The 72,089-nt window shown below is 30.5% G+C and overlaps 4 protein-coding genes and 1 pseudogene across 9 annotated transcripts; all 5 read right to left on the bottom strand.

Annotated features, from left to right (window-relative positions):
- The window catches only part of LOC137828996 (ATP synthase subunit beta, mitochondrial-like), an 11,073-nt pseudogene extending 7,291 nt beyond the window's left edge, over positions 1-3,782 (bottom strand).
- Positions 3,783-10,978: 7,196 nt separating this feature from the next.
- LOC137830019 (ethylene-responsive transcription factor ERF110-like) lies at positions 10,979-12,879 on the bottom strand. Of its 4 annotated transcripts, none has more exons than XM_068637097.1 (2): positions 12,445-12,879; positions 10,979-12,196 (listed from the first exon to the last, which is right to left on the bottom strand). In XM_068637097.1, the coding sequence occupies exon 2, from the start codon at positions 11,931-11,933 to the stop codon at positions 11,127-11,129; it is 807 nt and encodes a 268-aa protein (XP_068493198.1). In that variant the 5' UTR covers positions 11,934-12,196; positions 12,445-12,879; the 3' UTR covers positions 10,979-11,126. The 4 variants fall into 4 exon arrangements, with proteins under 4 accessions (XP_068493198.1, XP_068493200.1, XP_068493199.1 ...); XM_068637099.1 differs by having other exon boundaries at positions 12,570-12,794; XM_068637098.1 differs by having other exon boundaries at positions 12,322-12,466.
- Positions 12,880-34,445: 21,566 nt separating this feature from the next.
- Positions 34,446-43,409, bottom strand: LOC137830018 (polypyrimidine tract-binding protein homolog 3-like). Of its 2 annotated transcripts, none has more exons than XM_068637093.1 (15): positions 43,180-43,409; positions 42,538-42,605; positions 41,434-41,505; positions 41,261-41,337; positions 41,062-41,140; positions 40,614-40,737; positions 37,488-37,552; positions 37,347-37,396; positions 37,170-37,211; positions 37,015-37,066; positions 36,852-36,909; positions 36,736-36,749; positions 36,164-36,271; positions 35,942-36,085; positions 34,446-35,015 (listed from the first exon to the last, which is right to left on the bottom strand). In XM_068637093.1, the coding sequence occupies exons 2-15, from the start codon at positions 42,592-42,594 to the stop codon at positions 34,626-34,628; spliced, it is 1,332 nt and encodes a 443-aa protein (XP_068493194.1). In that variant the 5' UTR covers positions 42,595-42,605; positions 43,180-43,409; the 3' UTR covers positions 34,446-34,625. The 2 variants fall into 2 exon arrangements, with proteins under 2 accessions (XP_068493194.1, XP_068493196.1); XM_068637095.1 differs by lacking the exon at positions 43,180-43,409 and adding an exon at positions 43,012-43,035.
- A 1,111-nt stretch (positions 43,410-44,520) lies between these two features.
- LOC137830017 (large ribosomal subunit protein uL3z) lies at positions 44,521-47,616 on the bottom strand. Its single transcript, XM_068637092.1, has 6 exons — positions 47,496-47,616; positions 47,143-47,228; positions 46,741-46,851; positions 45,944-46,248; positions 45,074-45,483; positions 44,521-44,984 (listed from the first exon to the last, which is right to left on the bottom strand). Exons 2-6 carry the CDS (start codon positions 47,225-47,227, stop codon positions 44,726-44,728), a joined length of 1,170 nt encoding a protein of 389 aa, XP_068493193.1. The 5' UTR covers position 47,228; positions 47,496-47,616; the 3' UTR covers positions 44,521-44,725.
- Positions 47,617-56,707: 9,091 nt separating this feature from the next.
- LOC137830016 (cellulose synthase A catalytic subunit 2 [UDP-forming]-like) lies at positions 56,708-63,099 on the bottom strand. 2 transcript variants are annotated; one of them, XM_068637091.1, is made up of 14 exons: positions 62,434-63,099; positions 61,659-61,854; positions 61,344-61,570; positions 61,131-61,233; positions 60,816-60,999; positions 60,359-60,625; positions 59,940-60,285; positions 59,696-59,833; positions 59,480-59,605; positions 59,165-59,377; positions 58,802-59,072; positions 58,511-58,707; positions 58,073-58,423; positions 56,708-57,668 (listed from the first exon to the last, which is right to left on the bottom strand). In XM_068637091.1, the coding sequence occupies exons 1-14, from the start codon at positions 62,512-62,514 to the stop codon at positions 57,087-57,089; spliced, it is 3,282 nt and encodes a 1,093-aa protein (XP_068493192.1). In that variant the 5' UTR covers positions 62,515-63,099; the 3' UTR covers positions 56,708-57,086. The 2 variants fall into 2 exon arrangements, with proteins under 2 accessions (XP_068493192.1, XP_068493191.1); XM_068637090.1 differs by having other exon boundaries at positions 61,344-61,591; positions 62,434-62,688.
- Between the last annotated feature and the right edge of the window lie 8,990 nt (positions 63,100-72,089).

Here is a 72,089-nt window from a genome sequence, read left to right as displayed (position 1 = left end):
CTAATATAATGATGTAACCACAAATGACAAGTTAGTAAGATACTCAGATAAAAGTATTATGGAGGCAGCTGAAAGTGTCATGAGCAGAATTCCATTCACCTGCTTTTCACCAAGCTTGATGACACCACTCTCAATCATTTCTCTATACAAGTCATTGCCCTCACGGGCTCATTCTCCAACACTAGCAAACAAAGAGAAACCACCTAATGGAATCAATCAACATTCAGTATAGAAAAGAAAAAAGAGAATGTTAACAAGAATAAATTAATAGCACATACCATGAGCTTTTGCAACATTGTAAATAAATTCCATGATAAGCACAATTTTTCCTACGCCAGAACCACCAAACAACCCAATCTTTCCTCCTTTTTGAAATGGTGCAAGAAAGTCAACAACCTTGAACAAAAATTCATCAAAAAATCAGTACCCAGTCATATAACACAGGGAGACAGGTAACCCTAACAACGAAGGAGAAGAGATAATATGAAAGACAATAAAAAGGAAAAAGATGAGAATACCTTGATTCCAGTAACAAGAATCTGCTGCTCAGTTTCTTGCTCAATAAAAGAAGGAGCTTCTCTATGAATAGGCAAATAATGCTTGGTTGTTGAGGAAATTCAAAATGTTTACTATTAGTAAAAACATTTCATGGGAATAAAATATCAAGTGAGCTTAATTGGCGTGTGCATTGTAAGTCCACACAGTTCACCCAAAAACTGTGAAGTCTACAAAGAGGAGATTGGACCAATTGAACAAATCGAAGGTGCAATAATCATAGATTGATTTATGTGTAAAGCAGTATCTTGGATTACATTATTTATACATTATCGTGTTAAATAACAGTAAAATTTCAAATCAATCTAAGAAAAAATAATCTACCGAAACAATTCGTTAATTCCAAAAAAAGTCCGGTGACTGTGAGTCTACAAAGAAGAGACTGGACCAATTGAACTAAATCGAAGGTGCAATGATCATAGATTGATATAGATTGATTTATGTATAATAAGAAAAGCAATATCTTTGATCACATGATTTATACATTATCTTGCTAAATAATGCCAAAGTAAAACTTCAAATCAATCTAAGAAAACAATAATCTACCCAACAATTCGTTCATTTCAAAAGTAGTTATTGTTTTCAGATCCAAGACATAAACCTACTAACTCAATGAAAAATAGATCTTTCTACATAATGATGGAAAATGAGAATGAACAAGAATTTATTTTTACATAATAGAAGCGATTAAAAAAACATCAGGTTATAATATCGCTAACGGTATGAACTATAATCCTGTCGTTGAAGTGATAGTGCCCGTAATTTTCATAACATATATAATAATTGTCAATAATAATTATAAAAATTGAAATAAAATAATATTTGTAAATAATAATTAAAATAAAAAAAATATTTAAATAATAATTAAAATTTTAAAAATAAAGTATATTGAATTACCTACTGACTGAAGTTGGTGGTAGGTAACTACTCTTTGCGTTACCCACAGATACCCCTGTTAGAAGGTAAATTACCTACACCCGTATTACATACGGATTTTTTTTCTGTGGATAATCCATAGGTAATGCTGATTAACCTACGAATTTTGGCTGTTACCTACGAAATTCTTTCGTAGATAAATTTAATTTTTCTTGTAGTGATTTACCTCACATATCCTCAGACATCCTCAGACAAATCCACTTCTTCCCCTCTCCACAAATAAACTCCTTAATCCAAACAGAACATTAAAGTTTGGCCTTGGGTGAGTGATCTTGAATGGATAACAATGATAAACATGAAACTCATATCAATAAAAGTATTCCGACTTCATTGTTGGCTAGTCACATAAACATGATTTTAAGTATTGAGAAGTTAAGAAAGACTAAAATCTAACTTGGTAACAAGTATATACCTAACATGGTAGTAAATATTTTGTGTCACCTTAATATCGAGAATATAAGTTAGTTAACATGTTGTAGGTTCAAAATATGTTGAGTATTATCTTTTAATAAAACTTGATTACCATAATTTTTAATGTCTCGTCTCATACTTAGTCCTAATATGACAATATGACTAAATTTGAGTTCATTTACATTTATTTACATGACTTTTTATTATAAAAAAATAATTAAATAAATAAAAATTATTTCAGGATAATTTAACTTTTATACAAAACTATACTCGTCCCTAAACCAACAACCTTCCAAACGTATAGAAATAAACCCAAACGTATAGAAATAAACCCAACACACAAACCCAACCCTAAAACCCAACCCTAAAACATATCCATGCACACCTTAATTTAAACACATTTATATACATGATAATAATATAATAATTTTATATTTTAATTTCGTTAACTTTCCTTTTATTTATGAATGTGTTTAATGTAATTATCATATTTATTTAGTGCATAAACAAACTTTATAGCAAGTAGTAGTAGAAACGTGCCGATTTCTGGATATTATTCAGGTTTATTAAATTAGGTGTTTATTGATTATATTTTTTTTTAAAGAATTTTAAATTTATATATAGTTGTATAGTATGTTACAGTTAGTGGTTATTATTTAAATGTATAGTTTTATCCTATTATCCTAGTAATATGATAATTCGTTATAATTATACGTGTCGTTACCTGCAAAAGTAAAAAAAAAAAAAATTATAGTAATTTTTTTGTTAAATTTTTGACAGTTAGTAGTAAGAGATTAAACATATATAATAACTGATGTCATCAATTTCAAAATCAAGGAAAAATAATAGATATAAGAATGAAAACATCTTTTTCTTCTTTTTTAAGTGTATTTACATTTAATCCGACCAAATATTTAATTTAACTAACTATTATTTACTCTTTTTTTCGTGTACAGAACATTTTTAATGGAAGTTACTATTTATAACTCAATCATCTAAGTAAGTTTACATGTTCTATAACTTTCAATTAATTTTTATAAATTTTTAGTTTTTTAATTCTTAACTAGTTTATAATTACCTATTAGCTTATAAACTATAAATAAACTAGTTTCTTTACCCTTTTTCATTCTCTTTTGATGAAGCCTAGGTTTCTAAAGAGTATATTAATTTTCTCACTGCACACCCACCACGTAATGACTTCACCTTGTATGACTAAATAATTATAACTTTTTTATGGACTTAAATTCCAATATAATTGTAATCATTATAGTTTTCATAAAAAAAAATACTTTTGAAATAAATCACACATATAAGCAGTCATTTTTTTTTTTTTGCAAATACAATTCATAGCCTGCGAATGTTGGTTGCCTTCATTGAATGAAGAGATTAAGTCAAAATTGAATATGTGTGTGTGAAGGAATTGAATTAATATATATCTCAATTATTGCAGTTGATTTTTCCGTAATAGTAGAACATAATTTACATCAAATAATAGCTCTACTAAGGAGGTCCAAAATTTGATTTATTCAACAGGACGCCCTGAAACGTATATATAGCAGTACAGAGACCAAAGTCTAATAAAAACTAATTATACTATATATGACAAATTTATTATTAAACGTTGGTCAAGTCTTACACAAACTATTGGAAATGTTGGAGACTAATATTCCTTTATACTAGTATGACATGACACAGGATATAACAAAAGTAAAACAACATTAGTTAACCGTAACAGTCAAAAATATGTATCTCATAAAGTTCTTCATGATATATATATATATATATATATATATATATATATATATATTATGAAAAAAAAAGTATTAGAAGTACTCTAACCCTTTTTAAAAAAATACTCACATATTACTAACCTCTCCCATAACTTAAAATCTAACAATGTCAACCATAACAAAATAGACTCTTTAATGAAGTGATTTACTAAATTATATAAATATTGTAATACATTTTTTTTTAGGTTTGGAGCAAAATAATTTAAATGAAATGAAAATGAAGTTTTTTTAAAAAAAATATTATAAATAGAAAATAAAATGTTTATAGTTTTTTTTATAGATATTCTTCTATTTTGATTTTGAAGATATTTGTTTAGGTTATCGTTTAGATTACGAAACGATTTAGGTTTGAGATTACTCTATTAGAATGAAACTTGTTTGTATCTTCAATCGTATTCATTATTTCTTTGGTTACTCCACAGAATTATATATATTTATGCATACTCCTTAAATATGTCAACTAATTTTTGGCCTTTAAGTATTTGTTGTTGGCAATATAAGATTGTGTTGATTTGACTGATCCACATCAATTCATGCCATTCTCAAGATATAAAATATGAAAAAGCAATAGCACATTCATGCCGCTCGTATTAAACAACTAATTAACAACTGCTTGTTAAATTTAATGGCTTTTCTTATATATGAGAGAGCATGCATACCTGTTTTCTTGTATATATTATACTAATATTCTCTTTATTTTAATAATCATTTGGTAAAGATTGGAATTCAAAGTCAGTTCATTTCATAGAAGAGAAATTAAAATAGGTGACGTGCTGGTAGGTATTAATTAGTAAAATTCATTATATGACTCTTTGGGTACTTCCAGTGTTTGATTTATGGACTAGTGATTAGAGTGTCCATTAAATTATCTCCACCGTGAAATAAAATCAGTGATTGAGCTTTATTGAAACAAACACATTGTTTCATTAAACACAAATTCAATCCTATATCCTTTTCGGAACAATCTCAATTTCCATTAGTTTTGTACAGTATTAGCACTATTTTAACTTGCAGTGCCAGCCTACAACCAAGACATGAAAAACAAGTACAAGAATGTTGATTTCGACACTACTTTCGTCTTCCCTTATGAGTTCTCTTAGACGATCCAGGTTTGTGGCATGTTCAAAGAGTCCTCCTAGACTAACATCTTCACAGTATATGCTATTTGTTAGAACTAAATAGCTTACATCAGTCAAAGTTTTATTATAATATTTTGATTATTATTATATTTTTTTTATGATTATCAATAATAATATAATTAATAAAATAAAAATTAATATTATTATATTATTAAATATTATTAATATTATTAAATAATATTAATATTATTAAATATTATTAATATTATTAAATAATATTAATATTATTAAATATTATTAATATTATAAATAGTTTTAATATTATTAATTTTATAATATTAATAATATGTATACTTATTAATTATGATTATTATTATTTATAAATATTAATTATGATTTTATAATTATTCATATTATAATAATATTTTTAATATTATGTATAGTTTATAGGTAATAGAGATCTGCGGGTAAAATTTTGTAAGTATTAAGATCCGTTGGTAATAATTGGTAGGTAATGTTGAATTTACCTACAGATTCAGAATCTGTGGGTAATATCTGTAGGTAATGTTGAATTTACCTACGGATTAAGATTCGTAGATAATATTGATTTTTTTTTTTGTAGTGTGGGACTATCAATAAATATATAGTCTCACACACGAATTGACAGGTTTCGGTATGAGGGGTTGTGTTAAAGATCTTACATCGACTAGATATAAAAATATTTCATAGTATATAAGTAATTACAAATCTCACTTTATAAGCCGATTTTGTAAAGTTGAGTTAGACTTAAAATCCACTTTCTGATATTACCTTAATTCATCTTATCTACTCTTCAAAATTTTGTTAAAATAATATATTTTAATTTCTTATCATCATATTTTAATTTATGTAATTTATATTATTAGTAAACTCAAGCTGTCTTATTCCAAAAATTAATTTTAATATTCAACACCTTAATCATAAACTAAGTTAGACTATGTATATGTTGTTTTTCAATCAAATGACCTAATAAACTTATAACTTTTATCCACAATATTAAATTAAATTTATTCAGTATATTTTTTTAATCCTTTTCATTTATTTTCATTTAAGTTGAAACAAAAATTAACTTGAAAGTGGACACAAGGAACAAAATTAAGAAAACTAAAATAGATCAATTTTTATTAAATTTAACACTTAATTATCATTGGTTAATTTGGAAAGTTCAGAAAGTGAACCACTGCACAAAGAATCAACCTAAAATAATACATGCAGCTTAAGTTAATGGAAAAACATTATTATCAAGCATTTATGTCAAGCAAATAAAATATATTACTAAATTACTAAAAAAAAGAAGAAATCAAGGCACTTATGTCAAGTCCAATTTATTACAATAGATAGAAAATGGTAAAATGTAGAAAATAAAATATGTCAAAAGTCAATTGAAAACATAATAAAAGTATAAATGTAATTACAAAATATGCTGGGCAAATCTTCTTGTGTGTATATACTATTGGAGTAATTTCAAGTTCATGTGAATTGTATTGAACTTTTGATACTTTTGTGCTATAAAATATCGATGAAAACTGTAAATGATTAAAATGTTGAACACTTTTTTATATTGTACCGTTTTGAGTGGGATAATCATTTTATCAATTTGGGAATTTTATAATTATCTTACGTTGAGAAATCTTGTGAGATAATCTGATGAACAAATTACCAACTAGATTCCACAGAACAGCAAACTACCTGCACCTGAAGACCAGACGCCCCCTCCAACCCTATGAATGGTTACCTTCCTTACACTCTCAATCTCACATTGATGCGAACTCTAGAGCCAATTGGTCACCCACCCAAACTGGGTTGAACCTAAGACGCCCTTCTTAAACCTGCTACTACCACCAAGGCAACCAAAAAGACATCTACAATTACTACCTCTGCTGCTAAAAAAGCTTAACAGGACAAGCAAACCCAACCCCTGGTAGTGGTGCTTACACACCCATTCCTTCCAAAAAAATGCCAATCCACATGTAGCTGAGAGCACCTTAGCCTCACGGTATACACTAGGATCAGCCTTGACTCTGCCAGCTTAGAGTACTGCCAATTCAGAGCTAAATCCACCCCCAACCACACCACAACAGTACTGTCCCTACTTCAGCACCAATCTGCAGGTGACAAACCAGCACCAAGGACTACCTATTACCCAAAACTTTTGATGCACAAAACAGGGTTCATGTGCCAATCCGAAAACACATAGTGAAATGAGCCTACTCTATTTTTCATCCACAACCACGATTTTAATTGAGCCATTTGAAAAATCTCTTTTGCATCTACTACCCCTTACTTGAAAATAATATAATTCCTTTGCTTTCATATGCACCGCACAACTGCAGCCCACGTACCTTTCCAAACCAAATTATGTTTAAGAGAGACTTGTGGCAAGACGAAGCTCTCGAAATGGCACTTGACTTCTTTATGTTGGCCAAACACAATCTAAATTCATCTAAAACATAGCGCCTACACCCGTTGAGCAATGATACACTCTACAAAAAGATATGGTGATGAGTCATTTGCAGCTTGGCACATCACGCAAGATAAGGGGGTCACCACGCCTCTTCTAGATAAGTTTGTTCTTGTAGGAACTCTATCCAAAAGGATCCTCCACGCTATTGTCAACACATTTGGGAAAACTTTAGATTGCCAAAGCAGCTTGAAGATGCTTTTATGCTACTAGCTTGATTTGATAGGTGAACATAGGCAGATTTCATAAAGAAATCCCTGATGCATCAACTCCCCACACCTGGACATCCTTGACCTCCCAATGCATTTGTACCCTAGAAATCAATTTAAGCATTTCATCTTCTTGGGTAGCTTTCCATTGGAACCTAACTCTCCTCCAACTCAACCTCCACCTCCATTCGGAATCTTCCCACCCTTCTACCTCACCCACCTTTTTCCCTTGGCCTAAGGATAGAGATACGAGAGTGTTACCATTACACTAAGCATCCTCCCAAAATCTTACCTTGTACCCTCCTCCCACTTTCCATTCTATTGCTCCTTGGAACCAACTCGCTGCTTCACCCTCTCCGCAACTTTTACATAAATCTCTCCACCACCAAGTTTGAAACTTCAGACTAGCCGAATCACGATTAGAGCTTGTGCCATATTTAGATACAATAATATCTTTTCACCTCCCTTTTTTCCTCATTCAAAAGTCTCCACTTCCATTTAGCCAAGATAGTAGAATTGAACTTTCTGATGTCTTTAATACCCAACCCACCATCTTCTAGGGGTTTACATAGGTTTTCCCAACTCACCCATGAGATGAAACTCTTTTCCCTTCTCCAACCCTACAAAAATCTCCTTTGGACGCAAATAATTCTATTATACACCGACTCCGAAGCTTTAAAGAAAGATAGGTAGAAAAGATGTATAAATGATAAAACCACTTTGACCAAGCATAAACTACCGACCAAAGATAAGAAACGACTCTTCCAAGCGCTTAGTCGAGCACTAACTTTGTTCACAACTGGCTCACAAAATTGTTTCTTCCTCGGATTACCTCCCACTTCTAGCCCGATGTATTTAAATGGTACACACATAAAAGAACAGTGTAAAGACTTGGCATAAACCTCAAGAGAATGCCTCTTGGCATTAATACCTATCAGCTTCAACTTAAAGAAATTGATTTTGAGGCCAGACGCCATCTCATAACACCTTAGAAGAGTCTTCAGAGACATTAGCATAGGAAAAGAGTATCATTTACAAATTGGAGCACACATGTTTCGACCTCATTGCAACCCACTTTCACTCCTTTGAGCAAGTTAACTTTGGTCGCCTGTCTAACCAGCCCAAATAAACCTTTAGCAACCACAATGAAAAGGAATGGGGCTAACGGATTCTCCTATCTCAACTCTATCATTGGGTTGAACTCCTTAGTTGGGCTACCATTAACAAAAACTGATACTGATGTAGACTCCAAGCATCCCCTGATCCACATGATCCATTTACTTTGGAACCTCAACCTCGTCAACATATAATAGAGAAAATCCCATTTGACTGAGTCATATGCCTTTTCATAGTGCACCTTCAAGCATAACCCTCTCATCCTTTTCTTCTAGAGCTCCTTAACAACCTCATTTGCTAGAACACTATCTAACATCCCTCTATCACTCAAAAAAGTCGATTGACTTTCATCGATAACCAAAGGGAGCACTTTCTTCATCTAATAGGAAAAAACCTTTGTTATATTTTATAGAAGGAGCTTATAAGCGAGATAGGTCTAAATTGATCTAGCTTTAAGGGGTCCCTCACCTTAGGCACAAGATTTATAAAGGAGGCATTACATCTTTTGGGAACTTGCCTGAATCCTGAAACATAATAACAGCCTTGAGGATGTCATTCTTTAAAACCTCCCAATTATTCTTAATAAAGTTAAAGTTAAACCCATCAGGATCAGGACTTCATTCTTCTTCCTCTATACAGTTAGATATCATGCTCAAGCTTTTCTACAAGGGAATGATCTTGAAATCAATCTCATCAAGGCAAACACCATAATCAAGCATGGCTCTAAATCTCTCCACTAACAGATTCTTTGCTTCACCATGTAAGACCTTCGGCTCTTCACTCCATTGATTCCCAACCTCCACACCCTTAAGTTCATTCTTACAACCTCTCCATCTGATGACAGAATGATAGAACTTAGAGTTTGAGTCCCCGTGTTTAAGCCACTTAGATTGAGCTTTTTATATGTACATGAATTCAATCTTTTTGTTACACTCACTTAATTGACTTGCAAGATCCATTCTTTTCACCCTTGCATTACCCTCGAGGCCAAAAACATCATCTTGATTGTATAAAGCGTTAATTTTCTCCAAAATGCACTTTTTATTTATATAGAGTTATCACATGTTTAGAAATAGAGGTAGTATTAACATTTAGTTTAATAAATTGTGCTTAACTTAATGATATAATTTGCTTTTGTGTAGAAAAGAGTGACTTTGAACAACTTTGTTAGTATGTGTTGAATGTTTTTAATTCTGTGTATTTTGCTCAAGCAAAACAGAGTTTAAAAACAAGATTTTAAATTTTGGAAATTTTTCCACAAACAAAGTAAAATATACGGTAAATAATTTAATTAATTTAAATATATAAAAAATCTCACATCTCATTATTTAAATATTTTTAAAGATAAATATATTTATAAACTAATATTTTATATTTTTAAAATATTAATTCTTTTCTTACCATCATCATATAGTTTATAAGATTCAATAATTTTTTTTTACAAATTTATTCTAATTTTACTATAAAAAAATTATTAAATAAAAATCAATTTTAGAGATAAAAAATAATTAATTTTTATATTTACTAAATTAGATATTATTTTAGAGACTAAAATAGTTATTAATTTTAAATTAATTTCTATTATTAATAAATAGTTTTTAAATTGATATCTAATTAGTTATCAAGATTTTTCTACAAAATTTAGAATCTAAATAATTGGTAGTTGAAAACCTTAATAACTAATTAAATAAAAACTATTTGTTAATAATAAAAATTAATTTAAAAATAAATAATTTTTTTATATATTTTTCATGAAGTGAAATTTATATAGAAATTTTAAAAATTTGTAAGTGTTATTTCTTAATAGCCTCATTTATAAATTTATTTGAAATGATAAAAGAAAGTATGTAGATAAAAGTATTTTATGATTTTGAATCACACCATGTGGAATGATAGAAACCACTTTTTGAGACACATGGTTTAATTTCATAAGGAAAAAAGTTAGTTAAAGTGTTGTATATGGTACACGAAATTAGAATAGCTAAGAAGCATGTGAAATAGTGTATTTACTTAGGAAAAGACAAAAACCCAACCCTGAGTTGGTAATTAGTTAAACTATATTATTCTAACTGTAAATAACTTGTCCGAATACATAGATGGGTGAGAAGAAAAGGTTGGTTTCCTGGGAAGAAGTTTTGTCAAAGATATTGGTTTCTTCATCTTTGCGTGGATTGTTGACAAATTTTTTACATAAAATCTATCCATTGAGTTGAGAATTTGGAATAATCTTATCTTCAAACCTAAATGCTGCTTTGTCTTTATTATCTCTAAACTAAGCTTCAAAATGTTGCCTTGTACCACTCAAACTTTCTTTCTACCTTTATCATCACCCATCCCTACTTTGCAAGATATTTCGAGCACCAATATTTTAAACCAAAAAAATAACTCACTCAACTCCAATTCTTTCTTTTTTTCGAAACCAACTTTAATTCAATTAAAATAAAATAAAAACAGAAGAAAAACCTGTTCTTTCTTTCACAAAAGAAAGAGAAAAAATAGTATAAAAAAAGGTTGTGCTGTGTGCTCCACGTCAAAGAGGTGGTGGAGGTGGAGGAGGATAACCACTGGTATCTGACCACGACGAAGGTGGAAACTCTGACCCGCTACCACCGTCTCCTCCGCCGTGAGGCTGCTGTCCCGGCGGCCGGAAAACTCCCATTTGCTGGCTCGAAAACAGAGGAAAGGAAGCAGAGGATGGTGCATACGCAGGCGGTAACGGCGATGAAGAAGATTGCAGCGCTGCCATTTGCGAATCATAGAACCACTGCTCGAGTCCATGGAAATCCCCCGTGCTCCGCAGCAGCAGAGAATACCCCCAGTAGTCTCTAAGCAAATCAGAGGAGCTCTGAAACGGTGCTCCCTGCATCACCGCCGGAGAATAGCCTGTCACTGCAGGAACATCACTTGAGCCTGCGAGTGCGGTGGCGGGAAAATTGGGAAGGTGAGGAGGTCGAACCGCGGTAACGTTTTCGGGGAAGTTGAGTTTGGCTCTGTTACCTCTGAACCTCAATGCGGCTTCATCGTAAGCTCTGGCGGCAGCCTCGGCGGTGTCGAAGGTGCCAAGCCATACTCTCGCCGCTTTGTGAGGATCGCGAATCTCCGCCGCCCATTTCCCCCACGGCCTCTGCCTCACCCCTCTGTATCTCCTCCTCCTCTCGCCGCTTTCTTCCTGTGACGCACTCTGTGACGAACCACCCTCACCCCCACTCGCGGCAGCATTACTCTCATCTTCACGCGCTCTTTTCTGCCCAACCCAGCCCGAACCCGAGCCCGAGCCCGAACCCAAAAGAGCAGGAGACAAATCTGGAGAAGGCGCATGCATAAAACGTGACATCATGGGAAAGCCAGTAGCCGGGACCCACTCCGTGTTGGTCTGAGCAGAGGCAGAAGGTGACACCGCATGGGCTGGAACCGAACCTACAGTACTCCCTTGCACTGGCACATCCCTCGGGCTGAAAGTCTCTTCCGCGTCCTCTTCGCCGCCAGGCTCCGCCGCGAAGTTTCCCGAACCGGAAGATAATCCCCTCTGATGCGCCACCGTTAATAATCACGTGTGATTAGAAGGTTTGTATATTGATCCGATCCAGTTGATTATTCGTTCTGAGAAAGAAAGTTAAACACGTTATTGTATGTATATATAAGGATGGGTAAGAGAAATGGAACATGATGAGGAGCTGGCTAGCCCCCACAGCAACAGTGACCTTGTTGCGCCTCTATTACTCTACCTTCCACCATGCATACACATAATTAAACACGCTCCACTACCACTACCTTTCTTTCTTTTTATTCTTCCCAAATTCATAAACAACTTAAGTATCATAAACAAAAAGTCAAAAATAAAACTCTACCAATAAATAAACAAATATATATGTGGTTGCTGTTGCCGCCTCTGTGATTATTTTGCCATCTGGATTCACACACACCTAGAGAGATTTTGACTGAAAATGAAAGGAGGATGCAAAATGGAACTAACTATCTGCACTTTCTGCAAATCCTTGCCATTGTCGGTTTCCTTTTTTCAGATACACAGAAACAAGGAAACAGTGATCATCTTTGAGTTGAATTCTATGCCCAGTCAAAGAGAGAGAGAGAGAGAGAATACATATACATACTTTAATTATTTTGGCCTCTCCTACTTCTTATTAGCCCATACTTAACTCAAGGATCTGGTTGAAAAACAAACACTAAATAAACTCTGGATTAAGCCATGACTCACTCAAGATTTGCTTAAATAAGGTAAATATTAGATAAGCCTTAAGATGTGCATCACTGTGGATTAGGTTGGGAATCACTGCTCAAATATCTGTTTATATAATATGTTTACCATTTCACTGTCATTCAATTTTATAAAAAAAACGATATACACAATACTAAAAGTTAGATAAAATTATAATTCAAATTTTTTATCTATAAAAAAAATCATATTATATAATCAATTTATAAGATAGATATTTACCTGAGCTTATATATTATATGAAATGTTTTTTTATTTAGTTGATGCATTATTTTTAACACACCTTCTTACACTAAATCTACAAATTTACGTGAGAGATTATATATTTATTATATAAATAGTGAGTAAGTTTATAATGTTTAATAAAAAAAAATTCTTATAACTTCTATAAATGATGATAAAAAGAATATTAAAGTTGTCATTTTAAAATCTCGTGTATTTTAATTATTAATATTTATTTTAATCACTCTTGTACATAAAATCTATCATGTAAAACACACTGCTGTAACTCTCTGTTTTCAATTCTTACATATAAAAAGAACAATAGAAATGTATAATAGTTCTCATAAATGTATTGTTTGAAATTTAATTCGTGGAATTATATTTGAGAGAGTTGTTATCGCAAAGGAAATGAGGAATTGTATGGTCAAAACACGCATCTGGAACTCAGACAACAATTCCATGCATGATTGTATAACGTTGTTAAAATAAAAGCAAACAGAATAATACATCATTTGACCTAATATGTATACTAGGTTGTAGGAATATTAAAGAGGAGGGTGAGGGTTAAATCCAACATCTAAGTTAGGCATCAACTCCTTACCGAATTTTTGAACTTCAACGGAAGGTTTTTGAGAGGCAGTGTATGTTGCGCATGATCCAAACAAAGAGAATAAGATAGTGAAATTAAAAGGGAAGTTCATAAAACATAAAATGAAATTAGTTATAATTAGATGATATTAAAGTGGGAAGTAGTGAAAATTGTGTGGAGTATATTGTTTTAAACTCACTCTTTTGGAGTTGTATGGAGAGGTGAATATTGTGTGGTTTGTATTGTTTTAAACTAACTCTCTTTTGGAGTTATATGGATCGGTGGACCTTGTCCTTATAATGAACTCATCATTCAAAAAAGAATAAAGACAATTTTCTATCTCATTTGTTTGGATTGGTGTGAGGATCGGAAGAAAAGAAAGCAAAAATAAAATTGTTTGGGATTGGAAGAAAAAGAGTGAATTTGAATAGAAAATTTATAATAGAAGTGATAAATGTAATTCACAAAATTTGATAGTATATTTAAAAAATAATTTATAATAATATATAAAATAAATTATTTTACTTGATACTCAAATTTAAATGAATTAATTTTATTTATTATTTTAATATTTTTTATTTACAAAATATTTACTAGTAAAAAAAGAAAGTTTAATTATACAATTATACCATTCATATAATCGACTATATATTATTTTTCTTCACAAATTATAAAGAAAAGTCAATATATTTATTTTATCCTAATTTTCGTATAGATTCTAATAACAATCACATACTATATCGGTTAAATATCATATAATTATTTTAAAAAAATTATATCACCCGACATATTACATCAGTTCGTATGAACAACCATGTATTAGAGGAATAGAAATCACATAATTATTTTAAAAAATGTAAAAAATTAATTCTTGCTACATATTACATTGATTCATATGAAAAATCAATGTAATACGAACACTTGAATCACGTAATTATTTAAAAAGAATGTAAAAATATATTGCAAGCTACATATATTGCATCGATTCGTATGCAATATATAGGCTTTTTTTACTTTGTTCTTTCACGCTCATCATTTTTCGCTTCTTCTCCTTCTTTGCATCGGTGTAGAGGTTCCCTTTTTCTCTCACAGGTTCTGTTCAGGTTCTGTTCATGTCTCCCAAATCATTGCATTTTGCATCCAAGAATTTCGTTAACGTCGTGTCGTCCTGCAGTTGCAGTCAGTGACTTTGAAGCATCACCACATGTGCTTCTTTGTAGTGTCATCACTACAATTTGTTCATGTTCTGCCACTGGTTTTTTCCTATTTTCGCCGCTGGTTTTATAGTTTCGCTGCTTCCATATTTGCTCTTTACATTGTTTTTTTCTATTACGAGAAAAAAATATTTTAACGATAATTTATTTTTACAATATTAATTATTAAAGATTAAAACATCCATTAATAATTAAATTATAATTTAAAATAGTTAAAAATTAAAATATTTGAATAGATAATATTATTTAGAAACTATTTTATAATTTTTTATTAATATAATAAAATTTATTTTAAATACCAATAATATTTTAGTTTATAAAATAATATATAACTTAATCAGTATAATAATTAATTATTTTTTTTCTAAAATTAATTGTTATTTAATAATTTTATTGCAGTGAATCTAAATTATCCAATTAATAAATTTTAATTAGTTATGCAAAATAAATTTTTATTAAAGTAATGATACTCAATTAGAATAATTTTAACACTAATTTTTCATAAGCAATTAAACTATTCCACCTAAAACTTGAAAAAAAAATCCAATGCAGCAAAAATACAAAAAGATAATTTATAAATTATTAAGTACTATAAACATCATATAAAAAAATTCACACATTTCTATAGCATATTTATATCTTAAATATTGAAGATTTTGAGTAAAATTCTTGACTATATATATATAGATAACATCCTCTTCTTCTAACATTATTTTGTTTTAAATGTGTTAATGGAGTTGCCAAAGCTTGTCAGAAATAGAGGAATAGAAAATTGTGTTTGAAGTAGAGAAATGAGTTTGGAAAAGTGTAGGTGAGATAAACTAATTAGGAAAGAGTTTAGGGTTATGCTAACTAAAGTTTAGGATTATGGCTAAACTTGGACAATATAAGCTTGTATTTCGGTTTCTAATTTCCATAAAAATTTTGGATTTTTCATTCCAAAACCCAATTTGAATGCATTCGCACAATTAGTTCCACATTTCCAAAAGGCAATTCCGCATTTGATTTTCCATAAGGCCATTCTGAAATTAGTTTTTCATAATCATATTTGGAATTTGTTTTCCATAAGGATATTCTGAAATTAGTTTTCCATAATATATTCGAGAATTGGTTTTTCATAATCATATTACTTTTGGTTTTTAACTAAGTTTTAAAATAATATGCAAAGTGAAATGGTCATAACAAGAGAGAGGAAGTTCTCAATCGAACTAGATACGACCAACTACATCTATTAGAAGATGTTGATTTTAGTTTAATATAATCTCATTTATTATTATTGTAGGGTATATGTCAAAGGATTGCAAAGACGTTGCAACTCATGGTGGATGAATGTGATGTCGTTGAAGGTACTCGTGCATGGAAATAACACACACAACCGTAATACTAGTTCGAGGAGGCACTGAGGAAAGGGTTGTGTACGTCAGGAGTCATTGATATACCATATGTAGTTTTTTATGTTATTTTCATATTCCTTTTTGTAATTGACAGATGGAAATGGTTTTAGTTTCACTGTTATGGAATTCATTGTTTGTTTACTATTTAAGTTAAAATGAGTTCATAATTAAATTAATTGGTATGTTCATAAGTGAAATGAATGTTTACATTTGCATTGTTTATAACTTGAAATAAAACATTTATAGATATCGTCTCATGAACATTATATGTGTAAAAGTTTGTGTCCTTGTTCTGCAATATGATAACCATGTTTGGACGGTTGGATAACAATGGTTATACCAAATATATCTATTGGTGGAATCGAGCAACCTTCTTCCATCTTAACGTACAATAGGAATTACAAATAAAGTTAAATAGTCCTTAACAACTTAATACAAACTTAAATAAGAACATGTACTTTGTAATTGGAGTATACCTAAATAAAATGATTTCCAAAAACGTCTCCAATTGCAATAATGTGATGGTGGCTCAAATCAAATGATGATTGTGTCCTTAAAGAAAAAATAGTCATTAATTATTTTAAAGACAAAAACAAAAATGACATTATACCGACATGCAATAAAATATCTCATATCCAAAATGCTCATCCACTTAATTGTACCTTCCCACAAATGAAAGAATTGATATATGACAAATACTTACTAAAAAGAGAAAATTTATCTTCCGAAAATCAAAATCCATAAACCAAAATTCCACTTCTAGATTCTATTTTCGATAATGCAATTTTCCTTTTCTGGAATGTAATTTCCGGAATGAAAAAGAATTCACTTTCTTATGTAATTTTAAACTACATAAAAATGGTTCCGAATTATTTTGAAGGTCTTTCTGGAATCCAATCACCAACACACTATCTTCATCATTTTCATCCCAAATCCATATTGAATCACACATTCTTAGCTCAATCACTTAATATAACCACCCAATCACAACCACAACCTCTAATGCACCTCACCATAGATCATACCTCCACATTCACATACAATTCTCACTCTATTTTATTTAACGGTTCATCTTACCTACAAAAGCTACTATTTTTCTTGTAATATCTAATTAAACATAATTTCATTTAATTTTGAAATATTTTTGTTACTCTACTAGAAGTTATTAGTGAGGTTCTGGAAGTTACATTATGAACCAATAAGTGCAAGTGAAATTAAACTGAAAAGAAATGAGAGTAAACACAAGGTTGAATGGTTGATTAAAGCAAAGAGTTTTGACCTAGCGAGTACATACATTATTTTAACCTAATATATAATGATTACTCAAATTAACCAATAATAAGTTAACTGAAAAATACCATCACCTAATTGATGTATTAAGAACAATGAAAAACAATGGGGCAGGCAGCATGCATAATGCTTCTCTACCTTTATTTTTGTGGTGGGCATTCATTTTCTGATTTTTTTCTAGGGTTGTACAAATATTTATGGATATTTTTTTACCAACTCCTATCGAAGTGGTTTTAATAATTTAAAATTGTTAAAAAAATAAAATAGTATTTTAAATAATATATCAAGTATGATTAGGTTCTATTATAATTTATTTAAAACATTTGTATCCATATTTATTATTATAAAATTTTATCTAATTTCAAAATGGAAAGAAAATTGTAATATCCAATAAAAAGTAGTAGGACAGATAGTTTTATCTGTTATTCCGCTAGACATAATTAAAAGTATCTATTTGTGTTTAATGCTTTAATTTGTATACATATTATTCATATTATAATTAATATAAGTTTATAATTAAGTTTTTTATCTTACACAGGTAAGTTTTTTTTTAATTTTACATATATATATATATAATACAAGAAAATTATTAAACTAATTTTATAAAACAAAAACAATTAATTGTTATATTGACTAAATTAAATATTATTTTAAAGACTACAAAAATTATTGGTATCTAAATTAGTTTTTATTATTGATAAATAATTTTTAAATTGTTATCTAATTAGCTAACAAGGTTTTAGCTACCAATTATTTAGATTTTAAAATTGTTAGTTAAAACCTTAGTAGGTAATTAGATACACATTTAAAAATTATTTATCAATAATATAAATTAATTTAGATATAAAAAAAATTTAGTCTCTCTAAAATAGTATCTAAATTTAATAATATTTTGAAATACTGTATGAACGAACTGTATAAACCTTCCATTGGTTAATTCGCTGTTTAGTGTTAAATTCAACTTAAAACTTGTCTTTTTATTTATAAATATTAGTTTTATTAGTGTGTGTTTTTCCTACTTAAAGTCTTTATAATTTACATTTTTTGTAATATCTCAATTAAGTTTAATTTTGACGCATTAAAAAAAGTATACTTTTATTTAATCAATTGGTTCTAAAATTTAAAAATTAATATTTTTAATTATGCGATTGCATGATGATATATAAAACTTTTATATTTTTAATATATTTCAAATAAATTCATAAATAATGAATGATACAAAGTTAAAAAAATGTGAAACTAATATATAGAAATTAAAATATTATTTGTTTATATTGTACTATAACCTAACCCTTGAAACATTTCGAAATATGAGGAGTCATGATCCCGTTTGACAGACAAGTAGCCAAACAATGTTTTCCACTATGAGGGGTGCAAAGTGGCTGGTATAACCAAACACTTACGTATTTATAGTGGGTCTCACTAATTATCGTCGTTAAAATATTATTAACGAATTTTTAAAAAAATGGTAAAATAATGTTAAAACACATTAAAAATAAACATATTTTTAGTTTTAATTTGCTTTTTAAAATCTGTGAATACTATATATATACCCGAAGGCACCGACCAGTGGTGGACATGTGCAGGAAGAGGGTTCTTTTATCGTTTTCATGAGCACAGACCATGGTGCAGGTGCAGGTGCAGGTCAATTGCAATCTGTATCGTCGACTAATCATTCACCATTGTTGCTTTTCAAATTCATTTTTTAGGTTCGGCACGTGTTTTATTTTGTTGTCTTCTACTTTCAAAGACACACCAAAACCATCATTCAAACTTTTCTATTTATTACAATTTCATTTTAGGAAAGTTCTTTGAACTTGTACAAATAAGCTAGATTCCCCAACTTTTTCATAAAAAAATTCAGAAAAATAAAACTAAACAAATTTTATCTAACAATTAACATGTAAAAATCGTTTCTTATAAAGTTTTAAAATATTTGGAACTTTTATTTTTAAACTATACATAAATTAATTTTAACTTGTAATAAAAAAGTTAATTTCACTTTATAGAAAATTCGTTTGGCATATTCCTACTTTATTATTCTCATTGCATTCTGGAAACTTTAGGTAATTAAATTATCTAATTATAACACTTAAAGACATTGCATGAGTGCTCTAAGTCGAAGAGTACGTCTGAATTATAATGCTTTCAGAAATTACAAACTGATTGATGAAAAAAATGTTTGGTGTTAGTCACGGATGTTTGGTAATTTAGATTATATAGTTTGGTCTTTGATTATGATTTTAAGAGACAAATTAGCTTTTTGACTATAACTAATTTAAAACTTATAATTAAAAGTTAATACACTTCTCGCTTTGTTTGACATTTTAGTAAAAAAAATTAATTGCCATTTTACATATAATGAAACTATTAAATATGTTTTTTTTATTATATATATCCTTAATCATTTTCATCAACTAAAAATATAAAATAAAAATGATAGATGAGATATGGTGTATAAAAAAAATAGAAAAAGGTGTTATTCTATCGTTTACAAACAAGTTGTTATCCTTCTTATAATTTTACTATAAACTAAATATCTAAATGAAATTATTTCTTACAAAACTATTTTTTACCTAATATATCTAATTATGAAACATTACATAATAGGTTGATTTTTAAGAATAAGTGTGTTGATCTAGTTGAGGTTTTTACTGTGGTACAAATGAAGACTTGGTTTTAGATTATGATAAAGGAAAGATTAATCGATTTCTTTTACTCGGATTAGTGTTTGAAACCCCTTTGTTGTATGAAATATTTGAGAGATTGATGTTTGATGATTTATGTTTAACGTTTTGTCTAGGTTTGACAATTGTGATGTGTTTTGTGCAAGTTTTCTTGACTGTTGTTTCTTCTTTGCAGGGTCAGTTTAATGATTTTGGTTTTGAGTTACAATAAAGAAAAGATTGGTTGATTTATCCTACTTGGATTGGTGTTTGGAACCTTTATGTTATATGAGATATTTGTGCAGGTTTTTTGGCTTCTATATATTCATGGTACGGTCGATTTGATGGGGTTGACAATTGGGTGTTTGATTTACTTTTATTTGCTGGCAAAGACTGAGTTTAGTTGTTGAACTTTTGTGTTTGTCTTGAGAATGTGTTCCTTTGGAGGGTTGATGTAATTTTATATTGATGCGCTCTTGTATCTTGTTATGTTATGTTAATGTGGTTGATGGGTTGAGTGATAAGAAGTTTGTGTTGGAATTATTTGTATAAGGGTTGAGGCATTCTTAAGTGTCTCATTTTATTTTATTTATTCTTTGCTGATAAAAAAATATTGTAATAATAAAAAATAATAAAATTATATTTTTTTTTCCTTAATCAAACGATCACTCGTAAATATGTAATGGCAATTGAATTCATATGTGTTATTTATAAACATTTGAATAATATCTCAAACTATACCGTAGCACTTTTATTATTACATTAAATATTTGAAATAAACAATGACTTAGATTTTAAAAATATTACTTTAGCAACATATATTTCATCTAAAAAGTTCTAATATAAATTTTTTTAATACAATGTGTCAAATTATATTATTTTTAATCATTTAAATATTTACTTTTTCTTAAAATATTATAAAGCCTGCTATTAAAAAGGTTAATAAAAGTTTTCAAAAAATTAAAATTTAAAAGTAAATAAATATAATTAATTAATTAAAATTTAAAAATTTTAAAAATTATAAGGTTTGACTTACCTCTTGGAAAAAAAAATTAGCATGGTTAAAAAAGAATTTAATTAATAAAGAAAGAGAAGAAGAGAAAAAGAAAAAGAAAAAGATTACTTAAATTTCTTTGTACAAGTGTATCAGTAAAGTTAGTTATTTATTTATTTTATTTTTATTTATAAATTTTGTTATGTGTGTGGTTGTGGTTGTGTGATTGAGAGATTAATTTTAAGCAAAAAGGACTATTACTGTTGAGAGATTATGAAGTTTTTATAAAAACTCATGTAAGACACTATCACTGAAAAATAACATGAAAAAAATATATTATTTAATATAGAAGGCTAAACTAAACTCATAAAAAAGAAACTCTCAAAGTAGTCTAACCATTTCTTGTATACGTTTTTGCCTTTTAATTAAAAAATTGTGGCTTTATTTTTAATTTATTTTATTTTAAAATATTGATGAAGATAACAGAAAAATACAAAATTAATGTTCTTTCTAATTTTCCTTTTTCTTCCATTCTTTTTTTTTTATTTCACTCATAATTCAATAGAGTATTAGGTTATCTATCTTTCATATCAAAGTTACCTTAATTTGGTTTTGGTGTAATATGAGACGTCCTATAAATTACTTGAACACTTCACTCTTAAGTTAATTTTAGTGGGCTATGAACTAATGTAATTAAATGCTAATTAATTTTTAAAACACATACAAATTATAGTTCTATAAACTTGATCTATTACAAAAATTTAAACATAATTTTTTTTTATATAAAATAAATCCTTATATGTTTTAAAAAAGATGTTGAAAGTACATTACAAATTTTGATATCTAATAAATGTAACGATAATTCCAATTCACTGCCACTAGATTCTCAATTGGCTATGTTTTTTTTTTCTTTATTGACTTTGACACTTATGCTATTACAACAACACAGATATTGATACGAACACGATACGGATACGGACACAAATATACGTATAATTTCTAAAATGTAGAATACGGGGACACGGATCTATATATTATATAATTTTGAATTATATAAATTGGAAATAAATATTTATATGCAAAAGTATGTTCCAGATTTTTTTGAGAACAGACAAATATTTTTCATGACTGGTTCAAAAGAATTTGTTCTTATTTTTATAATCATAATAAAAATTTATATAATAAATTTGAGTTTTTAAAAAGTTATTGTATTTATATCTTTTAAAATTATGTTAGAACCGTGTTAGAATTTTTAAAAATCCAACAAATATTTTTTTGAATTGAACACTTCACCGATAAATATCTTACGAGGATTATACGAATATCGACACGGATACATGTGTCCGACACTAATATACCATTTAAGAAGAAGAAGTGTCAAGACTCATAGCTCAAATGTTAACATTTAACTCACTAATGACTAGACATAAACTTTTCATTTGTAATAATTTGACCCTTACTATTTTGAGTATATTTCTTTGATTAATTGAGTTTTTGGTTGCGTCACGGAATGAAAGACTTTCTGAATTTTCTTCTTTTGCTCCATCAGCCGTTGAATATTGTTTTCTTCTGCCAAACCAATACCATATCTATACTTAATGTGATATAAAAAAAACTTATATCAATTTCCAGTACACATAATAGTGTGTAAGCTTTATAATGTCGTTTAGTTACAAATTGAATTATTATAATTATTTTTAAAGTTATACTAATAAAAATTCAAAATCAGTGAAAAATGTTTCACTAATAAAGAACATATACCCACAAACACTTGTATCTTTGTGTATGTTTTACTATAGGTATAACTCCAAAATAGTTTTACTTACATTCAGTGTAGATAAAATCCTGTAATAATTTATAATACATATATAAAATTCAAAATCCTTCTACCTATAAATACTTTGTAAGTAAATATCCAAAATTTATCTATAGATATAATTCCAAAAATATATATAGTATAGATAAATTTTATATGGAATGGTATAGTTAAAATTTATATAGAAAACAATTTTAGAATCTAAATAATTTGTAGCTAAAATTTTGGTAGCTAATTAGATATGAATTTAAAAATTATTTACCAATAATAGAAACCAATTTAGATATCAATCATTTTTTAGTCTCTAAAATAGTATATAATTTAGTAAATATAACAATATCTCTAAATTTAATTTCTGTTTAATGATTTTCTAAAAGTGAAAAGACAATAGCATGTGATAGAACACAAAGCAAAATAAAACACCAAAGTTCTATGCTTATTTTTATAGTTATAAATTCATATATATAGTCTGATTACAAGTCATGAATCCAGTTCCTCTTAGCTTAGTTTGATCAAGATTAATGTTTGATCTTAAAACTTATAATCTTTCTTAGAGTAGTTAGGTTCATAGCAACCAAATTATTGATCATCTATGGTCGATCTGATAAGGTCTAGAAATGGATTTAACTAGAATTTCAAAGAGATGTTCGGTTAAAAATCAAGGGTTCAACGGACTTCGAAGAAAAAAACAGTTTTCAATACTCCAAGTTTTTCACTTCACATGAAGGAGTTGTTTTCTAATATATAGGATTTTCACCCGAAAACTTCAAGAGGATTCTTCTAATAAATATGAAGGCAACCCAAGTCTAATGACAGACTGGAACGCTCTAGTTTGAAGTCACTTAAACTTTGAACTATAATACTTATATTTTTCATCTATTTATATTTGAACTATTTGTTTATGTGTTATGATTATAAAGGCAAAGACGAGAAATAAAGTTTGAAATTGTGTGTGGCGCGCTTCAAAATTTAGGGTAAAAAAGGATTTACGAATGCGGTTAAAGGTAAAATCGCATTCGTAAATCAAAGAATTTTGATTTACGAATGCGGTTATTTAAATAACCGCATTCGTAAATCAAGCGCTTTGATTTACAAGTGCGGTTATACAAATAACCGCATTCGTAAATCAAGTGCTTTGATTTACGAATGCGGCTATTCAAATAACGTAAATCAAAATAATTTCAAAAATACCACCGCGTTTTTTACAAAAGCGGGTAGCGCAAAAGCCGTACTAAATAAAACGTATCCTTTTCTTCTTTTTCACTAGTGACATAATAAAATAAAATAAAAAATACTAGAGTGGATAAACTATTTATTAAGTCTTATAATATAATTAACGTTAAATTATAAATCAAGCATAGCCAAAGTCATCCATAGTATTACAAAGGATATACAATTATATTTTGTCACTTATCTTTTATAAAATTATTTTAGTTATCAATTTTTAATTTGAACATATATTTTTAAAATAAATTAATAACAACGATGTTAACATATAATTATAAATTATTTAAATTGATAAATATTACTGTAACGGCACCTTTTTTTAAAGAAACAGAAACAGCGTGCCACATTCTTCTTCACACCACAGTACCATCTTTTCTTCTTTCTCTCTCTCTCTCCAATTCTCTTCTCTCCCTCTCTCTTAATTTCTCTCCCAATCTTCATCTATTTTAGAATCTGATCATACCACGCTGTAGCAGAGGAGTTAAGGAACATTTCTACCCGATCAGATTTTCAAACAGAGTAAGTTCATTTTTACTCTAAATATCCTTTGTTCTCTGTTTTCCCTAGGATTTAATTATCAATCTTGGTGGGGTCAGTTGAGAAGTTTAATCCTCTCAACTTATTCTATTATATACTGAAATTTTGTTCTGTTTGGATAATTTGCATTAGGCCCGTAAATCTTGAAGCTTATCCAAACGGTGGGGAATAAAATTCTAAAAGTTGCTTGAAAAGCAAGCAAGTAAGGGAAGCTAAATTTAATTTTTAATAGCACCCTAAGATAGAATATTTGAATGCGGAAGGGACGTGGTCCCAATATTGAATTTCTCTTGCATGGGTGTTATTTGTTTATATATTGTGTGTTTGTTTATATATTATTTAAATTTGTGGAAATATTGGGTTTTGATGATTTAGTATTAAAGTGTATTTTTTTTTTATGTCAAATAAACTTTTGAATATTGTGGATAACTTTTTGAATGATATTGTATGACGAAATGGTATGAAATTGAATTCATACATTTGGGATAATGTATGGACTGATGATTGTTGTGTATTAAGTATTGATGTCGGGATAATGTATGGACTGATGTTTGCTGTGTATTAAGTATTGATGTCTATGTGGTAACAGAGATCTCCGAGCTTCACTGATGATCTAAGTCACATAGACTAAGATATCAGGTGGTGAGAAGCTGATGGGGGAGTTCATGCACACCGTGACATATGAGATGCACGGCTTGGGTTGTATTGAACTTACCCTGATCCTTTCTGTTGGATTCGCTGGTAATCTTTGGATCAGGTGTTAGTCTCTGGTAGGACTTACTTAATATGGGTCTTCCGGAAGACGTTGTTTGTTGAATATTCTGGATGTGTAGATCCATGTGAGATCTATGTGATTGTTTTAATGTTGGGAATTGAAGAAGATTGTGTAATTTGAGAAATTGATCATGTAACTTGGTTTTCTCTTTGGATTTAAGTGTGTATATTATAAAATTCTATTTTCAGTAGCTTACCCTTGCTTTTCTTGCTGTGTTTGAACTGCGATGACGGTACTATGTACATGAGCAGATGACCATAGAGGTGCAGGAGAGCCTTAGAGGTTACAGAGTTTTATTTTGAGCTGTGGATATGTAAATATTTGTATTTCTATAAATCCTAATCATGTATTAGGAATGTTTTGAAAAACTCCAAGTTTGTATAGAAACTGGTAGAACTTTTATTGTAATAGTTATATGTAAATTATGGGGTGTTACAATTACCTTAAATAAAATAGATATGAAAAAAATTAAATTAGAAAAATTATAAACAGGCAAATTAATTTCTATTTTAGACTTAACAAAGATAATATATTAATTTAATTTGAAAGTGTATCATACAGTGTAGTTTAAAAATAAATGTACTTTTTTTAAGATAGACAGTGTTAAATCATATAAAATATTTAAATTAAAAATTTAGATATGATTTTAAATTTTTTAGGATGAATATATATTTTAAATGTATAAGTGATGTACGACGTAGAGATGTTTTTGCTATTGGTTTAAAAAAAATCCAATAAAAGAGTTTCTGTAACTAATAAAAGGAGAATCATAAAAATTGTTATGTAATGTAAAATTGTGTCATTTAACTCTTGTTCTTATAAAGTTATATAACTTTATAAGAAAATTGATTAATCTATAAAAACATGCATGTGTACTATTAAATATACACAGTTGTACTTCAAAATATTCACAAATTATTCACTAATACATTGAAGTTCATTAGTTTTGTGTGTTAGAGATGGTACAAGAGTTTTGATGGTCATGTTTATGCTTGTGCTTATTTCAATGTTACTAATGGTCATTCCCAAGATGGTGCACAGTCATGTATATTTCTTTATAATATTTATTTTTTCTTGTATTAAGTTTAGTTTGGAAAAACTCAGAAACAACTTATTTGAATTTATTCTATATAGTAAGTGTTTGAAAGAATTTATAAAAGTATTTTATAGTTAGTCTATAAGGTAATTTTATTCCATTTTTATAAATTGATCATAGTATTTCACATTAGTATCATCTTTAGCTTAGTGTTCACTTTAATGTAATCATTATACTTGTAAGCACATGGGAGTAATAATTAGTTTTGTACTTGTGTTTTTAACCATTTTTTATACACGACTTATTTTATATTTTATTAATAATAAGAAATAAATAAACAGAAATATTGAAAGGTGTTCTAAACTTTATAAAAAAAAAAAAATTCAGAGGTACTGTGATATTAGCCACCACTGTTATGATAAAGACTACCCTAAAATATAAAGATTTTCAATCCTAAATACAATTCCACTTTTATTACAGTATCATATTGTACCCAGATGATCCTCTTAGATTCAGAGGACATAGAACTAAGCTATTATGCAAAACTAAAATTCTAAAATAACCCTCTCATACAACTATTGCCTCAAGGAAGCATTTGCTGCTAAAATTTTGCACACATTACAAGTCATATATTAACACCAATACCATAGTCAATGTGCCTACCCCGTTTTATCACTTCCATCGAATAGATTTCATAGGATTCAAATATCAATAACCCAAAATTAAACTTTTAGTTATACTATTATAATAATGTCTATATGATTCATTTTTCTATTTTTTTATTTATAATTATTTTTAAGTTTTTTTAATTCCTATTAGTATAATTCATATGTTTTTCCATATCAAGCTAACCAGATATCATTCCTATAATGTATATTTCATTATATTTGACAACTCTGCACTTAAAAAATGGATGACTAGTAGACTCTTCATCCTTCCCACACATTATGTAGGTTACTTGATACAACTGCCTTGTGCTTTTTCAAATGGACCTTTGTTGCTATCTTATTTTCTAAAACGCTTCAAGTTGTAATTTGTGTTGACAAAAATGCCTTAGGGTGTGTTTGCTTTTGGAAGTGATGGAGGTTGAGGGTGAGGGTGAATGAGTGTCACCCTTGTTTGCTTCTATGAGAGGGAGAGGTTGAGGGTGAGAGTGAGTGAAAAGTTGAAGGTATTTAAAATCTTCTCATAATTGAAGAGAAAGGAAAGTGGAATAAGGTGAAAAGACCATGGTACCCTTCATACAATAATATTAATAATGGAAATTATTAATAATAATAATTTTGTGTGTATATATATAACATAATATAACTTAAAGAATCATAAATAATATTGAAATTATCTAAATAAAATAACTTAAGTAACAAAATTAATTTAAATTAATAAAATAAAAAATAATAAAATTATACTTACATTTAAAATTATATTTAATTATTTCTTTGAATTTTACATTTTTTTATTTATAAATGAAACTTTAAATTATTTTAATTAACCAAAATATGCACAAAATTAATAATTTTTTTTTTTTATATATAAGGGTAAATTTGTAATCTTACAATTTACATTATTTAAAATAATTTAAAATACTCTTACAATCATCACATCACTCACGTATCTCAATAAATTTTTTTCACATATCCACTCTAACATGCCCTAATCCAAACACACTAACTTTTTTCACAGTTTCTTCTCACACTCTCACTCTCCCATACCCTCAACTTTCCACTCTCCAATCCAAACAAAGCCTTAATCTTCCAAAACTTTTCCTACATGCATTTACCTTCTCTTTCCACCTCATAATTATGATCTTATATGCTAATTTAACTGAAAAGACTCACCATTCATCCATACCACTTATCTTCTTCATCCATTTTCAAACTCATACTTTCTAAAACTTGTTCAAGGTATACCACTTAATTTAGTTCTCATTCCAATAAATTCCTTCTCTATATTAAGTTTCAACTCTAAATATTAATCTCGAGCTTGATTCAACTTAATGAGTCTAAAGATGATAAGTACATAACCATAATTAATTTTTTTACTACAAAATAATTTAAATACAATATATATTTAAGTCTTATATTTTTATATAATAACAGAATCATATAAAATAAAAGGTAATATATATATATATATATATATATATATATAATTTATAAAAAGAATATGAAAAACACAATAACAAATACAGACATACAGACACCTGTATGTGGTTTTCCCGTGAAAATTGTTTGTAGAATCTTCAAATCATAACTTATTTACTGTATTAATATAATCTATCAAACTTATATATTGAATTCACCAAATCGGTTGGACATAACAAAAAAATGATTCAAATAGAATGTGTCATGTACAATTTACTGAAAACAAAACATTAGATATCCCTGAAAGTAAGAAGTGGTTGTGGAGACCCACACAACAATGACAGTAACATTAAATAATGAAATAAACTGACTTGAAAACTTTAAAGTTCAAATTGAACACTTCACCATCATGAATGCACATCAAAAGGCCCAACAATAAGGAGGAATCTTGCAAGTTTCTGGTTTTCAATTTCTTCACGTTTAATCAAACTTGTGACACATTTTTTATTCAGTTATTCTAAATGACCACAATGACTTCTTATAATAATAAAAAACAAACACAAGAACCACATCATAATGATAATCAGTTATCCATGGGGTTGTGATATTAATAAGTCTCTGTTTTTTTTTTACTGAATTAATTATCTTGTTGAAATGCAGAAAACATTAATTTCCGAATATGGATGATAGAAAATATCACCTTTTATATATATATATATATATATATATATGATTGTGTAAACAAAAAAAATCATTGTTTCTATAAATAAAATCAGTAAAATTCAGATACAAGATCAACAGATACTAAGAAACAAATTTGCAGTCCAAAATATACACGGCAACATTTAGTAAGATTGATTTTTAATTAGAGACAATTGAGTTGCTTATAGATAACAATTTATTAAAAATAACTGTGACTTGTTAAATTTTCTGTAAAAAATTAGTAACCTGACAGGATACTTAATAAAAATAAGATAGTGACCTCCAAACAAAATGGATTGGTAATATGAAAAAAAAAATTGTTTTCAATTTTTAATAAAAAAATAAGACTTTTATTTCAATTTTGTTTCTTAATAAATACTCGTGTTGAAATACTTAATAATATATTAGTTTATATAAATTAAGAAAAAAATAGAGATATTTCAGTACTTTCAAATAAATATTATTATTTTGAAATAATATTTTAATTATAAAAATCTGAAATCTCTGGACAAAGACAGGACAATATGAAAAATACAGAATATGCATTATATGTAGCATTGCCTAAACATTAAATTCAAGTATTCCTAAATGGGAATTTTTTTTTTTCTGTGCCTTGAAAGACAAATAAATGAGGTATGACTCCAATTAACATTTTAGTATGATTTTTTTTTTTTGGATGGTCCAGTGCAGTTCAAAGGAAAATCTGAAAGGGACTTGAAGAACATTCCATCTCTCGAACTCAAAAAAGAAACCTTATGAGGTTAATGGTAGTCGTATCTAAGTTTGATTTGACTTTGTCAACTAGAAAAATAAAGTGGTTGCAACATGCACCCGAGAATATTGTATAGTCGGTGATCAGTGGACAAAATGAGCAATTGTAAAGCTTTATATATTTATTTTTTGAAGATCCAATTTTCAACTTATTCAGTCAACATTTTTGAAAGGGAAAAAGAAGAAAAACAGAAGAAGAGAACCCAACCTATAAAGGAAAAACAGAAATTGGAAGATAGGTAGCTAGGTAGCTAGGAACTACAAGGGACCAGTTAGGTTTAATATGTTTGTTAATATCTATAACTATGATAAATTTATTTTAGTTTTTGGTATAAAAAATTGCTAGTTTGACTTTTATAAGTTTTAAAAATGTCTTTCATTATGTGCATGCAAACATGTCACAAACAACCAAGAGGGGATGGTTGGACTAAAGAGGTTAAAGATGTGTTGCCAGTATCATTACTTTGTTGTAAACTTTGGGCCTAACACTTGGTACATTCAATAACCATCAATTATGTTTGGTCTTAAGATAGGATAAAAAAAGTTTTACAAGTATTTATATGATAATTGTAATTTTTTTAGAGAAATGCATAACTCAAATATGTATAGAGAACATTTAAAAATATGGAACAAAATGTATAATTCAGTACATTGTTTCCCTTATACATGAAAATTATAAATGCAAGATTGTCCTATAAGTAATGATATGGAATTTACAAAGATAACGTGTTTGACTTTGTAATTATCACACTTTAATGAAGAAGAAAAGGGGAAATTTGATTGAAATTTGAGAACAATAAATGTGAATTCAAGGAGAAAATCAAGAATTTAAACAAGGATGTAATATAATTGAGATAAGATTTTATGTTAGAAAACTAAGTTTGGGTTCCATACCATTGTTACACTTTTAATTTTCTTTGAGGGTAAATTAATTTAAGTTTCCTTTAAGGATATAAAAATGTATTTAATTGAATTGGCTCATACTTTCATGGTGACAATATTCAATTAAACTAAATCGATTAAGTTCTTTATTAATTTATTGATTCCTCAATGGATTAAATTTACTCTATGATTTAAAAATTAAATTTATATTTTTTTTAGGTTCAATAATTAAGTTCACCTCTTACTACTTTCCTAAACCTGTTACATGTTTATATAATGAAAAACACTGTTAAGCGCTTCACAAATATATTTACAATAAGAAATCAAGAAGAAAAACAAAACAAAAACAGAAAAATCAATTAAAATCAATAGTCATTAAGAACTAAGGCACAATCCTATAATAAAGGTAAAAATCAATAATCATAAGAGCTAAGCCTTAATCTCATAATACAAATAACTACTTAAAAACAATCATGAACAATACTCAAAAAAATATCAAAGAAAAAGATAAAATGTATCGAATAGAAAAGAAAAGACTAAAAAAGATGTCACGTTAACCTAGTTGTTAATCATCTCAAACTCAAAATAATTACCTATCACAAAAATGTTTGTTTAAAGTTTTCATACACATTAGACACGCTAAAATAAAATAAAATAACATAAGAAAATTTTATTGACGTCATCCAAATCAAATACATAAATAATATTTTCAAGATCATAAATTACTATATAAAAAAAGACCTTACGCACATATAAAAAAATAAAATAAATAATATTCTCAATAAAAAAAGTAAAAACAAATAAAAATAGGCCATATAATGGTTTAAATTAATCTTAAATGAAATAATAAATAAACGACTTAAATGTTTCCCATAATCCCCGTACAGATGTTGCCTGATTGCTGATGTGAAAAGCAACCAAACCAACCAAAGTAATGTGACAGCAACTATGAGGAATAAAAAAATTTGAAGGTTCACTTTAATCATGAATAGAGCACTTATCAATCTTACAATGTGAGTATTACGTGCAATCCAAACAGGACAGGACACGTACATAACGGACAAGAGACAGAGCATAAACAACATAAAATAAAATGGTTTGAGATAATACTACTTTGTCTTTGATAAAGACATCATGAGTTTATCAACATTCTCACAAGGGTCCTACTTTAAATAACATGAACTATTTATATCATACTTAAGTTTGAAGACTCTCTTACAAAATAAACCAGTTTTTTGGGTCAAACTTTTTTCTTATGTCTAACATCTAATGATTGATGTTTTCGTTAAGAATAAAATGATATAAAGAGTTAATATAGACTACATTAAGATGCAAATCAAACATTGATATATGAGTAAACTGGTCTCAGAGAAAAAAGACCATCACCAAAGTCTATATTGAGTAGATTTAGTCCTAACACGTTGTGACACATAAACAAGATCTGAATGATTATGTTCAAATATCACTAATATAGATATTAAAGAAGGTTGTGAAAGCAAGCATAACAAAAAGTAACCATGTTACAAGGATCACATATTGCACTGACCACAACATAGTTTGTCAATAATCTACTAACCCAATTAATTCTAAGGGAGATTTACGTTTCAGAATTATTCCCAGCTTTTATGATGATTTTTTATTTCATTAAAAGTAATGGATGTTAAGGAAGACAGATGAAAAATATAAACTAATTGGAATAGCTTAAAGACGAATCACAATTGAAGTAGCATTTGGTCTCTTGCCCTAAGATCAAGATCAGCAAGCATTTCCTTAATTTGTCCTTTTTTTTGTGTTCAATGTCATCAAAATAGAAAAAAAAATATACAGCAGTACTATCTTCTTTTATAGACACAAGGCAGTTGCAGAACTATGCCTAAGTATATGTTGTTATGCAATGGAGAAAAATCCAAACAGAAATTTTAAAAAATGCCACTGACATTGAAAATAAGAAATAGTACTGATGAACTCAAGCTGAAATATCAAATTGAAAGTTGACACCATAGTCACAACACCATCTTCAATTCTGGATAACAAAATACAAACTTCCCTATAGAGAATGTTTCTTCATATCATACTCAAATCTCCATCATAAATTACCTCACTGTAAAGGAATAAAGCGAAAAGAGAAATACACAAGGATGATATTACATCCTCCTTCAGTAACATTACAAACAAAGTAAAAGAAACAAAATTGAAGGTAGAAAAAAATTGAACAATGTAGAACAACTGACATAACAACCAATACTAAAGCTGCACGAAGCATTCTTCTTGTTTTGTTATGGGAGTTATTTGAGAGAAACATGTATGCTGGGATTTCAGCATAACTTGTTTCACAGTATCCTCAAAATAAAAATCGATGTTAAAATGATTAAGCAAACCAGTTGTATAATTTATTTCCTTAAACTCTGAGGTCCCTTTTGGAGCTTAAACTTGGCTAAGTCGACCTTTTGAGGATTTCTCTGAAATACTCCTGTCAAATTATATTTCTTCTCAAATAGCATTTCTATAGTTGGATAAGCACAGCTAAAATGAATGTGAATCAGCAATTGTACAATACTTTACTAATTAATATGCATTGCGTCATTGACAAAGTTGGTGTTTCAAGGACCTACAAAATTTAAACAGTTGTTGACACTAACCATTTTTTTTTTCCTTTTTCTTTCAATGAAATCTATTGTAACATGAACGGTTTTTTCCCTTTCTTTTTCCATTGCAGTGCTGGTACAACAACTAGTACCTTGATCTGGGTGTAGTTTTTCTAAAGTTGTACGATTGTGAGTTATTTCAATTCTACCAAAGAAATAACAATGAATAACCTGAGTTTCCGTGGCACGATTTAACTAGTTGAAACTTCACGCTGCGACTTGCCCCGTTCACCTGTTTTCCTGTGTTGCAAGCAAGAACTTCTAAGAGAAATGGCCAATGACATAAAGTTCCTCTTCTAAACCTTTAGGTTTCAATGTTTCATTATCACATTGAGGATTGAGTAGCTTCTGGTCATGGGAAGGAAAGGCGTTGAGAAAAAGGAGGAGGAGAAATACATATTCTCAATACATATGCAAAAGGAAGAATAAGAGATGAAGAGAGAAGCTACAGGAGGAGGGAAATATGCTGCAAACAGGAAGAGTAGACCAATGGATAGATACTTCAAAGCCAAACACAAAAAGTAATTTCTTGCTCAATAGGATTAGAAACTTTTGACATGGATTGAGAATACAACAAAAAAGCCTACTTACTAATTAGCCTGAATTACAAAACATATACAACAATGATTTATAAGGCAATAAGGTAGTGAATCCTCCTCTCCCTATTCCCCAAGAACCAATTCTCGATCACAAAAAATGTACACCTCCCCACTACATTATGTTAGCAACCTAAATAACTAGCAGATCAAAGGAGATGAGAAGATGAATGAATAAAGGTGAAAAATGGAAGAGTGGATAATAAGTAAATCAGTTAGAAAGCAAAGCGACCATTACAAGATAATGAAGATGACTATCATCTGCATAAAAAATATCCTTCCCAAATTCAGAATCCTTGTCCCTATTATGCTCAACAACCGTTGCTCCGGTTGTCCACAATTCCTTAACAAAGACTCATATATTCTGTAACTGCGAAAAGGAGATACGGATTACTGAGCCAGAAAGTGTGCTGGCATGCTTGCACACAAGGGCTTCAGTAGCCTGCTCCTCATTCTCAAACTGAACTAGAGCCTGTTTTTTCCCATTCATCTCAAAGACTTTGCTGTTGACAATGGTTCCATGCTCCTCTACAAGGCTCACAATCTCCTCCTCAGTGATGTCTTGCGGGAGTGTGGACAAATGGATAATCTTCGTTGGAGAGCAGCAATACCGGTAGTTTTTGGCTGCGTTACGGTTGAAACGGTTGAGATTTGAACTGATATATTCATGTGTCTCAGCACCTTGGGTTATGTTTGGATGCCTGGAGAAGTTGACCTCTAACTGTTTCTCAAACAACACGGCTCCCTACATCCCAAAGTTGAAAATGTTTGTGACCAGCTTACAATAAGAAAACAAGGAATAAATAATAATTTGCAGGATTATAGAGGATCTAAAAAGTATTCAGTCTAATCTTAATGTAAAATTGCTACCAGCTAAGTACAGAAAATGATAAATATAGTTTTACCATTCTTCTATTTTCTCACAGAAGCAACACAAACCAAGAATTAAAATTAAAGTTTTGGTGATTCAAATTTGATGACAACAAACAATGTTAACTCGTCAGAACATTCAACTACAGTTTTTCATTAACAGTATATTTAATACTGCCATCTCAAAAACATGGAACAATACCACTAATGTAACAAAATTAATGCATGTCAAAGGACACAAATAAAATTACAAATGAAATAGTACGGAGCGAAAACCAAAAAATTTTAATAGTGAAAATGAAAAGAAAAAAAAAACTCTACAATAAACAGATAAGTTTCCTCTCATAAAATAGATCCTTTAATTTCAGTCTTGTTCCATACAACATACAGCAGCATCAAGAAAATAAAACCACAAATAAACAGAAATAAATTTTAAAAGCTAACTAAAACAATTTCATGGACCGTTGTAGACAATGCCAACCAAATTATGATAAATTTTAAGGGGAAACTTAAATATTGATGGATTAGAAACTGACAACTACAATCGAACCTTGGAAAAAGAAATATGATTTTGCTCTTACGAAACATTCTTCATTTTCTTTAAAAACTCAACAAAATCTCTAAGCAAACTTGTAATGAGTTGTCCAATATAGGCATAGAAATTGTAGATAAAAAAAATATTCAAATAATATATCACCAAGAACAATAGTAACAACAACAATAACCCATACCTTGAGTAGAGGTATGACAAAAATCTAGTACCATGATATATGAACAGCAAGGTATATAAACTAAACACACCTTCAGAAAGTGTACAGCCAATTCAGCTTGAAAACCATCACCCATCTGGATAAGTGCATGATCTGGTTTATTTCTGAGAAGTTTAATTCTCACAATATTCCCATAAATAGAGAACAAGTTGAATAGTTTATCCTCATCAATTCTCTGAAATTAACAGATTTTAAAACAAATAAGCAAAGAAAGGGAGAGAACTTTCCAGAAGAAGCGAGACAAAGTTCTTACATCAGAATTAAGATTTGAGACAAGCACTGTACACCTTTCATTTGTCCCAGTTATTCCAGGAGGCAAACCTCCCCCGAAGGCAGCTGCAATGGCTGCAGCATTTGCCATCTATAATTGAAAAACAATAATGAATAAGTAGATTGTTTCCTTTTCAAAAAGAAAGAAATCATCTTAATTTCACAGATGTTTGTAGCCGTTTTACTAGAAATATCATCATGTCATTTATCTTAAAATCGAAAGAAATCTCAGAGTTCAAGCAGCAAAACCCCAACTCACCGACTTCTCCCTATCCCAATTAAAACCTAATTTGAAAAGTAAAATCAACTTAAAAACAAAGCGTTAACCAAGTTGTGAGCAAACAAAAGATCCTATAAACCGGTAGGCCATAATCATACAAACTTTGTATTTCGTACCTTTATATTTTACAAAGATTGGTAAGAGATGGGATTAAGTGTAACACGTTTCTAACATTACTTTCACAAGATACAAAATGAGTGATGATAACTTCATATAATCAACTGTGCAAGAATAGTATCTAATTGGAACTTCAAATTGATCTGAAAAATTCCCACCTGTGGAAATCCAACTGGAAAGAGGGAAAGAAAAGAACAAACATCAGTACATTAAAAAAATAACACATTATGACAAATAAACCAAACCAATAAAAGCAGCTTAAAATATTTAGCACCTGCCCTCCCTCCAGAACCTTGAGCAGCATACATATTTCCTGCATCACCATATCCAGGCTGCTTAACAGAAGATAAAGAAAAATAAATATATATTAGTGGACTTTAGAAAGATCAACAGACTTGATTCATAAACAGATAAATAAAGAACCAAACAGAAAATACTTGTGAAGGTCTTCCTTTCTGCTCTGTTGGTAGATTTGGGTTTGTGAAGTCTCTGCGAAAGATGAAATGAAGTCAGCAACAATGTCATAAATAAGATGTCAAAAAAGAGATTATCCAGTGAATAAAAACAGAAACACAAGAACTGATTGAATCACCTTGACCGGTCATTATTGTAGTTCACTTGTAATTCATCAAGGCTGCAATTAAAATGAATTAAAATCCATGTAAGAAAATAAAGTAAATAAAAAGCAGAGAGAAAGTAAAGTAAACAAAAAAACTCTATTAACACACAGGCAATACACAACAAAATTACATGAATAAATTTAACCTACTTTGAGAACTGAATGTCCAGTTGACAGCAACCATCATAAATATTGCGTCCCTAGAAATTTCAAAAGTTCAATAATCATTTAGAAACAATATTAGAAATAAATAACAAGTCAAGTACATCATGAAAGGAAATGTAAAACAACCTGAAGTGTACTTCTTGCATTAACAGCACTCTGACGTGATTGAAACTGGATGAGAGCTTGAAAGCCTACAAAGTTTGCAAATTCATGAAAACAAAATTAGTAGAACATACACCAACAATACGTGCATAAATGAAATGTGACATTTTTTTTCCACAGAAAATTTAATAGCAATCTTCATATATAATTAGAAGGCAAGGGCATGTTCATTATGTTACGTTTTCAATGATGATGATCAAGGAATGAAATGTCTTTTCGTAATGGGTAACAATATGATCAGATTGTTATATTTAACTAACTTTTTTTATACACAAGTTTGAATATATAAATCTTGATTGTCTATTTAAATAATTCATAAAGATGCTCAATAATATATATATATGTGTGTGTGTGTGTGTGTATGTATACACATGTCACCATGTCCCACATTTTGGAAATTATAAGTGTTGAAGTGTGAGTGTCCGTGCTTCATAGATATAAACACTCCTATATAGCAAACATCTAACTAACACTACTACTTCTCTCCACCTTTTCTTCCTACCACATTATATCACCTATCATACCTATATTTCTCTCTTTATATGTCCATGGATGATTTTTTCTTATTGTATTTTAGACAAACTAGAAAAATGAGAATAGAAGTGAAGGGCACAGTTCTTTGATCTCTTGGTTTCTCTCATCTCCCTATTTCTTTCCTGTGTTTTGCTCTTCTTCCTTCTTCCCCTCTTTCTTTTCTGTTTCTTTATCTTTCAAGCTGTCTCCTACATTAGTGATATCTAGAGCCTAGTTTTCCTGTCACTAGACCAAAACCCATGGGCATGGAAACGCAACTACATGAAATGAAGGAACACTTCGTTCAAATTTAACAGAGGCTTCAAAAGGTTGATACACTATTAGACATGGAGGAGGACATTTTAGATCAGCTTTGGTGGCTATTGCCTGAAAGATGGATAACACCTCCAACAAGAAAATCACATGTGTTTGCGAAAGCATCACACCTTGGCAGAATTTATTATGAATTTGATGCAATTCCCAGTAAACTTCCTTCATCTAAAGAATATCTTGATGCTTATATAGTTGGTCCAGTCTATAGGAAGAATACACTACACTATCTCAGTGTGTTTATCCAAGTCAAGAACCATGAGAGTAGCTCGTAGTGTGGCATATATGCAACAAATCTCACTCCAACTGTAGTCTAAGAGAAAAATGTTGACCAAAAACATGAATTACACGGTTCCAGGCAGTGCTAACAAAGTAGCAAGTACACGAGATAAGTGGAAGCCGAGTAAGAACTTTGTTAAGCGAAGTCAGCACTTGGGATAGCCAAGAATGAAATTTTTGCCCCTCAAGAATTCTTAAAAAATGTTGAAATTTTAACTGTCAAAAAGGAAGCTTAACAGCCCAGAATTTTTGTTTTTACCACCATACCAAGGATGCCATTTGGGACATCATTTATCACAAAAGCAAGCATACATATTTTTTGTCATTTAACATTCATATACAGCAGCAACACTTCCTCAACATTGCATTTATCAGATCTACAGGTTACATGGAGCACTACTCGAGATGATTAGTGATAGAGAACATGTTTTTGTGTGTAGGGAATGAACAGAAACTACCCTCCCCTTACCATTCTGTTTGCCTTTCAAGACCATTGAGCAATGGCTGAGCTTAAAAAGAGTTGGAGGGACCAAAATAATTAAGATTATAACGTATAAAAATGTAACAATACCATCTCTTATAGGTGATTTAAAAATTTAATGGTATTCAAATACTTATTTTTCAACTAATTATCGTATAAGATATTCAAATATTAAGTTAATGGTGTTTTTCATCCCTAATGGAATTGACAATTTTTCATTTTGCAACTTGCAAAACTCTCACTTTGGGCACCTGCATTTTACAAATACACAAAATTTCAACCTTACTATGCCAAAGTTCCATCCTCAAAAGTTGTATAAAAGAGATGGGGTATTTACATAATGCAGAGTAAAAGGTGGAAGTATCAAAAGTCAGATAAAAACCTCACCTGATATGAATAAAAAAACAGAAAAAATTATTTATAGCTTTGTGAAGATTTTTGCAAGAAACATCAATTTTTTATAGGGGTGGCAAAACGCCATTGGCCCGACCCGCCACTGGGCTAGCCCGTCAAGGTTGTGCGGACTGAAAATATTAACTCGTCCCGTCATAGGGTGCTACCCGTGTCACCTTAATATATTGTTTGGCTATCATCACTGATCATTTCCTCCTGTCGTACAGCAGTCTGCAAGTCAGACAATTGTTCCACACTTCTCGCGAAGGTGTCCTGCATGCTCATTAAGCCTTTCAAACCCCCTCTCCAATGCCTCCACCCTTGCTTCCATGCGCAAAGTCGTCACCATCAATGGTCCCTAGAGCTGGTTGCTCTAATACCAGTTGATAAGAAACCAACTGGTATAGAAATAGATATTGAATTTTATTATCTAGAACTGGCACCGAAATGCCTAAGTACAGAAGACACTAATAACAGTTAATACAGTAAACATCACTCTCTCCAAGATACAGAGAGCTTGGTCTCTCCCTTTCCCAATTTTCTCTAGTGTCCGCCCTCCTTTTCTCCTCCTACCCTCCCTATTTCTAACAAATGCCTCACAGCAGTTATGCTTGTCCCCTCCCCTAATAAACATTAGAACTGCAAATAACAACTAAAATGGCCAACGGCTAGAAACTGCTAACAGCAAACTGCTATAAAACCGTCTTTACTGCAGAAATTTATTTCTGGTTCTCCTCTTATAATGTTTACTTATATAAGAGGTCTACCACATTCCACACACATTAAAAAACCAAAGCCTTTACAAATTCACTAAACTTAAAGAACCTTGTTCTACTACTATCCCATTTACTTACACACAACAACAATAATGTTTTATCCTACAATGGGGGTTGGTTACATGGATCAATAGAATACAGGTATTGGGTACTTTACAAAAAATTCATAAAAATATTTTTCTATTTGTATTCAATATATTTGCACATTTCAAAACAAACTATTACTATAACCTCAATTTAGCTAGTTAATGTCCAGATATAAAAAAGTTAATAGGGAAGGAAAGGAAAGAAGAGAAGGGAGAAATCTGAAAATCTGACCAGCTGACTTCTGAAATGTTACAATCTTTTCCACAGTTCCATGGGGTGAAAATACTTGAAACAGCACATCCACTGTTATAGGATACAGCATGTGATGAACTGTGACTAAGAGAATTCGGTTTGGCTGTGCATCCAGAGAGTTCCCGACAGCATGACAGCATAGAGAAAGAGAAGAGATAGAGAAAGGAGAATAAATAGAGGAAGTACATATTAAAGAGAAAGAGGAAAATACAGACCATAGCAATTTAACACTGATCCCACTGATATGGGACAGTCTAACATGCAAAGACATTGAGCGGGGGGGCGGGGCGGTCGAGGTTATATCATACAAAAAATAAAAATTTCAGAAAAAAAGTGAATCATTCCAATCTGTTTTTTTTTTTAAGAAATAGACAAGACAGAGCATACAGTTTTTTAAGTAAAAAATATATATAAAAAACACACCAACCTCGTCTCCACGTCCTTGACTTTGATCCATTGTTGTCAGTTCTTGGTGTGAGGAAAACTGAACATAAACATTCCTCCCCCTAGAACAAAACAAAAGGATTATGGTAACCTTATTATCAAAGGTACAAAACCAAAAATCTAATTATCAAACTACAGTCAATGCAATCATGTAAAGACAGAAATAAACAAGCCATTTGTACCTTATACTTGGCTGGATATTTGCATAAAATTGTAAAGCATTAACTGCAGAAGGAACATCTTGCATTTGGAGAAGAGCCTACAAATATGGCACAGGTTGTACAAAAAATAATGAAATGAAACAATGTTAAGTTTATAAACTATCAGTCTCATTTAAAGGAATGAAAAAGAAAACCTGATTTTTTGCACGCAACATAACAAGTTTAGTTATGACTCCAAAAGGCTGAAACAGCTGGAGTAAATCGTTCTGTAATCAAAAGAGAAAAGGATTACTAATTTCAGAAAGTAAAAACTCTACTTTACTTGCAAAGGAAGCATAACCATTCTCTGCTAAGACAATAACTACTAAAGTTCTATAATATGAATGAAAAGTTCATTTCAAATCTGCTAAGCCAAGAAAAGATATGCCTTGCAGCTTCTATGATATATCATGTGCACGTGATGTGTTTATTAGAGCTTAGAAAAAGGGTTGCAATCAATAACTAAACATCTAAAATAAAAAATGTACAAACATTTTATAAGAAGTTTCAAAAATTAGATATTCCTAAGTGAGCCGATTTGATTTCCTTTTCACTATTATTATTGTTTTTTAAACAATTCTCACTACTTACCAACCAATTTCTCATACAAATCCAATTAAATTTTGAAAACTAAAGAATGAAACAGTTAGGAGATTTGTCTAAGCAACCTTGTTTAGTTGCATTTTGAAAATTAAAAAATAACTTTTGAACATAGGAATCAAACACCCTTGGTTACCTCACCAGTCTCATTTCAATCACCTTTTTGGTAATTTTATTGTTCTCATCACATCAAAGTAAAGCTAAAGATATGTTTTCTAGGTGAGGAAAATAATAAGGTGAATGGAAATGTGACAAATAAAATGGATTTTAGGAGTTATGTTTGACAGAATAGAAAATAAATAGCGAAGAGAAAAATAGGAAAAAACCAAAAATCTATAGATAATCAGTTTTCATTTTAAATCAATTATTTTTTTACTGATATACTTTTTAAATCAGATTGTGAAGACCTAAAATTTGAGGTATCCATGCCTCTTTATTTTTCTTCTACCCTATTTCACTCTACCAAACACAACCCAGAACTTATTACATCTCCAGTGTTTCCTCTCCCTCCACCCTATTTCCCCTCTATTTCATTGCTACCAAATACGCTGTAAAGCAATTGACATAACTTACTTTAGCCTTGACATGATCATAATACTAAAACAAATAAGTGCAAACCAACCATGAAAAATCCAACAAGAGTGAGAAAGAAAAAGTACTTCGGATATTTCGTGTCCCACGTTTCGAACGTGAACGACCTTGGAAGGTTCAGTCATTGTAAACTAACCTGCAAAAAACAGAAATACATAAAATGATGACGATGTTGATGAATCACTTCAACTGTTTCTTGTCACTTGTTCAGTTTATGAATAGCATAAAAAAAACAGTTTTCTAGATTCAATCAAGCTAAAAACAACAGGCAAGGAACTTGAGTAAAAGGTCGCACTTGGTATGCTCCAAAATCCTCACTCTAAAACTGAAGAATAAGTACAATAACCCCTCAAAAAAACTTAAAGGCTTCCACCATTCCGATTTTCCGCAAAACCCAATATGACTAAAGCACGATCGATGCCAATAAATCATAATGCAAGAATGGTGGGGCTTCACGGACGAAGCACCAACCACGAAAGGAGAAACATAAAATACGAAATTTTAATCTCGCAAATGAAAGTCGCATATCCAAGTGGAGAGACCTAATACTACGAACAGTGCAGAAAATCTCAAAGAAGAAAAAGGGTATGTCCAAATTGGAGCCCAGGACCCTAAAGTTGCAGCAAATTATGAGATATCGGCAAAGCAAACACAGCGCACGTTTCTTCGTTCCAAACGGAGAAGCAGAGAGAGGTAGGGAGAGAACTTGCCTGAAAGAGGTGACTGACAGATAGAGAAAGAGGATGAGAGAGAGAAAGAGAGAGAGAGTTAAAGAGGAGTGGCACGCATGAAATCGTGAATCTTTTACTGTTACCCTATGTTATGCTGTCTAATGTAACTCAGTTGCGGCTTTATACGATAGAGAACCTTAGATTGAATTTAAGGTCGCATTGTAAGCGTCAAGATTTGCATTTGCTCACAACTGCTTTTTGGTCTCATCACTTACACTCAATCAATCACTACTTATCTCTCTGTTTTTCAGTTCCAATTTCCTACTTATCTGCCCTAACCAACATAAATACTATTATTAATTTCTTTTTCATTTCATATAATTCGCGAGTAATTCGTGTGTACAATAAAATCTAGCACACTTGTTTTCTTCCCAGTTAAAAAATTCCCCTTAAATATGTTGTTAAAAAAGAAAAAATCATAACGCAATATTACAATACTGCTTTAATATTATACTTAAATGTATTGTCAAAAAAGAAAATATCATAACGCAATATTATAGTACTGCTTTAATACTATTTTGCATATCATCATTGACAACCAGACATCAAAATGTCGTTTTTGTTAACATAAACCAAAACTACTTTACTTTGGACGCGTTTATGATAAAAAAAATAATAATAATAATTCTATAAAATGAAGATTATTTGAAACCAAGTTTTAAAACATCAATCTATGCAAATTACAAAGAGAAAAGCTATCTTAAAGAAAATATCAGTATAATGGTAAAACCACAATCAGAGTGTTGAACTATGTGATTTATAGGGTAATGGGACAATGCCCTTTAAAATGCCATAGCTAGTTTAAAAGACAACAAACATTAGATTTATGTGCTCGTCGTGGCAATTAACTAAGTTTATTTACTGCAAAGTTATTCGGAGCGTGAGCCATAAGAATAAGGCCAACCCAATAATCAAATTAAACTAGGTACATTAAAAAATTCTATCCAACGATTCACAAATTTTATAAAATTAGTAACCATAATTTCTTCCAATTCAAATAATCAGTATTTTTAATATTAATAATAATACTTCTACATTCTAAATTCCACTAATCATTCCAAATAGAAACGAATTTCAAACTTCATAAATTTCATCTATATGAATGATTCAACTATAATTGGTGCTATTTTCAAAAAAAGAAAAAGTTCAGGACGAAATTATCAATTAAAGAATCGTTCAACGTCAATCAAAATGTGAAATGCCAAAACAATCAGAAACCCCTCCACGGTATAAAATCCAAAACGGCTAGGCCTAATGAATTAAATTTCACCAAAAATTACAAAAATATTTGCAGATCACTTAAACTGGGACATTATATAATTAAAATCATAAACAAAACTTAGATGTTTTCAATTGATAATTCTCCCATGAAACAAAAGTTTAGCGAAAATATAAAGGGAAAAAACTCATTACTACCAAAGTATCCAAATGCCAAAAAAGGAAACACTACAAAGATTAAACGGGTCGATGGAAACCAAATAGAATTCTAAAGATACGTTCCGGCAATTCCACCCAACTATCATAATTATGCTTTGAGGCGTCCAAAGAACTTCTGCTTCTCCTGTGTGGTCTGGAAGCGACCGTGTCCAAACTTCGAGGAGGTATCGATAAACTTGAGTTTGATCTCCTCAAGGGCAACACGAGAAGTTTGCTTAAGCAGGGATTGGCGCAATGTAAGAACCCTTTTCTTGGGTCCAACACAGCAACCTTTCACCATGATAAAATCATCCTTCACAATACCGTAGTGAGGGAAACCACCCATTGGGGTAATGTCTTTCTCGGTCCTGAATCCCAAAAGATGCAGGGTTAGAGTTGCAACAACAATACAATATAATATAGTGGACATAACCAGAAACAAAGACACTACACTCACCTATCAAACTCAGTAAGAGCAGAGTGAGACTCATCCCCAGCTTTGCCGAGCTTGTAAACCTTTTTGTTCAACTCAGTTCTGTGATGGTATCCATTCTGACCAGCCCTGGCAACAGTGAATGAAACTCTGGCAGGGTGCCAAGCACCAATACAAGCCACCTTCCTCAAACCCCTGTGAGTCTTACGAGGAAGACGTGTAACACCCCAACGAGTTACAACACCCTCATAACCCTTACCCTTTGTCACTCCGATGACGTCAATCATCTCATCTTTCTGGAACACAGCATCAATAGGGACCTGTTTCTCAAAGAAACTGTACGCAAAGTCCACCTTCTGTGCAATAGAACCACCATTGACCTGAATTTCCATGACGTGGGCTTTCTTCTGCTTCAACCCTTTCATTTTCCTAATCTGTATGATTAAAGGGAGCAAACTAAATTAGAAATATATCACAATAATAAAAAACAGTTAAAAAAGTAAGAGACTCTGAAATTGGAATTTCACAACACAACATTAGAAAGAAACCAACATTAAAATTCTACAGCATTACAAAACAGTGGCAAAAAACAGACAATAAAAATTAGAATAGCTAGGCACAAGTCTTAACAGTCAAAAGGACCAAAAGAAGTTAATGAAACAGTAGAGTCAGAAATCTCGTGTGGAAAGTGCCGCTCATAGCACCAAATTCTGTGGTACTGCGTTTGCACATGAATCTCATCATTCTCATTAGTCAAGAAAAAATGTAAACATGATAATGGGGTAAATGGTCAAAATGATGATAATTCCAAACTTTCATATATACAACCACAAATACATAAAATAAAATAAAGATAAAAAAGAAAAGTATGTGATCCCATTAATATGTGAGTACCTGGGTGTGAGCCAAAACACGAATCACGGTAGAATACTTCTTCAGTTTCTCCAGCTGAGTCTCAATGTTTTTCTTTCCCTCCTCAGTTTCATACTGCTTTGAGTACTTGGTGAAAGCCTTCTTCTTTGACTTGCACCAGTTCTTATAGAACCTACGTTTCAGTTCCTCGCTCAAGTGCTGAGCCCACACAGTATTCAAAGTACGAAGACCACGGGGAGTTTTCACATAACCCACAACACCAACAACAACCATTGGAGGGGTCTCAATAATTGTAACAGGCTCACAAGTTTCCTTCTTGTGAAGCTCTGATATAAAAGCATATATACAGTTAGATGAATACAGGTTCCATAACAAATATCTAACAGAAAGTTAAATAAGAGAATCCCATTGAACAATAAACACGTACTAGTACATAAATGAAATAATATCGCCATTAAAAACTTCAAAACTCAAAAATAACTAAAACAACCAGTTTAGTATCTTCTAAACCACTGAAAACTCAAATTTAAATGCATTTATAATACAAAAACGCAAAATTAAACTGTTAATTTTACATAACTAATAATCTCATTCGCAATATCATTAATCTATTTTGATCATTTACATGATATCTTTCTCCAAAAGCAGCATATATAGATTAAATAATTTATTTTCATAATTTAAACATGTAAACATCTGTCAACAAATCACAACAAATGACAGACCAAGTATCAGAGTAAAAACATGATTAACAACATCATTATATTTATTGACCTAAATTAGAAAAAAATAAAAAATATGTAGAGAATGGAACTCACTTGATCCTGGCTTCTCGACCTCTCTAACAATGTGAGTCATGCCAGCCTTGTAACCCAAGAATGCAGTAAACTTGGGTGACTTGGTCTGATCATCCTTGGGGAATGACTTCACTGCAAAGGCAACGATAATTACAGGACATCAAGATTATGGTTAACATAACCTATAAAAACAGGCACCTTTAACTAAAAAAATATAAAAATGATTTACAATCCAGAACCTCAAAAACTCTGATTGAGTAAAACAAAACAACATTATGAGTTTACGGCAATATTAACAAGTAATGTAACAGGTAAAACATCATTAGATCTCATATGCAAAACAATATTCAGCATACAAGTCTCCATGAAAAACTACGGAAATTCACAAGTGCAATCGATTATTAAAACAAAAGAAAAATAAACCTTTGCCCCTGTGACGGGCAGCACGCTTCCTGGGGAGAAATCCCAGAGACCCGTGCCTTGGGTGTTCGAACTTCCTGTGAGACATCCTACATTAAGAAGACGCAAACAAAAACAGTGAGTCATTTATTCAAAGAAAATGAGAGCATAAAATAGGAGATAACTTGAACACAAAATCTAAGGAAACAAATGGTCCTTGCAACTGCGTTCGGATTCGAAAATTTACAGAGACCACAGTGGATTGAAGAGCACAATTTTTTGCTACGAACTAACAGGAAGGAAATCAAAGAAGAATGCAAATAATTGATTAGGAAAACGAGAAACGCAAACGATAGAGAGATCGGAGAGCGGAGAACCTTGGTCTGCTCCTGCTGCTACGGCGAACAAGTCCCGAGTGGAGAGGCACTGAACTAAAACCCTACTTCCTTTGTGCCTTTTATAGGACTAGGCCTTGTACATTTATATTTATGGGTTAGGGTTTGGGCCAATTGAATGGGCTTCAATTTTAAATTCGACAGATTCTTCCTACACCATATCATTTATTTAAGTTTGATACCCAACATGTCCATAAATTACTATTGTACCCTTATTGAAGTAGAATCTATTTAAATTTAAGTACACTCAACAGCCTCGTTAAAACCTCACATGTATCAATTTGAAAGTCAAAAACCATTCTAGATATTCATATCCATAACTCATAAACAAATTCTAGATATGGTATTTAAAACTTAGATTTCATTTTTGGACATGTGAATTCAGAACCTTAAATTGGAAATCAAATTACCTTCCAAATTTTTATATTTGTAGATACTAACATTATCTTCCAGATTCATACATCCATAAGCCTATATCTAGATTTTTTGATATCGTCATTTGGGAACATCTCAGCTTAAAAATGACGAAAATAAGATGCAATGTGGTTTTTTACCTCAGAACAATATGCACTACAACTAAAATTGAAATCTTCCCTCCACAACACCAACAATGCACCAACTCCTTTAGGCTTTGTTTGGATTAGAGGTTGTGAGGGAGTGGAAAGTTTAGGGTGTGAGGGAGTGAAAGTGTGAAGAAAGTGTGGAGAAAGTTGAGAGTGTTTGGATTGGGGGATGTTAGAGTGGATATGTGAAAAAAGTTTATTGGAAAGCGTGAATGATGTGATAGTTGTGAAACAGCAACCATGGTTAGTTTTATATAGTGAAACACCAACTTATTGCACACACCTACTCTCATCCGTCTCACCCACTGCATTCACAACCTTCAATGGTCAAAGGATTTCTGAGCCAAAGTTAGGAATCTCACGCTCAGGAATCTCATGTGCCATGCACAATGCATGCAAGCGCGGTGCTTTGTCGTGGCATGGAGGAGAAAAGAAGGGTAGAAGGGTAAGTTGTTAGGTTTGACGTGACATTCGCTGTGCTACTCTCTATTTTCTCTTCATTCTGGAGAAGATCCCATACCCCCTCCACTTTCTCTACACTTCCTCCCTCACTTGCATGCAACAGTGGAAACAAACGGGGTAGCACTGAGACTTCCGTCGTCGACAACAGTACTACCCCCTGAAACAAACAGGGTCTTAGAGTTAAAATGAACACTAAGCTCCTCTACAACGTTTTTTTTAAAAAAAAAAACAAAAGACAAGGACAAAGTTGAGTTTAAATTCCGCTATAATATGAGCCCATCTAGTCACTATGTAAGCGGAATAATGGACCACATTCTCGGAAGGGATGCACTTAAACCCATTCCAAAAACGAAAGTGGGAATACCCCCAAACTCTTCCATTGGTTATTGTAGTTGGGGTATTTTAAAAAAAATAAATATATATTTAGTGGATAACTTTATCTATTTTTAGTAATTGTAAAAATTATTTTATTATTATTTAGTATAATTAATGAAATTAAAATAATTTTCAATTAAAATTATTAACTATTTTAAGTGCATAATTAAAATAAGCAAAATATATTTTATTAATATAAACAAGATAATTATATATGTTGTGTTTGCTTTTTCAACCCATAATGTAGTTTTAACATTATATTTTTATTAATAATATAATTATAACTTACTTAGACATTTAAAATTTATTTTCTATGTATTAATTATGATATTATATTTTCTATAATTTTAAATTATTTATTTTCTAACATATTATGGATAATAATGTTATATTTAAAGACAAAAATAATAAAAATTGTTTTATACTTTTAAGAATTAATAATTACAATATAAATTTTAATATGTGATATTAAAAAAATATTATTATTATTATTCTTTTCTTTTTTTATGTATCGGTTGGTCCGTACGACCCACTCGAAGTCCAATGTCCGGTCCAGATCGATCGAGATTGCCAAACTCAAGCAAAAGACGGGCGAACTAATAAGAAGTTAAGCATTCTTAACCAGACCCAATAATGAAGGGTCCATAATAATTATATAAATAAGCATAAATCTCAAAGGCAATCATCTAGTACGAGTGTCGAAGTTTGACTCGGGCCTTTCAACTTTCTCCTTTTACAATATATCATTTTTCTTTAGTCCAAATCTCCATTCTTCCTTGGAAACTTGCAATTAACACCAAATTTACATAAAATGCTCTTATTCAATTAAAAATCATAAAAAATGTAAAAAGGTAAAAATCCATAAATTAGATATTATTTTATATGTAAATTAGCAATTAATATTCATAAATGCCTATATTTTAATATGAAATATTACGAAAATTAGACACTTATCACGTGGTCGACGAAGGACTCTTGATCTGAATGGGAGAGGGGTGAGGGGGTCACCACGGCGTGTCGTGCAGAGACTAGGTGGTTAAGGCGATGACTCTCCTCTTCCTTTTTTTTTCTTTATGGGTTGTGGAAGGATCGGTCATCCTAGTAGTGGAGTAGTTGCCAACTGCAATTGTCTCCAAGCTTCCCTTTCCTTTGTGGACAAATTTATTGCAGAAGGCGGTCATCACGTCGACCTCCTGTGGAGTTTCTCTCGTCATGATACTTGCATAAAAAAAACACGTAAGTCAACGATCAAGGCCGACCGAGGAGAGAAATGATAAAAAGAAACAAGCATACCATGAAAGTCAGTCCCCCACTGGGTCGACTTATATACAAACAAGAGCTTTCGGGTAGGGAGCCTTCTCGAGAGGCTATCAAATAAGGCACAAACCTCCAGCTCCTCAGCACTGAAGGTCAAACGAGGTCATTGCTTGAATCGAGTGGGAGACTTAGTCCAGTACAAGGAGAATTTAGACTGACTGCACTCGTCAAATAAAAGCTCTCTACCATCGGGTTCAATAAATATTTTTAAAAAATTGCCCTTTAAATTTTTGTATAAGGATGTGAAGGGGGCAAAGAGTATGTTATTCGACCGAATGATAAGAGATAACCAGCTGACTGGATCGGTCGGATGGGAGGTATAGTAATGGAGGAAGGTAGAGGGAGTTGGACAAAAAAGAAACATGTCACATATGAGCTGAAAGGTTTGGAGGGAGGCCCATGTGTTTATGTGGAGTTGTGAAGGAGCAACATTGAGTGCCCGAAGGACACCCATCATGAAATCATCAAAGGGTAAAGCAACATGCAAATATGAGAAGAGGCAAGAATAAACAAAGAAAAATAGACCCTCAGTGGTAGCTCGACCCATACAAATGGTACCCGTCGGTCGACAATAATCAATAGCCAGGATGTCATTAGAAAGCATCCGACTTCAACAAATTATGGTTATTTACAAAGGAACCAATGGAGGATGAATCCCTGTGCACAGAGATGAACTCAACCACCTTGGGATCGACCCATTCGAATCCCAAGCAATGGGATGACTCTTCGGCAGGATCTGCCCAGTCTGCAACATCCTCCGGATCGTAGACCCTCACAAAGGTTTTCACAGGGAGCAACGTTTGAATTATCCTAGCCGATAGAGGCTAGGTCGTGGAGGAATTATGAGAAGAGGAAGACGGAGAAGAAGACAAAGGAGAAGACGAATAGCTAGGGAAAGACATGACTAACCTCTCGAAACGAATAAAAAACACCTCGCCATAATGGTTGGTGTTCGGAGGTCAGAGCAAAGTAGCAGTGAGATGGAACAGTGGGAGACCACTATTTATAGCTTTCAAGGATAGAGGGAGAGCGAACATCCTCTCAACCGTTGGATCCCTCTTTATCCAACGACCCACTTCAAATGGGGCCAAAAAACCCTAATAGTCATTACGTGTCATGTCATGAGTTCGGCGCCACCAACGTCACGTCTCACCTCAGGAAGCTCAACCGTCACAAAGACTTCAGATAAAGACTCTTTGAATTCAATCCTCGAGCCTTGGGGGCAAGTGTATAGGTCGATCCGTACGACCGACTCGAAGTCTAGCGTTCAGTCCAGGTCGACTGAGACCGCCACACCTAGCAAAAGACTAGCAAACTAATCAGAGGTTAAAAATTAAATAATGTATTCTTAATTACAAATTAAATCCCTAATTAGACCCAATAACGAAGGGTCCACAATAATTATATAAATAAGCACAAATCCCAAAGGATGAGGTATACAATCATCTAATACTAAACACTGAGTGCCGAAGTTTGACTTGAGCATTTGAGTGCCTTTTGCAGGTACATCCGAGTCCGGAGTTCACAAAGACGATGGGTGGAAGAACGAGAGTTGAAGGAGTTCGTTCGAGAAGAAGGAGTGAGGTGCAGGTCAATAGACCAAGAAGGGGTTCAATAGTTTTATTGATTTCAACCCCATTCAATAACATTTTAAAACTAGTATAATATTATTTTATTCGTAATATATTCATATATTTTCATCCTGATGTTTCTTTTACATATAAAATTATAAATATGTAATTGTAAAATAAAATTATATACAATAATTTCCTCTTAATAATTTTTTAAAATATGAAAAAATTATTATTATTCAAAAAATAATATAAACATTGTTTTCGTCTGAATTAAATTTTAATTTTAGTACTGAAATAAATAATAATAATAATAATAATAATAATAATAATAATAATAATAATAATAGTAACAAGTAAAAAAACACTTCAAAGTGTCAAAGATTTAAAAATAACATTTTTTTTTAAAAAAAATACAATAAATTAAGACGAGATAATATATGAGAAACTTAAAGCATATTTGAGTGATATATATATATATATATATATATATATATATATATATTTAAATTGGGTCAAAGTGTACTATTTTTTTTATATTATAAATAACTAAATATATTAATTCTAAAACAGTAAATCGTATTTTATTATTTTTATTTTTGTAAATAAAATTTGACTATGATATTATAAGAAGAATTTTATTATTATCATTTAATATTTTAATATCAAAATTAATATATAGAAAATAAGTTGTAGGTTCTTAGTAAAATATAACTATTTTAAACACAATATAATATTCTTTGTAATATAATTAAAATATAATACTAAAATATATATTAATAAAAAATATTAATACTAATATATAATGATCTTAGTGTAAAGACGTGCTTTATAAATAAAAAAGTGTGAAAAATAATTAACAAATAATAATTGAGTTCTATATATGTTAAAAATTTAAATTTTATTTAAGATATTTATATAGTATATGTGAGTTGAGACAATTATAGATAAGTGTTTAGATCACAAATTAAGATTTTAGGTAGTGAAAAGCTAAAAAATAGTCTATTACACATTTGTAACACTATGAGTTTTGAATTTTGGATAACTTAAACTTATCTTGAACACACAAAACTCAAATATACTTAAATGTTAAGGATAGTAGTTTTTGATAGGACTTGATCAATATAGGATTTATATAAAATATATTTACATTTATTTATGGACATAAGTTGATGAATGAATACTATGATTGTTTATAAATTTATTTTAATGCAAATTCAAATGAAGTTATCTTATCATGTTACATCTAAACAACTTATCTTTCTAAACAATTTACCTTTTATTATGTAAGTGTGACTTGATTACAATGATCATATTCTTATACCGAACTAGATATTATGGTATGTGGAAATACTTCGCAGGAAAGGACTGATGCATGAAAAAAACATTTTATATTATATATTTTGATTTTTTTTTATATATATGTATATGCTATGAAAATAAAATTAATTTGCTTAAATATAAATGTTTACGGTTTTTAAACATCTGATCAATATCTATAATTTTTTATCCATTTTTTTCTACACATCGTATTATCTATTAAATTTATTTATTTTTGTGTGTTATTTAGTACTTTGAGTGTCCACCGTTTTTATTTTAATTATTTTACTATATTCCAACAAAAATCGTATTTTGATAAATATGACACTTGCATATAAGAATATTTACATTGTTTAAAATACAAATTTATTTTAGTTTTATAAATCCTACAATTTTGCATAGATTTAAACAATTTACAAAAAAAAATACTCTATTAAAATTATTATTGTGTTTGTTTAGCTTAATTATGTAATCCTACAATTAACTCCACCTGTTAATATTTAAATATTTTTCTATTAATATCTCTTATTTTATCCTATAATTTTTTAGGTCAGGCTCTTAAATTTCGCATTAAGGCTCTGTTTGGATTAGGGAGGGGATGTGTGAGGATTTGAGGGAGTAGATGTGTGAGGAAAGTGTGAAGAAAGTGAGGGTGTTTGGATTGGGGTATGTTAGGGTGAATGTGTGAGGAAAGTTTATGGGAGTTTGTGAGTGATGTGATGGTTATGAGAAAATTTTAATTTTTTTTAAAGGTGTGAAATGTTACTTTACAGATTAACCCTTGCTTATTAAAAAAATTAATAATAAAATGAGTTGTTTTTGTTTAAAAATGAAAAACTTTCACACATTTCGTAGATTTAAAAATTATAATTAAAAAAATATATGTTAAATGTAAATATGTATAATATAAAAACTATAATTAGAAAAAAATATGTATTCAACAAATTAAATAAAAACAAAACTTCAAGTAATAAAATTGAAAAATAAATTAAATCTTATATAAATAAAAAGATATTATTTTTTAATATTAAAAACCCTCTCGAAATGAAAAATAAAAAATACCACAACAACAAAAATATAACGTAATTAACAATAGAAAAAAAATTCATAAAAAATTATAATAAAATAAATTATAACTCATAAACATAATAACTATATATAGAAATATATTAATATAAACATAACAAAAATAAAAACAGAATTTCTTTAAATATTAAACCTATACTATACAATTAAAAAATAAATCACATCTTATATAAATAAAAAATTACTATTTTTTAATATTAAAAAACCTCACAATAAAGCAATCTAAAAAATACAATAGTAACAAAAATATAACTTAATTAACCATAGAAAAGGATTCCATAAAAAATTATAATAAAATATAAGGATAAAAACGTATTAGTAGTATAATCCGATATAGTTCAATAATTAATTATTATTATTTTTTTATTAAATATTTGTGTTAGTTAAATTTATTTAATAACTAATATTTATAATAAAGTGTAGTTTTTATTAATAAATTATGTAAAAATACTGTGAAAATATATTAATTATATTTTCAGTTTCTAATGAACAATTTATGTTAGAATAAAATTATTTTAAGTGATGGGTTGTTTTTAGGGATTTTTTTGTATTAAATAAATTAAATATTTAGTATAAAAAAATGAAAAATGTTTAGTATAATCTTTTGGTGATGATCATGATACAACCAAGGTAATATTTTCAATTTTAATTAAATATAGTATATTTTTTTCTTAAAAAAAACTAAATTCAACCACATTTAATAAAATATCTTATTAGAACTTGAAAAATAGGTATCACCTGATCTACTCTAATAACTAATATATAAATGGAAGATTTTATTTAACTATATTTTTTTTACACTCATTTATAATATTTTATAAAATAATAAACAAACTTAAAACTTCTTTAAAATTTATTATGATTTGTTTCTTCATTTTAAATATATATATATATATATATATATATTTAAAACATTGTACAATAATTTTTTTAAAATACTAATACATTCAAATGAAGCATTGTGATACATTCAAATGAGGGTAAATTTGAAAATAAGGGGATGCTGACATGACTTTCCCTCTAAATCTCTTCATTTTGAGGGGAGAGGATATTTACTGTTCACAGGTATATCCTCTCCTTCACTTCCCTGCACATCCCTTAATCCAAACCATGGATATCCACTCACATCCTTCCTCTTGAACAATACATTCATGAAAGCAAACACGGGTAAGGTTCATTGATAATTTCTATTTAAGTCGGGTTCTTTAAGCACATGTTGGCTTGGTTCCATTCATTGGCTATGCCGCTATGTGCATAGGAAAAACAAATATTAGCAATAAAATAAAATAAACTTCAATGAGCTTTACATTTTAAAATATTAGTCATTATTTTCCAAAAAAAAATAAAATCTACTTCTATTTCCATTTGTGTTACTCCTTCTATTTTATTATATGTGAAGTGTGCCTTGACAAGTTTCAATCCCAATTTATCAAATAAAAAATGCATCTTATAAAACATGATCATTACACTTACCAAGCTAATAACAAAAATAAAAATGATATAAATTCTAATATATGTTTTGAAAGACAATAGATAATTTTATTAATACAGTACAAGTTGTGTATCCTTCATTTAATATAAATATGAATATTAAATAACTTTTTGTTAAGACCTAAAACAAAGGATTGTTCTGTCTTATACTGGGATCAACCCTAGATGTCATTTGTTGACTAGGATGACAGAAAAACTAATTATTTTATGACAGTTTAACAAACTTATATTTTTTAATTTAAAAAATTTAATCATCTTTAAAACTAAATTAAAAGGAACTTAATGATGTATCTGGGACTGATATGGTGATTCATTTTTTTATCAGTCTGCATGATAATGGTGACATTATAATCAAATCACATTCTGCTTTCACGAGACAGATATTTTGCTATAGAATCCCTTTTTCAGAAGCTAAGCACCACTCCAAATACTTTCCAGAAAGGAAATAAATAAAGTTCTGCCATTTAGTTTGGCAGATCATACAGAAAGCTCAGATGATGATGATGATTGTTAAGAAGTTTGTTTCCACACAAAATTGGTTATAGCATTTTGCACTTTATTTTCTAGGAATCACACAGTGTATACCATTAAGATGGAGGCTGTAGAATTCAATAAATCAACTATTTGATCACTGGACAGTGACAGATTCCAGAAAGTATGGTTAATGATTTCTTAACTATTAATCTTTGTGTAGTTTAACATTGTTTGTTGAATACCATTTTATAAAGTATTCAAAGACATACAATAAAAGATAACCTCATTGAAATGGAATAAAATAAATCTCTTCCTTTCCCTCCTCCATTTCACTTTAACCATACACTTTAATGAGCAGTAATAGGAGTGGCATTAAAATGACTTGAAATTTATTATGCAGCAGAGTAAATTAACTATGCATCTTCTACACGTGTATTCCAAAATTTTAATGTCAAAAATTTGAAAGCAGAAGCTAAACATGTTGCTTATGAATTGACGCGGATCATCTCTATCAAATGTTAAACCAAACATGCTGTAAGAACAATACCACCACATATCCCATTTTCTCTATTTGGATTTCAAACAGATGCAATTATTTTCTATTACAAAAATGAGATACTTTGTTCAGAAGGAAATTGTAAATTACAACCACCTCACTGATCGCCATTTCAATCATCTAAAACCCACAGAATGCACACCTACAACAAAGAATAATGCTCTAAAAACAAATATTTTGTGTCAGATCGCAGTCATCTGTATCTACATACACCCCTCTAAAATTGCCCTTTTGGGTAGCAATGGCTATCACCAATAGACTCTACTGCATATGCAATGTCGAGTTTGACCAAAAATTTGTGCATATTGCAGTCATTTTCTGTATAGAAATATATCTAACCATGTAAGACTTGCATTTCCTAGTCACAATTCAACCCACAAAGTTCCAACACAATGTCATCTTTTGACAAAAATGGGTTGATCCTCACCCATAGAAGTGAGAAGATTGAAGCCAGAAGAATAGACCAGACCAAAATGATGGTGGGAACACCTTCCTGTTTTCCCATGACTCCCTTGAGGAAGGGGTAAAGATGGACAATGACCCAAAGAGCAAAAAATAGTTTGCCAAATAGAGGACCCCATGAATCATAACCATTGTTTATTGCATCTGAAACACCTACAATAACTCCAACTATGTTAATGATGAGCAAGGTCAAAGGAGGGATCAATAGTGATGTCCACTTGAAGAGGTAGAGTTCAGCAAAGTCTCCATCATCTGCAGCTTTGGATGTGACTGTGAAGTTTGTGTTGACTCCTGCAAGAACCTTGAGCAAACCCTGAAAGAGAGCGAAGAGGTGTGAGGAGGCACCACCAATGACCCAGAACTGCTCATTCCTCCACCAGTCATGTATACCAACACCTCCCCACTGCATTTCAAGGATGCCTGTTGCAGCAATGGAGATGAAGAGTGCCATAAAAATGATACTGGCGTAGTTGCTAATCTGGTAACAAGAGAATGAAGCATCAGCTAAAAGCACGATACGGTGCATCACAAACATCCTATCTATATGTTTGGATTGCTAGAATATAAAATTGCTCTTAATCAAAAGACTATGTCTGCATTATCTAACAATTGGTCAAATAGCAGGAAATGTAACGGAGTGAAGTGAATGGAATGGTAAGGAAACTAGTAAACAGTAAGTTTATTCCATACGGCATTGGATGGAACACATTCTACCTCGTTTTCTTTCATTCCGTCCTATTTTAAGCAACATAAACAATGCCAAGTAATATCATTTCATTCCATTCCACCCCACTCCATTTCATCTCTTTCCATCATTTCAAACATAAGGGGTAAATCAACATGCACTTTATTACATCAAGTTCAGAGTTGATCTGATCCTACCTCAGGGACTATGAACTTTCCAGTGAGTAGACAGACAGCAGGCAGGGTGCAGTATGCAATTAAGGGAATTGATGTTAAAGGATAAACTACTGAGTTTATGTAAGAAAAGCGCTCCAGCCATTTCAAGCCACAACCATATCCATACCATATAGGACAATGCCTACTCAACAGGATCTCAACAGATCCAAGTGCCCAACGGAGAACTTGATGCAGACGATCTGAAAGATTTATGGGAGCCGAGCCCTTAAAAGCAGGCCTTTTAGGCATGCAGTACACAGACCGCCAACCGTGACAGTGCATTTTGAAACCTGTTAATATATCTTCTGTAACAGAACCATATATCCATCCAACCTGAAAGACAAGTGTAATTTAGTACAGTTACACAAACACACATGATATAATAAACTCCAGCTGAAAGAGCCAAGAGATGTGCCATACCTCTTTCCCCCACTCTGTCTTATCTTCATAACCACAACTGATGACATGAATGGCTTCTTTCAAGAGTGATGCAGATGTTGCTCCTTTTGGAACACCCCCATCTTCCATAAGCGTTGAAGCTATGAAAACAGATGATTGCCCAAACTTTTTCTCAAATTTTAGTTGTGACATTAACCACGACTTCTCACTGTCAATTCCTGTGATTGGGATTTCAAGAGGACTAGTTAGTATTTCAGAATATTTTTTAATACTTCCAAATGAAAGGCAATGCCAATTTGAGGAATCTTGTACCTTCAATTCCCTCTTCAATATTTTCTAGTGCATGTATTTGCTTTGCAGCATCCTTCTTTTTTATCTTCTTTCTTGGACTTGACTTCACTTTCCTATTTTTGTTCCTAGATCCACAACACAGACAGCACCATTTGGGCCAACAGTTACAAGTCTTACTTGCTGGTTTCTTCTTAGCAGGAGCATCATATCCATAGATTGCCTGCCTTCTAAAGACACACCCAGTTCCTACATATATTGGTCCTTGGATGCCATCTAAACCTTTCATGTTTATCTATATAAATATAGAGTCAAACATAGATTAGCCTTTCCTTCAAAGCACAGTAAAGTAAATGTAACATAAATCCTCAACAATTTGTTACTTACATCAAAGAATACAACATTGCGATTTGAGTATCTATCGTGACGATCAATCCCATCAAATCTTTGTGGAAATTGTACATAGCATATTTTTTTCCCTGATGTAGGATCCATCATGAAGCACATGGCTTCACGAAGTGCTTTGCTGTTGTTTATGTAGTGATCACAATCGACATTGAGTAGGTACGGAGCATTTGAAATGACTGCTGAGACTCGCACCTTGACAATTAATCAACCAAACCGACACATAAAAATTGGTCAGGAAAATGAAAGGCGCAAGAAGTATTAAAAGTTTATGTCGCAAGAGGGAAGGGGCTATACCAAGGCATTCATAGCACCAGCTTTTTTGTGGTGTTCAAATCCTGGTCTTTTCTCACGAGACACATAGACAAGACGAGGTAACTCATTCCCTTCAATATCACGAAGACCATTTTGACCAAGGAAAACCTGTGTAAACGCCTCACAGTTGAATTTAAACTTATAAAAAGTGGCACAACATTTTCACCAACGTAGAATTCAGACCAAAATAGTACTCACTTGAATCATTCCAGGATGATCCCTGACAGTGTTTCCAGGCCACGGAGTCCCATCCTGCATTGTCCAGCCATCTTCAGGAACCTTCTGTGCCATTGCAACCAATGCATTGATACGCACTTTGAACTCTTCATACTCCCTCTGCCACCAACATTGAAAACACCAAATACAATATATCATTCGCTTTGAGAAGGGCGCTACAAGGTAAAACAAAACCATAATGAGAAGTGGTTCAAAAAGTTCAAACCTTAATAGCACGACGCTCTCTAATGAATATTACATCCACTTTGTCTCTCAGATAGTCAACCTTCTGAGCAAAATACCATTCAGGAGCCCGAGGTTCAATGCTGAACTTCTTACAAAATGGAACCCATTTTCTTGCGAATTCAGAAGTCTCTGAAAGGGCTTCAAATGTAAGCATAGCTGCACCATCATCTGAGACATAACATGCAACTTTCTCCACTGGATAATCTACAGCGAGGATGGATAGAACTGTATTTGCAGTTATAAGGGGAGGTTCTTTCGTAGGATCAACTGTACTAACAAAAACGTCTATATCAGCTAATTCAGATGACTTTCCTTCTTTCTCGTACCTGGTAAGTTGTGCAAAGAATTAGCTATGGACTAATAAACATAAAATTTCCAATCACACAGAAAGAAGTATACCTCAATGACAAACGATCCAGGTATGTTTCTCGCTCAATTGGGCACCATTTGGGAAATTGATCCAAAACCCATGACACGGCAAACCAGATTTCACATACTACTGATGTCAGCCACAAAGCATATGCATCATTGACGGGGTGGAGAATTCTATAATGAAAAAATAGTCCAAGAACAACAATCCGAAGTACTACTATGATTCTATATGGACTGATCTTGCTTGGACTAATTGGCAACTTCCTCCATAGTGGCTGCCTGCCTTCATCCATTCTGTTACCAGTTTCAAATAAAAAATTCCTTAAAACCAAACACAGGGAAAGGATGTGATAGTAATTGATGTATATTTAGTTCCCGTATTAAGTAATCTTAAGGATATAAGCTCATGAAATGAAAAAAGAAAAAAAAAATCATGTTATCCTGTAGCTTAGCAATGATAAGAATTAAATAATAGCACACCTACTTTGGCAAATCAGGGTCATCAAGCTCATCACCATTTTTCCCACCATCGTTACCCCCTTCATGCTTAACAACCTCAATTTTTTCATTCTGTCTTTTCTTCCACTCCTCCATTCGTTCCTTCCATGCAACACTTCCATATCCATAAACCGCTAAATCTTTTTTAGGATCCAATGGTCTGGGTTGAACTGCATTACCACCAGCCTTAATTGTAAAAAAACACAAAAAAGGATATAGAAAACTAGGTTGAACATAAAACAAGGCACATGACTCAAACCATTGTACACAAGCAAGCCAAAACAAAATACAAACAACTTACCTGGCACAGATGAATCAGGAAAAGGCATAGGATGAACTCGTTTCCCACGAGACATGAATGGGGGAATAATTAGAGCATGTTTATCAGCAGAAATCCCAATATCCTTAATTGAAAAAAAAAAACATAATTAGACAACCAGGACCCAGAAATGTCATAACTAATAACTATAACCATAACCAATGAACAACCAAGAGATTTGAAAAATCAATTAACCTCGTGATCATATGTTAGAAGAGGAATATCAGCAGCCGCAGAAGATGCACCAAACTCTGATGGTGTGGTGATCCCTGGAACATTCATTTGTGAACCATGTTCAGCGTTGTGGTGAGCAGAGAGCATGGCATCAACGTGACCATGTCTGATATTGCTTCCAATGTCAAACTCATTTTCCAAATCATCAATGTCCTCTTCTTCCTCATCACCCTCAACTCTAGGACTACCTGATGTTTGTTCCATTGTTACTAAAAACAATATCCCCCGGGTTATATATAACAGAGAGATGAAAGTAAGAATTGGTTGAAGCCTCACCCTTTAGGCGCTTGTATCTGGTTTTGCACTGAGGGCAAGCTTGGTTCCCCTCTCTTCTTTCATACTCATAGCAAGGTCTACACACCGGGAATGCACATTCATTACATGCAACAAACGGTTCACCATCCGCAGTAATCTCTATCTCATCCCCACAGATCTGGCAAATTTGCCCACACAATTCTGTGACAGCGTTCACCTGCAAATGATGTGCAATGTTAACCTCTAGCTAGATCCCGAAAATTAGACAACTAGGTACTAACAGAAGATGGAAGGTGCACGGGATTTTCATTACAGAAGAAAGGCTTCACACAGTTAATTATCAGCTCTGAAATTGTGATAAAGTAGAAGACCATGCAAAGAGTAAAAGGAAAAAAGAAAAAGGACCCTCAGATACCGAATTGGTTGAAACAGTTTTTCCTATTTCTTTCACCATGAAGCTGGAGGAAAAATAGAAAGCAAATGGAAGATTCTCGGAATGTCAATACACTTATCGTAGCTTGAAACTCTCAATGATAATAGTAGAAAACATAGGAAACTACTTCCATCTAAACAACCGAGAATCATTAAAATGCAAAATCTCACGAGACTAAAATGAAGTGCTTCAGCGTGGAAATCCATGAGAAAGAAGCACTATGCAGTTTTCATTCTTATTTTATTTTTTCAAATTCTTCAAGCGGCTTTGAGACATGAGTTATAGAGCAAAGACAAAAGCAGAGAAAGTAACAGATTTTGAAGGCTATGAAGCTGCCTAGAAGAAGAGGCAACATTCCCTCACCCTTCCAGTTTGATCAGCATTGATGATAATAAACTCATTCCGGTTATGTGAACTTGCAACAAGTCTCCCCGTAGTATCCATTGAAAGCAACACTCACCACCACCGGAATCTTCAACTAACACAAATTCACATTGAAACACATAAACACCTCACACCCTCAGGTACCCATCACATTCACAAGAAACAGCTATCCCCGGACATAGTAGTACACAATGAATGACAGAGAAGGAGGCAAAAATAGAAATTTAAAGGCATGAGGGTGTTGGAGAATGGAGAGTGATTAAATGAAGCAGGGTAATTAAGAAAGCGAGTTCCTTTGGTGGGTATAATGAATGAAGGAAGCCCCAGTGAATGATTCTTTTCTTGAGAAACTGAACTTCACAACGGATGGGGTCTGCTGTAAAAAAAAAAGGGAAAGAAGGAAGATGGGTGGTGGCTCCGTGACAGACAGCAGGTAGTGTAACAAGTAAAAAACAAGGAAAAAAAATTGACTGTGGGAAAAAGGAGACAGAGAATCTAGACAGGGATTGGAAATGGAATTCAACGGGTAACTGAGACACCAACACACAAAAACAACGCGGGATGGGATATATAAAAATACTTGTGTTTGTGTCCGTAACACCAGAGTTTTGATCCATTTTTATACACTATTTCCTAACAAATGTCATTGGGTATACACAAATCCATCTCATTATATAATAATAATATAATAATATAATATAAATATTAAATATAGGATATAAAAGTATATAGTAAGAGGTTAACTTAAAATAATGTTAGTATGTTGAAAAACTAGCTTTTGACTATCTGTTAACATTTAATTTTTTTAAAGGACCTGTTAAATTGGAGTTAAAATATTCTTAAATTCTCACAATTCTTTTACTATAAAAATGTTGGAAACATAAATGACTAAAACTTAAAAGATAAATAATATATGCTTTAACAATATGTTTTTACACTGAAATCAAATTATAAACATTTTATATAATAATTTTGTTGATTTTTTTGTAATATCTATTTTGAATAATATTTTCTCTGGACATAAATAATGATTTTAATTAATTGATAATATATAAAAAAAAATTTGAATTCGTAGAAAAAGAAATAAAGAAAGGATAAACATTATAAAATAGTGTTCTGAAAAGTTAAATGAAATAATAAGTTCACATGCGATTTCTCTGGAGATTTTTGAGGAATCCTATGATTGGTTTACTGAAATATCGGGTGGGGGCCACCACGCAACCACGGAGTAAGCGGAGGCATCTGGGAATTAGGATATCTTTAGATAATTTTCTTTGTAATTTTTTTGAGCAAAATAAAAAACTAAAATTAAAGTGTTTTATAAACTAAAATTAACTGATCTATAATTTCATTACAAAAATTATTTCAAAATATTTTTTTTTAATTTTAACTTATAAATAATTTAGTTTTAACTTAAAACAATTTTAATACTTTTTTTTACTTTCCTCTTTTAATTTTAAAAGATATTATGCAAACATAATCCTAACTTTTTTTTCAGTGGGTAAGGCAAACGTATGGATCAGGTGTTATTGGTACCGCTTTTTTAATGATTTGACTTCCCCAATATAAATTTACATTAGAGTCGAATTATTATTATTAATTATAAAATTAATATTAAGGTTTAATTTGTTTTAAATTTTCTTATTTATATATTTAATTTTATAATAAATTTTAGGTTTGGATTTCCAATAAATTATTGTAAATATATATTTTTAGTATATTTTCTCACTTTAATAAAAGTAATTAAATCGTAATTTTAATTGTTTTATAAATTAAAGTCACTATAAGAAAAAAGTTTTTTTTAGATTAATATAATCTAGAAATTGATTTAATTAATAGAGATTTTTTTAACATTAAGTTAAGTTCCAAGGTTATTCTAAAATCTCAGTAAAATAATTATTTTTTTTAATTTTTGTTAAATTTTAAAAGTTTATTTTAAAATTTCGGTAAAAATAACAGAGGTTTTTTTAACCTTCTTTAAATTCCAAAGGTTTATTTTACAATCTCACCAAAATACCGGAGATTTTACCTTCGTTAAATTTCAAAAGTTTATTTTAAAACTTTAGCAAAATAACAAAGGTTTTTTTAACCTTAGTTAAATTCTAAAAAATTGACAAAATAATGGTGGTTTTTTTAAACTTCGATAAATTCCAAAGATTTATTCTATACCTCCGTAAAATAACAAAAAAAAATTTAACTTTTGTTAAATTTCAAAAATTTATTGTAAAACCTCAATAAAACACTTCAGATTTCTCAAACTTTAATAAATAAATATAATTAAATCTATTTATAAATAAATAATTAAAAATTACATAGTTTTAATATATTTTATAACTAAATTCTCTAAAATTTTGAAAGTGTAACTTTACATCACAAATAATTTTTCTAAAGTTTCAAAAGTTTATTTTGAAAGTGTAAACTTTTAATGTATGTATATTTATGTGCAATTTTAGTTTTAGTTGTAATTATTAATATTTAATTCTCATAATTTTGAATTTTTTTAAATTAAGGCCTTTATTTTAAAATGCATCTAATAATTAATTCTTTATGAAAGTGAGAAGTAATAAAGTTAATTCCTCTTGACAATATGTTCTTGCAACCTTTAGCCAAGAATAAACATGACTTTGAAGCCCACATCTAATAGATAATGCAATTATTTAGGATATATAAAGTAGTGATAAACACCAATTGTTGTTGAGTTAGATAACAATGACTTGTAACTCAAGTTGGGGCAGTAAGGTGATGGAAGAAACAATATTGGTGTAAGAAGAAGGTATTGCCTTATTTAGTGTTTTTTCTCCTTATATATATAATAGACATAAGTGTGGTTAAATTGTGATTTCTTGCTAGGAATGTCATCGATAACCATTGAACCTGTGCGCGAAGAGTAGTGTGTCTATGGTGGAAGAGATAAATTAGGAGGATTGTTAGAGATAAATTGAAGGTTATTTCAAACGACAAGTCATTTTACAAAAATTTTGAGATTCGTGATATTTTACGGAGGTTTTTTAAACCCATGGCATTTTACAGAGGTTCTTAAAGACTTTTTCTAAGGTTTAAATAAACCTCGAGAAACATGTTCCCCATGGATGATTTAGCGGGGGAACTACAACCTTGGGTAAATGACTTAATAGAGGTTTTAATCCTAAATAATGTAAAATTGGTTTTTATTTTATGATTTTCTTGTAGTGGATTAATGAAATTGATCCTCCAAATTTGAGTTATTGTGAAGTGCTACTAGAAGAAGATGTCAAGTTGCATAATGCTGCCTAACACGAAAACTTTATTAAAAAAAGTGCTACTAGAAGAAATTCATCTGATAAATTAAATTTATTTTATAAAAATGTCGCAAACTTATATTACTTTTATATAAATAAAAATTATAAAATAAACTTTGAAATAAATGATTTTTTTTCACAAAATAAAAGTAAAAAAAAGGAGTGTTTGAAGTTTTTAGAGGAAAAGTTGATTTGGACTAATGAAAAAAATAGTAAATTTCATGAAGCTTCAAATGAGTTTGGAAAGAGAAATCTTCAAATCTTCATCATATACGTATATTTATCATTGTTAGTCATTTTATCTTTTAAGTTTAATACTTTTAGTAATTGGAAAATTAAGATTTGAACTTTAATGGAGAAGTGATTCCATCCGTCATAAAAGATGGAATTACACCTCGTTGTTAAATGTTTAAAAATAGAGTTTTGTTGATAGGTTATTTTATGATATTTTTTTAATGCAAAAGCTCTTGCAAAATACTAAAGCGTTTGATATTGCAAGGGTGCTTAGCTTGTTGAGGATTAAAAATAATGATTTTTATCAACAATGGTACGGTAGATAAAAGAGCTTTTATAAAGACAAATTAAGGTAATGTATCAAGAGTTGAATGAGTGAAATTCAATTCTAACAACATTCAATTATATTTTGGTATTTTAATTTAATTTCATCTTTAAAATCTTATCCTAATGAAATAAAGAATAAAATTGGATATGCAATTGAGAGTAAATATCCCACACACACATGTACATATAGTTTAAATCTCAAATAGATTTAAATAATATAATTGCAAAAGCATTATTCAAGTCTTTTTTAATTTGATATCCTACTTACTTTTGTTTATTGTGCATACTACAAGCAAATCGATAACTTTGAGGCAATTACAACTTTATCGATTGTTGTAGATCTCATAGTAGATAATTCTTTAAACTTTGAATAATATTTCTTAATGATGTCATAATCGTTATTAATCAGATAATTAGTATTCTTTTAAGTCATTATCTCACTCTTTTTTTATAATTAAGTTTTACATATCACCACACTAGTTAGGACTTTATCACGATAAAAAAGAATAAATCTCTCACATATATTTTTCTTGTCTATTAATTTGCAACTAAAAAGCAAAAATCCTTTTTTTCCCTCTTTTTTAATTTAAATTTCTAAATAATAAAAAAAAAATATGTGCAAAAATTTTTACAAGACATTATAACAACGACATTTACACGTTTATGGAGAAATCATAAAAATAATATAATAAGTACTAAAAGAATATACAAATTTTTATTAGATATTAAGTTGAAAATTTTCAATTTATTGAACATTTAAAATTTATTTAAACCTTAAAATTAGAAAGACAATTCCAGTTTTTTAATAAGGGTTAAATATGTTAAGTATTGTTGTTTAGGATAGAACCCTAAAAATACTTTCCGGTCAAATTTAAGATTCTCAAACATGTCACAACTATTTAGAAGAAAAACAACAATATCAATAATCAATCAAGAACATAATATTATATTATATTTAAATATCACCTCAATACATAAGAGTTCAAACAGATTACTCCCAATCCCAAATGGTAGAATTAGCCACGCATGCTTCTAGCACATTCCATTCTCTCAATTGGTTACAAATCACTCAATGGTTTTTTCCTCTCAATCTGACAACACTAGGGTTGAGCCTCTACCCCCTATTTAACCTAATTTACAAGGGTTAGGTGACTTCCTGCGTCACACTGATGGACTTTAATGATAAAAACATAAAATGACCAAATTTGTCTGGCGCATTCTCGCTCAAGCGAGAAACTTCGCTGCTAAGTTGGACTTTTTTGCTCTTTTTGTGCGTTCCAGGCCTTCCAGCTTTTTACTTTTTTTAGCTTATCTTATTTTCTTTAGTCCAGTCATCTCCATTTTTCCCTAAAAACCTTAAATTAACACCAAATTTGAGAATAAAATGCTATTATTCAAATAAAGATAATAAAATATGTAAAAATGTATAAATTCATAAATTAAGGATTATTTTATATATATATATATATATTAGAAATTAATACTCATAAATGTCTATATTTTAATATGAAATATTACTGAAAGTAAACACTTATCAATCATCGAGAAGAAATGAATGATGAAGGTCGACCCAGCTACTTAGAACATAACAAAAGGAGAATCGAGACACACAACTCAAAGGGGTAATCAATATCAGAAGTAATCACTTGGCTCAGAAGCGAAACCTTTGAATAGTACAATCAATCAATGTAGTGACCTCCCCTTCTCAGAGAAGAATGCCCCGACCTCAACCAATATGATAAGCAAGTGTTCAATTTTGCATATACAATCAGGCTGCAAGAAATTCTTCCATCGAAGTTGAGGTCACGACTTCCTTCTCACTCGAGGTAAGGGCAATACTCACACCCTTAGAAAATTGAGAGTTTCTCCCAAGAAGTATTCAAACAACACTTGTCTCAACATTGAACGATGATGGTTGAGATCTTTATGGAGACCTCCACGACGACTTATAGGATTTAAGAAGATTAAAAAAAAATAAAATCTCTAATTAAGATATATTTAATATTAAACTAATATGTGATTAATCACTCCATCCATATTGATAGAAATTCATTAAAGCAGAAGTACAAACTCACTTTATAAATACATTGATAAAATACAAATAAAAATATATTTTTAATAGTATTTATCATTCTCAAATATTTAGATATCCTCACTTCATAAACATCATCCTTATAACCAGAACAACTCAAAAGGAATAATTATTACTGAGGAGATAAAAAAAAAAGAGCAGGTGAAAAGAAAGAAAATTAGCTATTGTGACTTCACTATCTTGTGAAAGTAATTGACCAATAGTAACAATCATGTTTCTTTCTTTATTTTTCTTAAGAAATAGGCAAAAACATCATGTGTCAGGTGTTTCATTATAGACCTTTGACCTGAATGTATAGGGCATGAAAACTATCATTTTCTACGTACCAAATATCTAAATATATTCTTCCCACGCAATGAAAGTTCCCACAATATGAAAAAATGTATTGTAATTTCATATATTTTGTTATAAAAATACTCAATATTCTTTATTTTCAAAAGTTTATATAAGAAATAACGAAAGCAAAATGTTTTCAATATTTCTTTCACATGCTTTTGCATGACAGAAAAAAATAAAATTCACACTATCCCTTGATTTTCTGTCTCAACAAAGAGAAAGAAGATTTCCTGAGTGCTAGAGAATATAAAGGGGTTTTCCACATTTATTTTCAACTGTATCCTAGGACAAGTGGACCATCTATTACTGTCTTCCATATTTATTAGCATCATACATATTGGACAGTGCCACTATCTTGAGAAGGGAGAACTTTGGAATACAAGAAAGACCCAATAAAATCTTGTAGACTAATTTAGCCCTACATTGATTTCTGTTGTGCTTAATTTTTATGTCTGAGATCAGTTTTAGTAGGTATATCTCAGTGCTTAAAGTGCACCTACCTTCCACTAAATTTTTGGACTTAGTTAACTACTTATCTGTGCTCATAATACTATAATATTAACGAAAGAACTATTGTAATATGTAGATAGCTTAACTAATAAGTTTTTGGTGCAACATACGCAAAGTAATTATTTTGAACAGCATTATAACTGAGTGAGTTTGGTTAAAAGAGAAAGGAGGGGGACCCTTAGTCTTTAATGTTGAGATAGGTCACATTCTCCAAGTCTATGATTGCGTTTCTTAAGTAGGTGGTAAATGCAGAACAAAGCTTTCGAATGGCGCACCTTGAATCATCTCATATAACTTACATTTATTGTCACTTTCGTAAAGATATATATTTGTAAACTTAGAAGAAGTAGGAAATAACTACCATTCTTCTTTCAACTTTCTATATTCAAGAAATGATGGGACATTTTTTGTTTGGATTGTCATCCTCTGAACTTATATTTCATGCGGCTTTTCAAGTGATTAGGTATTCATACATACAAATTAACTGGTTTAATATGGTTAGATTTATATTTTATAATATATAAATAAATATAAATCTCATTTTATATTGTAGTTTTTATAAAATTAAATTAAATTTAAAGTTTATTTTTTAATATAATATTAAAGTTATTTATATAATTTATCTTAGCATAAATTTATTGGATTTCTTAAATTATTTTTTTTCAATCGGAAAAAAATATTTCATAATATATAAATGGTTATGAATCTTATTAAGATTGAGTTAGACTTAAAATTTATTTTTTAATATTACGCATGTCGTATGGAGGGTGTTTAATAGTAGATACATGTTTAATAGTAGATACATGTTCTACAACAATGCATATATGAAAAACACGTTTTCATCATCGTGGCTCTTTCTATATTTTTAATTGAAGCACTGAAAGGTGGAAAGGTAAAGGTTTAAAGAAGCAAAGGCGAAAGGAATAATAATTGTAAAGTGTGGTCACGATGAGCATGAGTGTGGCTTATCTTTTTGGTTTCTTCTTGGCGACTCAATTGATAAACCTTTGTTTTTGAAGGAAGTTCTGAAGCATGGGAGTATGTCATCACACAGAGCAAGTTTCCGCTGAAAGCCAAGACTGATCCAGTTGTTGGATCTCCAGAATTATAATCATTTGTAAACCCTTCATGTTCAATTTAATAATAATCTACTTTTAATTGAAGAACAAAAACCATCAAAGGGTACTGCACTAGTTACCATCTTCTTCTTATGAATCATCAATACTTAGTTATGGTCATGCACATGCACTCACTCTCAACCTATCAAGTTGCAAGTGTAGGTCAGATTATTAGGTTTAATTTTACACAATGATGAATGGCTAATTGAACAATTGGCCTCACCTAATAAAGGAAACATAAATTGTGACAATTTTAGAACAGAATCATACTCATTCTGGTACCCTCATTATGCTATTGTCCACGTGGCTAGCATCATATGGTAATCTTGTGTTCTAGGGTTGGTCCTAAGTAAGTAATCTACCTTGTTTTTCAAAAATCGAATCAAAGAACCAATTGCCTTCAAGGCTTTTGCTAAGATACATTCATACACCTGGAACTAACCTAATTCATCTCAGAGGTTTTTTTTTTGTATTGTTACTATTTATTACAGTTAACTAATTTATTCCTTTTATTTCATATTTGATTGTATAGGTTATTTTATTTCATATTTGATGGTACAGTGTAACTTTGTATTTGAGAAAATTAAAAAGAAAATATTGAGAGTAGAAAGTTAAATTGTTTGAATTAAGGGAAAGATAGTGAAAAGTGTAAAGAAATGAAGAGAAAATTTATTAAAGTTTGTGACGATGTGATTGATATATTATTATATTTGGAAAATAATTTAATATAAAAAATAACTTCTTAAAAATGTAAATTCAAGTTAAAATCAAATTTAAATTATGATAAAATTGTGATAAATAAAAATTATAGTTCATAATTAAATATATTAAAATAAAATTATCAAATTTTAAATAAATGTATTTTATTTTATTCATTGTTTTAATTTTTAATATTAATTATTTAATTTGGTTATAATGACTGAATTTTAACACTTTTTCACACGTTAACAGAGAAAGAATTACAACAAGTGAATTCCTTTATTTTAGTTCCTTCATAGGACCTTGGTGTATTATGGGTGATTTTAATGTTGTGCTCTCGACGGATGATTGTAAAGGAGGGGTGACTCCTAATCAAGTTCCTTGCAATGAATTCCTTGATTGGATTAATATTAATGACCTTTCTTGTATGCCTTTTATTGGAACTTGCTATACTTGGTGTAATGGAAGGAGAGGGCTCCATAGAATTCATAGAAGATTGGATAGGGCGTTATGTAACGGAGTGTGTTTGGATGAATGGGATTCTTGTACTTATCATGTTCTTGTTAAAAATTGTTCTGATCATTCCCCTATTCTAACTAGTCTTGCTAGTAATTCTTTGAGGAAGGTTAACAATTTTTGTTTCTTTTCTATGTGGCTTCAAGACGCTTCATGTATGAAGCTTATTCATGATTCTTGGGCTAATAAGGTTGTTGGTTGTCTTATGTTTATTTTACATCATAAGTTAAAAAGGTTGAAAGTTGAGCTACGTGACTGGAATAAAAATTCTTTTGGTAATGTTCACAATGCAGTTCTTCTTAAACAGGGTCTTCTCCTTGGTATTCAACAAACCTTAGAGACTGCTAGTATGTCTGATATTGATGGGCTTCTCTGTCAAGAAAGGATCGCTAAGGAGGAGCTTGATCAGGCTCATCACTGTCAATATTTGTTTTGGAAAGAAAGGGCTAAAATGCTTTGGTTTAAAGATGGGGATATAAATACTGCTTTTTTCCATGTTGTGGTCAAGAGGAGGAATAATTCTAG

Source organism: Phaseolus vulgaris, chromosome 7 (genome assembly GCF_000499845.2).
Source record: "Phaseolus vulgaris cultivar G19833 chromosome 7, P. vulgaris v2.0, whole genome shotgun sequence".
NCBI classification, from domain to species: domain Eukaryota; kingdom Viridiplantae; phylum Streptophyta; class Magnoliopsida; order Fabales; family Fabaceae; genus Phaseolus; species Phaseolus vulgaris.
This window is presented reverse-complemented; position numbering and strand designations above follow the sequence as displayed.

Bases quoted from the DNA above. Each gene is read 5' to 3' on its own strand.
- LOC137830019 (XM_068637097.1), bottom strand. From the start codon at position 11,933: ATGATGTCACGTTTTATGCATGCGCCTTCTCCAGATTTGTCTCCTGCT.
- LOC137830018 (XM_068637093.1), bottom strand. From the start codon at position 42,594: ATGACTGAACCTTCCAAGGTCGTTCACGTTCGAAACGTGGGACACGAA. The intron at 40,738-41,061 runs GTTGGTGTGTTT...CTGGATGCACAG, and splicing joins GTCAAGGACGTGGAGACGAG to CCAAACCGAATTCTCTTAGT. The intron at 37,397-37,487 runs GTTGTTTTACAT...TGAAATTTCTAG, and splicing joins ATGCAAGAAGTACACTTCAG to GGACGCAATATTTATGATGG.
- LOC137830017 (XM_068637092.1), bottom strand. From the start codon at position 47,227: ATGTCTCACAGGAAGTTCGAACACCCAAGGCACGGGTCTCTGGGATTT. The intron at 46,852-47,142 runs GTTTATTTTTCT...TTGCCTTTGCAG, and splicing joins TGCCCGTCACAGGGGCAAAG to TGAAGTCATTCCCCAAGGAT. The intron at 44,985-45,073 runs GTGAGTGTAGTG...TTTGGGATTCAG, and splicing joins GCTCTTACTGAGTTTGATAG to GACCGAGAAAGACATTACCC.
- LOC137830016 (XM_068637090.1), bottom strand. From the start codon at position 62,514: ATGGATACTACGGGGAGACTTGTTGCAAGTTCACATAACCGGAATGAG. The intron at 61,000-61,130 runs GTAAGTTGTTTG...GTGGTAATGCAG, and splicing joins TCCTGATTCATCTGTGCCAG to TTCAACCCAGACCATTGGAT. The intron at 59,073-59,164 runs GTAAGTAACAAA...ATATTTATATAG, and splicing joins GCAATGTTGTATTCTTTGAT to ATAAACATGAAAGGTTTAGA.